Source organism: Trematomus bernacchii, unplaced genomic scaffold, assembly GCF_902827165.1.
Source record: "Trematomus bernacchii unplaced genomic scaffold, fTreBer1.1, whole genome shotgun sequence".
NCBI classification, from domain to species: Eukaryota; Metazoa; Chordata; class Actinopteri; order Perciformes; family Nototheniidae; genus Trematomus; species Trematomus bernacchii.
The window spans coordinates 19,118,200-19,179,147 of NW_022987720.1; the positions used below are offsets into that span (position 1 = coordinate 19,118,200).

Consider the following 60,948-nt stretch of genomic DNA (forward strand, 5'->3'; position numbering starts at 1 on the left):
CTAACGGTTAACAGATTAAATAATTCTGCAAACTGCTTAAATACATTTGTAAGACTCGTTCTAATGTGATAATTGCAATGCCCACAGGCAAGAAGTACTTAAACTGGAGACTAACTGAGATGCCCTCAGCTTTGATTTAGCAATCAGTGTCAGCCTCATATGTGTGAAACAGAGAGGGTGCAACATCTGCTGTGTGGACAGGCCTTCACAGCAACCTGTGCATGTCTGTGGGTTCTCGTACAACATGACTAAATAATACTGAAGCCTCATGTGACACCTCCTTAATTGCAAAGGGAATAAGAGACTTATTTGCATCAATCTTTAGATCACAAGCGGTTAAAATGATTAAACCTTAGGTTGCTTAGATTTCAGTCCCATAGGGCTGCGCACATTTGTAAATGATGGTGCTGGTGTACTTAAAGAAAAAAGGTCTCTTGATGAATGGAAAAGAAAACTGGAGAAGAGGGGAAGTGTCTGAGGGATGTGATGATAAAAGTGTGAACTGAACTGAAAAATAGATGTTTTCAGGGGATCGTATCAGTTAATTTAGAGCAATAAGGGCCTCCACTATGATGTATTATTCCCTCTAACTCTGCCACTTGGCTTCTATTCGTTCATTTGTTACCTTACCTCCCATTCCTGCTGCACTTTATCAAAGTGTGTATGTTTGTCTAGCATTCTTCTGACTCACCTACACAGGAGACAATTATCATTACCTTCCTGCTGCTCCAGGCTCCAACATTTAAACACCAATTGATGAACTTCCGTTGCAAAGCATATCTATTCAATCACTGATTCAAATCCTAGAGCTTTCGGTTGCCCTTCAAAGTATGTATTTATTTTAAAAGGGGTCACAATCAGAACGTGCATGTTCTATGACTGGCTGTCATTTTAGATTTGCCAAACTCACAGCAGTGCAATAAGGCTGAATCGTTCTACATTACCAGTATTTGGGCACCAAAGAACTCATCTGGTCTGTTACTACACATTATTTATAAACAGCTTTTTACTGTGCTAAACAAAAAGATTGTCCTGCCACAGAAGCGACCATGCTGAGATGAGAGAGTACACCCTGCAGAGGCTTTGAACATAAATGCTTTTCATATCCACAGGGGAAAAACCTTCAGCATCTGATGACTGATACAATTGTTGTAAGTGCTGCAATTGAATGAAAATCTAAATAATAGCTGCATGGATTTTGACTTGAAATCAACATCTGCTGACCAAGGCAAAATTAATTTAAAAACCTCATGACCCTATTTATTGATAAAACGTCAATTCAGCCTGTAATCGTATATTTTAAAGATAGAATTATCGTAACTGGTTGTCGTTATATTTTACTTTGTGAAGCAGTGACTCATTATATATAATAGTTGTGTTTTGGGTTGCAGTTGCTAACCAATTAGTATAGCCATTAGAGGTACAATCGACATTGGATATTTCCGCTCTTTGGTCTGAGAGTAGGTAGTCATTATTCTGGGGTTAAGTGTTAGCTGGATTTGTTAAATAATTGGAAAACCTGCCTGTTTTCAACCTTCCTATGACAAATCCATATTATCGATACAAATAAAAAGATAAAATGCTTTTATATACATCTTATCTACATAAAAATTAAAGCTTTTATTTGAAAAAAGTTAGAATAATCCTTCTATTTCACATGACAAAAACCTCTTTGTTATGCTTCTAACACAACATTTTTTAATTGAAAGAGAATAATTACAAAAGGTCCACCAATTGTACATTGCTTTCATTGACACTTTCAGAATCCCTTATCCTTTGCAGTCGGAAAATGAAAGCCCATTGTAGTTGGCCACAAACATGTTTGTGTATTTCTGAGATAATCTACTCGTATACTGATTGTGGGTAACACAGCTGACTGAAAGCTATAATGAAAGTGATTCTCATTAAGCCTTCTATCTGCTCTTATAATGAGTGTAAAGAAACCCTTAACCCTTAACCTTTCAGAGAGAGAAAAAGGAAATTGTCGTCATTTGCCCGGTCTTTGTCAGTCTATTTCTGGCATTCAGCTCCCGTGTTCAACAGAGGGTGACTGCTGGATAGGTTTTGGCAATATCCTTTTCTTTCTATTATTTGATCTTTGATTTGTGATAAACATCAGGTGTCTGTGCTTTCAAGTTCTCTGGTGTTGCTGTAGCTCAGCCAAACACAGATGGCAATCACTAACAAGCGTGAAGTCAACAGGAGAGCAGTCGTAGAGAACAACGTGTTGCCGATATCCCCAAAGTTACATCAATGATGTAGAACTTCAATATAGGATGAGACATATTACTTTATATAAAAAGGCATAGTAATATACATTTAGACTTCAACACAGATCTTACACTTGTTACTAAATGTGTTTATAAGCTTAAAAACATTTTTAAAGTGTATTTAGCACTTCTAGGCGAAAGGTTTGGTTTATTACCTTACAGTATCATTCAATTTAGTCTGAAAACATTCAAGTGTTTGTTCTCACTGGATGTGGCAAGAGAGCCGTGTGACAAACTAAGACTTAGGATATGTGAAGGCTGCAATTGTTTAAAGCAAAAACAATGAAGAACTTTGATCTTACTGATAAAATCATGCAAAAATCATTACTTTCATCTGTAATTTACAACAAAAAAGGATAAAATAATGTAAGCGCCGGCGGTATGGACTGCCAGCATTATGTGCATACCTATAAGCGCAGATTTTATATCTCAGTTCAATTTGAATGTATTTTTTGCTAATCCCCCACAGCTTTGTAGACCACAAAACCATTAAGATGAGAAAGAAAAAGTATGTATGCAGTCTCAAACTTATCACAACAGCAATCTTTGTTAGTTAATACCTTTCAAAGTGTGGTGGGGAATGTTTTCATCAACAACTTCTCTAAAGCTTCATTCTTTTCAACCGCATGCTGGCTTCTCGGTTATCTAATATTATTTTTTAAATGTAGCTACTATTTTATAATGTAACTCATATACCCGAGCAATGAATTATTAGTTTCTATGGACAGTTAAACCCAATGGACAAGACAAACTGGAATAGTAATGGAAATACTATCCTATAAACACAGCAGGGATAAAGGTCTCATGCCATTCTCCATGCCACCTGATATACCAATGAACAAGTACGCAATATAAAACCACTGACCACAACTCAAATGTCCCATTTGGACCTAATGGTTTCAATCTCTCAGTAGGTAGACATTGTGTGACCAACATCTTCATAAAATATGTAATTTATCAGGCCATTAGAGAAATGGTAATGAACATTATAATGGTGTCCTGTGAAGACAAGACATTTGTGTCTGGAACCACGCTCAATTTTAGAGAGTTATATTAAAGCAGGAGAACAACACTCCACATTAAAGGCTTGACATCTAAAATAATTTCCAAGAAGACAAAAACGTTATTGCATTAGACTGTGAAGTCATCAGTAGGCGTTTTTTTAAATCATATATTTGATTTGCTCCTGCACTTTAGTCAAAAACAAAGACTCCTTAAGCCTTAAAAAGATTTAGGGTAACTCCTGAATATTACGAAATAAATCAGTCTCTGAGTCATCTCCACTTTTAAAGAAAAACTCACCAAGGATGTCCCTTTCCTCATTCATTATTTGCCACATCCATAAAGTACTTGGCTTTTGCCTTATTGGAGTTGCCATTACATTTGGAACTCCACAGGATATCTTGAATATGATTAGTTTTTAGCCTCAACCAAAACCAACCCACTTTCAAGCCTGGCCTTTCAGCACTCCGCCTGCTGGACATATAATTGATGATGCCAGACATAGGTGTCTCTCCCCTGAGCCTGGGCCTATTTCTTCTGACACCTTAATACACTTTAACACCAACACAAAAACATGGACACAAGCACACAAATATCAATAGGAAGAAACAGTGAGATTTTTCTCCCATATGGGGCAACCTAATTGGTCATAACATGTTTGAGAGTTGTCACACCCAAAGAGGTCACTAAGGGAGGTATTATTCTGCATGGAGGGGGAAAGTAGAGCATCTGCCTGGATCCTCTTCACACCTCAAAAGCACATAACAGGTTGGGTGAGTGTAAAAAAACCTCAAGGATTTGTTTATGTTTAGGTTTTAACCCAAAACTTTAAAATACAAATTATTAACCTCTTGTAATGCCTGACAACACAAAAAAGCTAAACTAAAATGGCAATTTATATTTAAAAAATGTTGACATTTCCAATTACTTTGTCATTACTCTATCATTCTCATAACACTCTTCGTAAATGGCTTACCATGTTGGATTGCCTGGTTGTGGAAACATGAAATTGTGTAGCCTTTGTATTTGGTCTAAAGTTTTGAATGCTAAAAGGTCCTTCAGAAAGGTGTTTCGTGGTCAAGTCTGCAGTTCTGTTGATAAGTTGTTAAATCAATGCATTCTGCATTAGACAATAATTGTATGAACAGTTAAAGTTATTCGTTTTTTAGTCAATCAAAAAAGGGAAGAGCCGAAAGATCTACAAGAGAGACAATACAGGTTCTCAGAAGCAGGCATATGTTTTTTGGAAGAACTTCTCTGAACATTTTGATGTTTATTTTCTCATAACAAAATGTGTCACTGAAAATTACAAGACCCCCCTGCTCTTGTAAGAAAGTACACAACTGTTCCATGGCTAGTATTCAAGTACAATTGATAAAATAAATGATTTGGGTCTGAGCATCACTGGAAACAAGCACAATGCGGAAAGCCCCATGGCTATATTTGATTACACTTCTGACCTTAATGATGAGCCATCTGTGCCGATTGTCACCAACAATTCATCTCTCCCCCATGGCGCTGAGCTTTTGCAAACTCACAACACTGCCTGAAGCCATACTTTATCACTTGCAAAGAGATATTGTGTTAAAAAATGTTTTTGTTTTAAAAAATATATACAAGTCATGAATCTAAATGTCATTGTGTTTTCCCCCAAAAACGTTTGCTATAAAAATAGCTCTATAAAGTATCAAATGAAATTGTGGGAGAGGTTTACCGCCACCGTGATTGTTCGTGTAACTACATCTCATTAGTCAGTCCCAGGAGCCTTTCACCTCATAATGCCACCCTCTTATCTTTCTTATGAGTCCTTCTTAACCTCCTACTCAAGTCAGAGATGCTTATAAAACATTTCAAACCTTCAACTCATCGACCTTTTTTGCAATTTCAATAACATCTTGTAATAATGTCAGGATAAAGCTCTACCTTATGTGATATCTACAACCCATCAAAATACCAATATACATTTTCTCTTAGGCAAATGTATCCGTCATGCACACTCTCAGTTTGGCTGCCAAGAAACAAACCAATTGATTTGAGTCAGTTTTGTTTTTGTTTTACACAGCCATATGGCTTCATGATGGCAGCAGTCACTCATCTCCATGTCACAGCCTTATGCGTCTCATTCGAATAGGATATCTCTGTTTGATGGCTTCAGAGCTGCTTCCATCCATGTATCATCCATCTACTCTGTTACTTTAATGAAACTATGACAAGGATCTGTTGGGATGTGCAATCTGTACACTAAGTTAGGGCTGTGCAATTAATCGTATTTTAAGCGCAATTAGGATTTTGGCCTGCCACAATTACGAAAAAAACATAATCGATTATTATTTTGCTTTGCTAGGTTGTGACAGTGCACTGCAAGATATTTGATCCAATTTATTTTAGTCTAATTTATTTTTATTTATCATATTTATATATGTTTAGTAGCTTGTGGAAGTGCGCTCCAAAATATTTGTTGATCTTGTTTATTGGTATTTATTATTTTGATATTATTTATTTAAATGTAAATATATCATTTATTTTTGTATTGGTTTTTCAGTTGAATTATACGTTCAGGGTATTCAACAGTTAAAAAGATACTGTTCAAATTATTATTTGTTTTAAAGTTCAATAAATGGATGTTTTCAAAGTCAATGAATAATCATATTTAATAATCGTGATATCAATTATTGACCAAAATAATCGTGATTATTGATTTTTGCCATAATTGAACAGCCCTACACTAAGTCCTAAATGACTCGTGAAATCTGCTGTAATTAGCTAGGTCAGGGCTCTGTAGTTTTGTCCTCTTATGTGAGGTCAACATTGACGTTACATGTTCCAGTTTTAAATTAACCCTCTTAAAAGTCTTATATTTGTATAACATTTGCATTGTGACTGGTGGAAGCAGTGAAACACTGTTCAAAATGAGAATAAGCAAACATTAAAAAACCAAATGGTTGCAAGCAGAAATGATATTAGGATTGAAAGATATAAATCCCCATATCTACTCATTATGGTAGAATCCAATAACATCCCATTTGATCTGCATTCAATCCAATTACAGTGGAGCAATCATATAAAAGATTAGTCACAAAGGATGGAGATGACATAGGTCCATGTTAAAGTGACCTCGACTGTAATCCACTCGAACATATTCAGTTGAAATGCAGGTCGATTTTCTTGGCTTATAAAGAGTTATGGTTTCTAACCTTGTTACCAGCATGAAAGTGAAATTCAGTTTTTGTGAGTATTTGAAAATCCCTGAAAAAAGAAAGTATTGAATTATTCACGACCTGGATTTACTGTGTCACCGTGCTCTCATAACAGAGGATGAGCTTAGTATCCACACTGTGTGTAAACACAACTCCAACTCTAATGGACACTGTTTACTCGGGACACATAAAAGGTGTTCTGCACTGCGGCGAGGGTAATGAATGTAACAGAATCACGTTGGTCGTCTTCCTTTCTCAATTTGCTCTCCTTAAGGCCCATCCGTCCACATCAGTTCACCTCACACAGAGAGAAATAGCAAGTGTGAGAGCTGAACACTGTCACTGTGCGATATGTCAACATAAGCATCGAGCTGTGGATTCTTGCTCTCCACCGCGCAGTGTGACAGCGAGTTGAAAGGATGCTTATCGGGTAACATTTGCTGTGAAAGAAAATTGGGAAAACACTTCTCTCAAAGATTGTTTTTAGTCTTTGCCAGCCATAAAGCACACAGCCCTCTATACCAAATAAGAGTTTCCTGTGGCGATTTCTCACCATGTGCTCACACAAAAATGTTGAGACGCTAGTACTGTATTGTTTTTTAACGATTCATAAGTGAAAGCGCTAAACACTATTAGCTACAATGGCCGACAGTCGAATGTTTGTAATCTATTTTGTTTAACATAATTCCGGGTTTTTAATAATTCATTACCCCTCAGCAATTGTACAAATCACATGACAGGTTCCAATAGCAACAATGCTCGTGCTTAATTTATTATTAAAAGATCCATTAAGAGGTAGGCAATGCTTTATTGAAGCAGGTTTGTGGCAGTGGAGCTCTTCATCTCTGTCACTGCGACTCTGGTAGTCTGTGATAACACACCTCAGCTGCTACAGCAAAGCAACCTCCTCTCTCTCTCTCCCGCACCCCCTCTCTCTCCCTCCCTCGCTCTCCGTTTGCCACTTGTGGCGTTTCTGTATCTCCTTACACAGCCATCTGTCCCTGGCCTTGTGTTTTGTGATCTGTGTTGCTGAGCAAACATTACACAGGCCTCAGAGATACTGCCTTCAAAGCCTAAATCCTAAGCCGTTACTCACTGGGGAATATGTAAACTAGCAATTTAATACTTATTCTTAAAGGGAACCCAAACAAACAAGGAAATACGTTAATGCAATAAGTCTTTTTTGACTTGTAGGCTAAGCTAATCACACTCAAGTGGCACAGTATGCACAAGGCAATATGTTCACTTCAGTGTTAAGTATAGACACCTTGTGCCCTGCAGACAGTGTAGAAAAATGGCGGGAAATAACTTTAGACCATTACGTTTTTTTTGTACAGTAACAATTGCAGACAAGTTTGAATAAAACTAAGATGTTTTTTATCAAAGCATTTATCATTAATGTTATGTGACTTTCGGAAAAAAAGTTAAATGTAATTGGGAAACTGTGACAGACAGTACACAAAATCGTAGTCGCTGAGAAACAACCATATTATGAATAATGAATGAGTATCCCAACTCTGATATAGTACATGATGATGATTTGCTACAAAACTGACCAAAGCAAAACCCAAGTTTGATGTTTTAGTTGCATAAATACACATTATTCATGGTATTGTCTTTTTTTTTGCGTATGTGTGTGTGTGTTGAGAGACTCTAGGCAGTGGCATTCAAGCAGGATAAATATGCACATCCATGGCACCGGAGATAATCCCTGCAGGGCCAGTGAACACTGTGAGCATGAATAAAGCCAGAGCTGAAAACAAGTGATCCCAGACACACAGGTGGACACGCCATCACTCAGAGCCTGCTGTTTATTCATTAAACTGGACATTCAAATCACCCTTTTGTTGTGATGACCAACTCTTGCTGCTGTGCTGTGTATGCCTATAAAGACAAGTTATGTGCTGGAAGTGACTGTGTGTTTAGCATAAACAAAGATGATACCGACTATACAGTATGAGACAGAATATTTCGTAGTTCAAGACCTCAATCCAACATACAGACTTTAAAGGTCTTATTATACTGTTTTTCAACAATGTATTATAGGTCTTAGTTATATACAACTCATGTCTCTGAAGTTTTTTGCTCCAAATACCAAACAGATCGTGCATTGTAGCATCCCATAAACCCCTCTGTTTCAGCCCTGTTTCAAAAGTGCTGATTCTTTGTCTGTTACTTTAGATGAAAATAAGGAGCCACTCCCCACGCCCCTCTGAGAGATATTTGGTTAAAAAGAAACACAATGGTGCTCTAGGATTCAGGTGATAAGGTGGGGGGGTGTAACCTAGGGCTGCAACAAACGACTAATTTGATAATCGATTAATCTATCGATTAATGAAACGATTAATCGATTATGCCTTGCACAATTTCTCAAACGCTCTTATTTAGCCATCAACTTTTAGATTTAGATTGAGGTTGTTTTCGGCATGTGGAAACTAACAATGAAGACAGTAAAGATGAATACTTGATTCAAAAATACATATTTCATTAAACTTTCTGCTGAAAGATAAATAAAAAATCTGTCCATCAACATTTTAAACCAAGGATAGCAGATCAGATCAGATAAAAGATAACCTCTTTGTCAAGTAGGGATGGGTATCGTTAAGGTTTTAACTGTACTATTACTTTTATCGATACCGCTTATCGATCCGGTCCTTTAACGGTACTCTTAACGGTTCTTTTGAAGAAAAAAAAAAGGTAAATTAACTAAACAAAATTGTGAACAAAATTAACATTGCTTTTTATTTAAATTAAATAAATAATATTTCACATAAAAAGAAACAACAATGTTTTAACAAATCGTATTAAATAATGTGATAACAGAACTGTAAACAGAATAGCTGAAACTTTAACAAAATAAATAACTCAGTTACCTCTAAACATTAACCCATGTTTGTATCATTTTGTTAACTCTGTGTGTTGCTGCTAGCATACATAACATACCTGACGTGGAAAAGTTACTCGTGGATGGGGCAACAGAGCTACTAGATAGTAGGGCTGTACCCGAATATCCGAATATCCGCACTGCGGCTGCCAAATTGAATTGATTGAAATCTCCAATATCAACGTAAGAGCTTGTGCCTCTTCGGGGGGTGCTAACACTTAACCATAAAACTTTATCGTTTACTTTCTCCGTCTTTATATGTAGATATTACTTTTCTCTGTTAATCTCCGTCACGTCGTTTCCATAGCAACAACAACTTCCTGTCAACATTGCTAACTCTCCTTCAAAATAAAAGCATGTCCATAAAAAATAGGAAGCCAAGCCAAATTACACTTAAGACATATACAACTGCAACGAAAGTAACAAACACAATGCAATATCCTTTTCAATTTCAAAGAACACAAATTGGGTTATATACATTAACAAATAACTATAAAACAACAATACTGTAGAATAACAAACTGAATGCCGTGAATAAAGCGAAATGCGTTGAAGCGGTTCGCTGCTGATTACTACGCAACCACCCCCCCCCCCCCCCCCCCCGTTATTAGTTGTTGCACCCCTAGTGTTACCTTGGTTGGTTATTGGCTAATGGTTACACAAGACAAAAAATCGTTATGACATCATAAAGTGCCAAAATCTGATCAGCTCATTTTCAGACAGGTTTTTATATAAATGGATCAGGACAAAAAGTGAGCGAATCTTTTTTCCTGAAACTTTCAGAATCTCTTTACACAGAGGGGACACATGTTTATGTATAAAAGACATGAAAAAGTGGATTTTGTATAATAGGTGACCTTTAAAACAATGACAGTGGTTCAATTTTATCCTGATAACATCCAACTACATTCAGAGAGAGCATTGCAAATTGACTTTTCACAAAGATTTGAAGACAAAAAAATTGAATTTGATCATCTCAGGAGCTTCAAACACGCTTGACCTACACAATAAGTGATGTGTTACCAGCACTACATAAAACTGTTCCTTAAACACAGTCTTCAAGAAGCAATAATAAAGCATGTCAGGGTGGGCAATGGCTACTGTTTTGATACAGAGGGTATGAGACGAAACAAGGGGATAAATAGCAACAGAATATCAGACTGAATTAAGTAAAGCTGCTGACAAGTGCAAGCTTTTCAAGAATAAGCCCAGAGAGCTTGTTCTGAATGCCAACATTTCTTAATTGAGAATCTAAAATACATTAGGTCAAATTCCCAGAGGAATGAATCCAGAGCTAAGGCCAATTTAAGTTAAAAAAATGTACTTTTACAAGGTATCTGAACAGTGTCAGGTGTTTTAGTTGTATTTGGTAGATGTGACGCCTGTGTGTGCAGATGGTTATGCCATCTGTTTACACCTCTCCTCGAGAACTGTGAGAACTGTACTACAGCCAGACCTGCCCCCCCAAGCCCAGTAATGGAGGCTAATATATTAAACATACCACAGCTTTTTTACATTTTAGTAGGATTAATTTCCTGCATTTCGCCATGGAATCATAATAAGTATTGATAGTCTGTCAATCAATGGTGGTCTATGACAGTGTTTTGGGAAGTGAAGGATGACAACACATTACCTGGTAACAAATAAAACATTTAATTTGTTTTAAATGTGACCATTATTATATGAGTAGCTCTACGAGTCTGTCCCAATTCAGGGAGTGAAAAAGCAGCCAATTGTTCATTTATCAGAACATTATTATTATTAAACCTATAGCTTCATTTCTTCATACATTTAGGATCAGTGCTACATAAGCACTCTGTTTTATCATCAAGCTGTTGCATTTATGATATTTAGCTCTAATAAACCTCATTTTCATCCATCACATAAGCAGGAACAGAGCTGCGGTTGTAATTATTCTGTTATACACTCCATTAATTTTTCTATGATCCCGAGGAATAAAATGCATTTCAAATCATTCGTCTTCATTATCAGCCCAGGAACAGGGATCTGTTTTTAATGTAGCAGACTTATTTGCAACATTTATTCGAAAACAACTCTTCACATCACTGACCTTTGAAAGGAGCCCAGCAGGTATAGGGGAGGTGTTTTTAAAGTGTGAGACGATAAGCCATTTGCTTCAGTGCAAAGAGGAGTACCTGCTGCCACAGAATGATAGAGTGCAAGTAACTCCAACATTCAGTGAAGGAGCTGTCATTTAAAAACCCAGACAGAGTGCTAGGTGTATGTAGGTGAAGCTTAAACTGCAATTATCCATTGAAAGAAGCTCTGCAAACCAAATAATGCGATGTTTGGACTCAGTGGAGCTGGAGATCAAATATGACAAGGGAAATAAAAACCAGCCACAGTGTGAAGGAAAAGGCTTTGTTTATCTCGATTGGGTGTTGAAAAACTCCAGTGAGTCCCAGACACTCGCAGTGAGTCCCAGATGGTCAAGCCAGGTGATGGGTGCCCCCGACAGCTCATTCAGGCAGAGACCACCTGAGAAATCTGAGCTGACGTCTGCCTTCCTCCATGAGCTACATTATCCATCATCGCCTAGCTCTGAAAAGCAGACTGAAAACCAATTCTGGTTCCATGAGATTAGAAAGCTGCGGACATTGACAATGAAGAGCAGCTCCACTACTCGGCTTGTAGTGTCTATGCTATTGTTAAGCTGCAAAGTGTGAAATCTGCACACCTACTGTACATATATATCGAAAACTAAACACTGCTGAGTGGAAAAGCAAATGTGTAAACTAAATAATATATATAATTTTGTCATATTGTTAACATGCATCATACAGTATGTTTTAATGTAATATATTATAAAGTAACTATAGCTGTCAAATAAATACAAATGTGTTAAAAGTACAATATTTTCCTATGAATTGCTGTGCAGTAGAAATAAAAAGGTAGTATGACATTTAAGCTTTTCAGTTACATTTTTTATTTTGCGTTAAGAGACAAATTATTCAAGATGAGAAACATCAAGCCACAAATGGCAAGTTAACCATATCTGAAAATTATAATATATTTAGTATCATTTTGATGATTCATTCCAGTGGTCGCAACTTCCCACTGATTTGGGTCTGTTATTTTTTCCCAGGGACATATTCAGCAGCTTAGAAGTCTCAACTACAAACAGCCTGTAATCAAAGGGAATTCGAGTCAAAAAGTGTCACAGCTGTGCGTAAGAAATTCATAAAACTCTCTGACGTCCAAGTGAAGTGGAAACAATTTCAAGGCCCTTTAAATCTATACCAAGAAGAAAAGAAAATGTTGAGTACTTGGAGGTTCATTTATTGGGTCTCCATACTGTCACTAAACCCTGAAGACATGCTGCAATACAGAATATAAATGCCAACACATACAGGTTGTGACCCATGCTGCCAAGCTCATACATGGCACTCATCTGGAAGTCTAAACATAGTCTTAGTATTCAAAGGCTTCATTTACATTTCAATCAGAAAATTGAAATGAACAAAGCGAGAAATTAAACCCAAAATTAAAAACACAAGGTGCCAAGTGCAAAATAGAAGATTAGGAGATCAGAAAACACCAAAAATGCAATAATCATTTATGTTTAAGTCATGCGTGTCCTACTCAAAATGAAAGGTTTTCTGTTTAGTCTTTTAATCTTTCAGGACTGGACGTGATGAAAAGAGATTGACTGCCTGCGACTGTTACAAGGAATTAAAGCGAGATTTTGATTGAACCTGAGAGTGTTAAGAAGCCTTTTGACACCATGTGCAGCGACACAGAATCAATCACAGTTAACAGCCTCGAAAAGGAGCAGGGAATTTATTTGGTAAACAACAAAAAAGTGAGCAGCAGCTGCTCTGCATGCCAGATAGGTTGGAACAAGCCTCAAAGGCCCTGAGTACACAGTGACAGACACACCAGGAACTGACCAGCTGTCAGCTATTATAGGAAACAGATGACAAGAGCTACGAATGCAACTTTATTCACTACTTGTGTTTCTGCTCAATTACAAAACATGTTCATTACATTGGAGTTGCAGCAAGAACTATAAGCCTATCTTAAAGGTGGAGTAGGTAAGTTTGAGAAACCGGCTCGAGATACACTTTTTGTTATATTCCATGGAATGCTCTTAACATCCCGATAGCAATGAATATCTTAAGTCCATTAAAAAATGTCATCTGTGGAAGCCGTAGTACTCTAAAAAGCACGACCAATCATTTTAGCCGGCCCGGCTAAAATAACTGGATGGCCTACCTGCCTGTCAGCCTTCCATCTGTGCACAAACCTATCTCGTGCCCTCATTGGTCATGTGCGCGTTCGTGTGTTCCTCTATAAGGAAGTGGCAGATTTTCTCCGGTTGTGTATTTTCAAATTCTAGCGATCTCGAGCCGGTTTCTCAAACTTACCTACCCTACCTTTAAGTAGAATATTCTTATATATCTATATATATATATATTTTTTTATGGCAATACAGAATATCCATTATTAGTATCAAATATCAAAAATGAATTTTTTCTGACATCAAGTCAAATTCCTCGTATGTGTGAACCTACCTGGCAATAAACCCGTTTCTGATTCTGATTAGTTTATGCCAGAATCAAAGACTCACAAAGTCAGAAATCTATTTACTGTAAATGTCTCATTGAGATCAACAACTTCATTTACCATTAGACTGTCCCAAATACCATTTTTCGGGCTCCGGATATTCGGTAGTAATCAGCAGCAGCAATTGGGAATTGAGGGTAATGTAATCGAATTGTGTCATATCCAAGCATAAATATAAGCATTTTGTTTTGTCATAACAAAAACATCCATGCAAAATGATACAATTAAAAAACATTACATTTCAACAGATTTATTTGTAAGTAGAACAGAACAAGTTTTAATTATTTTATTGAACAATCATTTGTTTCATTGAAGAACAAAAACATGAATGTTGAGTTAAATATTACTTCTAGAAATCATCTGTGCATGTGATGGAGGAATGCACAGTGCCTGTAGGGGGTGTGGTCTCAATAGCAGTGCGTGTGTGCATGTGATTGAGGAATGGCATGGATATTCAAGTTTACTTGAATGGCATCTGTTTGTTTTAGTCAAGCTTAGGCTAAAATATACTTTCCCCAACTATATGTAAGTTCCCTATGAAGAGCCAACCTTCAATTTAGAAAATTCCCAGTTTATTCCCAAAGATTCCCGTTTATTCCCATGGAAAGTTTCCATCTTTGAAAATTCCCGGAATTTTGCAACCCTGTAATTTGGCTTGGCTTCCTATTTTGTATGGACATGCTTTTATTTTGAAGGAGAGTTAGCGCTGTTGACAGGAAGTTGTTGTTGCTATGGAAACAACGTGACGGACAAAAGGAGCGGAGATTAACGGAGAAAAGTAATATCTACATATAAAGACGGAGAAAGTAAAGGATACAGTTTATGGTTAAGTGTTAGCACCCCCCGAATAGGCACAAGCTCTTACGTTGATATTGGAGATTTCAATAAATTCAATTAAAAAAAAAAAACGAACCTATCCGAATAAAGACATTGAAAACCGAATAGTTGGCCAACGACCGGATATTCGGATATTCGGGTACAGCCCAATACTATAGGGACATGTCTGTCTCTCTTTATTTAGCTTTTTCTTCAGAATAACATCAATAGTGGCTGGATCAGCATCCTCCAGAATCACTATCCTACCAATCACCTATGTGTGTCCAAGAAAAGTTAGCCTCAGAAGGATTAAGCCACAGGTCAAATAATAATTTCCCCTGGTCTTCGCTTCTAAAATGTGAGGTTTGGCTCTTTATCATATGAGATAGTTGGCTAAATATGCTTTTATTTTGGACAAAGACATCATCATTGGCTTCAAAATGATCATGAACATGTTTCACTATTATCTATGAGCAGATTAATCAAAGCAAGAAACAGCAGGTTAAAGTTATAACGGAAATAGTCATTAGTCAGAGTCTTATAGCAGAGCAGCTAGCTTTTCTGTTTGATGGTTTTTCACACTATAAGTAGTTGGCAATTTCAATCATGCTTGTATCTACTCTATATTTATTATCGATTTCAATTTTGAGGAGAATTTCACTGACACTTTCTTCCCGAGCACATTTGCAAGCATGATATTGATAATAATACAACATAATGTATGGAAAAAGGGGATTAAATTGAATCTATGACAACCTTTAGCCTTCAAACTGTGAAGGGTCACATGTCAGTGGCTTACTGACCATGATAAGAAAAGATGAGAGGTGAAGACACTGATGGTGTAGTTAATTAACATTTTGATGACCACTTAGCCCCAGAAGGGCAAATGTCATTACAACAGTGAGAAGATACGAAGTGACTCACTAGACAGTATCATCACATGAGGTGCATGGAGGAGCACTGACTTACAGACCCTTGAGAAAGACATGAGCAACTTTCCTCCTACATCTATAGCAGCATGAAACATTATGAAATGCACAACAACTCTCAAAGATTGTGATAATGCTTTGATCCATCAAATAACAATCCAACAAGTCCTAATCTTCTCTCTTAGTGGATCTGAAATGAGAAAAAGTCTCTTGAAAGCCAATAAAGATCTTACCTTTGTTCTGTGCTAACATATTGCAGCAATATCTTTCAGAACACCTGGTTAATTTGTTTCTCTCATAGCAGTATCATTAACAAAAAGTCAAAAGCATCATCCATTGAATATTTTGCTGCTGCCTCGGGCTGCTAATTGTTTGTCAATTTACCCTGGCTGGATGTGTAATCAATGCTTTCAATTCAGACCCTGAGCGAGAGAAGGGCCTGGTCGTGCCTCAATAATTAGCAAGCAAATATACCGAGCTGAGCTTCAGGCTCTACTTTGCATTACACCACCACTGTTGAAGTAGCATATAACTAAATAACCCATCATCAGGATGTCCCTGCCGACATCATTCAATGTCGATATGTATCGGCATGCTTGTTGGTCTTGGAAAATAAATATATTATAATGATAAACAATGCTACCACCTCAAGGGTCATCAATTAGACTGTTTTCCCTTAACATCTGGTAAATGAAAACACAGTAGTTAAAAATCAAGTTTTTAGTACTATTGATTGTTCCTCCACGAGGCAAGATAACTCCTAATAATAAAAATATGTCCCTTCTAAATGTGTTTAATTTCCCCTGTGGCCTTCTTCACCTGCATCATGTATGTTTAATGTCAACACAAAATCTCCACACAGAGAGGGCACTACATCCTCTCCTCTCTCTTGAACAGATGGCTCATGTTCATTTTCCAGCTCTCATTAAATACTTTTTGTCCAAAGAATAATGTAAAATCACACAGGGTTTAGTGGCTCATGTGGTTTTTAAGGAAAAAGGGAACAATAATAGTTTAACATTACACTACTCAATTACCTTTATTCCCGTAGAATGTTAACTATAACAATGAAATAGAAAAAAACAATCCTTATTTCAAATCTCATTAAGTCAGGGCAGGGCTGGAGAGTGACTGCATGATGGTCATACTGTGAATATATGGAGGCTTACATAGCAGATATGATCCTATCATTGCTGTTGTGGGTCACAGCGGTCACAGCATATTAAATGGATATCAACCAATGCCAAAGACATTTGAATGCGATGAATAACTTAAGCCAAACCATCATTTTAGGTAACAGAAGATGATACCTGACATGTTTAGTCCATTTAATATAACAGGCCAAAAACGTGGAAGACCTTTCAAAGAACAGGCTAGCATGACACCAGTGTGAGGGCAGCAGGTCTCTGGGGGCAGACCTGTGGGATCAGTGGTCACTGTTCACTGCTGGTGTGGAAACACATCCACCTCTACAGTATGCCGCTTTAAAAGCTTCAGCAGCAACCCAGTGGTCTGCCATTTTGACCAACACCCCAAATATTTTCCTGGCAGTCTCTTGTTTGCAGTGTATTATTTGGCATTTCTTTTAAACCTTTGCTTTTGCACCAATAGTTATGCAATAGTTATAGTTGAAAATTAGCAGTTGACCATAATACATAATTTCATTTAATTTCAAACCTTTATTTAACCAGATTGGTCCCATTGAGATCATAGATCTCTTTTTCAAGGGAGACCTGCAATATAATCACCTACTGTCAAACAATTGCTACTCAAACATTGACACACACAGCTAATGCTGAATGCAACTTAGCATGACAGGCCTCAATACAAAGAGAAAGGACATGGAACCACAACACGTTTGTTTTACTGTCAAAACTGTTTAACACGGATTGTGTTTGCACAATAACAAAGCATCAATAACACCAATACACAAGTTTGAATAAAAGAGTTCAAATGCACCTTACCTGCAGATCAGATTGGACTACACTCAGTGTGAGGGATCTTCGATCAAGGGCTCAAGTGTTGCACGTGGACATGACATCTGCAGTAGCCTATCCACAGTATCACCCACTGCATGCTGAAGAAATGTTTGGGAAACTGGATTTGGGTTTGTCACGCCACATAATCAGCTATGTTGGGAAATTAATCAGGGCAAACAAGCCAAGGCATGGGTGCAGCAATGAGTATTGGCCTACTGTAACGGTAACGAATTCGAGGTATGCATCTCTCTCCACACAATATACGTTTATCTTAATGATGAAACTCGATTCTGTCAGGTGTGGGGGGGATTTTTACCGCGCGTAATTTGGTTGCAGCTTTAAACCTTTGCGCTCAATGCTGCCTCTGATGGCTGGGCGTTAACATAACGTTAATTTTGAAGCATGGATTTGTAATATAGCTTCTGGCCGGCAGTGGGATAGGTGCAGTGGCGTTTTTATATGTACAAAAGTGGTGGGGCACAAAAAACGTAGATGTCTATATATAAGCTTCTGCAGTGACGTGCAGTGAGGTTCATGGCTGGTGAGGCACTGGCACTGACTCTTCAGGTTTACAAATATTATATTTTGACCTAAACCAAAATATAATATTATTTTCAAAAGCTTTTTTTGTCTGATGCTTCGATTAATTTTAAACAGACAGTTCAACAAAAGGATACCCAAAAAATGTAATTTTATCATTTAAATATTGAATTGTTCTCTCTTAGTAAGATCCCATTTTCAATCAAATTGCGGTCTTACCTTGACTTGAAGATGAAGTCCATTTGCCTATCCTTCTGGACAAAAATGTCTATAACTTTTTTGTAAAAGTCCTCCTTATGTTCTTGTAGTTTCAAAAGTCTATCATAAATCTAATCCATAGATTTATGATAAAAAAATTATAAAAGTAGGGTAGACATGTGGATGTTATCCGGCTGATCAAAACGTGCATTTATCTAACAGGTACGTTTCCCACAGATCTTATTTCCAGCTATTTTCTAAAATCCTCTGGAGAAATCTCATTGCTTTTTTGTCGAGGGAAGCCATGCGCAGCTTACTTCCTGGTTTTAGGACGCGTCACTGCAGCTCTCTCGTCTCCTCTTCACACACCACACTTTTCGCGGCACACGTACTTACAGCCAATCAGCTCTGAATGATTTGAGATGACGTATGGTGGGGATGGTAGCTCCATGCCCCTCTGGTCATTATTTTTTTGCCACACACATTTCATTACAAAATACTCTGAGCATGCGCAGTGTAGTTTTTACAGTCACCGTTGACTTCACAGCGAGAGGGAGGGGCATAATCAGGTTTTGTCCCACATGGCTCTAAACAGCTCAATAGGCACACACTGTGACTGTAGACACACTAATTAGAAGAACACAGACTAAAACAGCAATGTACAGACGAATCAGATGATTAAACATGATCTTAAAATATATTTTATATATTTTTTTATTTATTTTTTTGCATTTTTGTAATCATTATTTGTAATACTTTCTGCTGACACTAGGTGGGGCTGTGCCCCACCTGCCCCTAATGACCAGTCGCCACTGGATAGGTGGTGTCACTGTGCAGGGTCCGGAGGCTAACTAAACTTTGTAAATTAGCAGGAGTGCCAGATCGTGACTCGTGAAGGCTCATGTGCGAACACTGGAGGGTCTATATAGATTTTATTCAGTATTTTCTATAGATCAGTCCGGAGGCGTGCGTAAAAGTGGCTTTGCTATGTTTGACTAATTTGGTCGTCATTTCAAAGTACATTTTAGATACATTTTGAGTCCAAATGTCAGAAAGAAAATATATTTTTGATATGATGTCCTGGGTTTCGCCGACCAGTGTATTAAACCATTACCATTGATCCGCTAGTGAGAAACAAGCCGGTAAGATGTTTCAAAAGCACATTGAACAGCATTTCGCCTCGAATACTGGAAGAGAACGGTATTGACTCTGATGTGCCCAAAGGGCCTTCTTGTGTTTATACTATTAACGTTTGAAAACTTCAACTGTAGCCTTATCTTTTTACGTCTTTGTACGCACTTAATTGTCAGGGCATCAATATGTTCAACAATCGCCTTACTCCGTGCATCGATGCATTTGATAAATGTTCCATTAGAATGTATCCTCTGATTCACTTAGCTCTTAGGGGATCTATATCACAGGAGAGGAGCCAATTCCTTTCGATCAGAGGTGAGTCTCTTCAGCACCTCCTCACTGCTTTTTGTGCACGTCCCTTAACACATGCGCGCTCTTTAGCTCGAGGCAGTCACAGCGCGCACCACACCACAAGCGCATCGGAGCTTTGTGCATATCCCGTTAGTCATTTATTTATTTTTGCGACTCTTTTTCTTTCCCCTTTACCATCGTATGTCATTCAGGCTACAATATGTGAGTATAATAAGGAGAATTGCATTGCACAGAGGTTTCACACTTCGGTTCCAGTGAGGCAAACTTGAGGAATATTTGGAGATGAAGAGGATACATCTGCTGTAAACACTGAAATACTATCATCCGTACAGAAGTGAGGTGGCGTAGACAGTGAGATTGAATCCAGTTGCAGGTAAGATTTTACTTTGTTTTGCCTCATCGTAGAGTGAATAGTAAACTGTCTCAGATCAGTAGATGTGTTAAGATTACCAGATGAATCCGATTATTCCATTCAAATTAAGTTGAAGAAATAGTTCAACATGTTAATCATTCACACTTGTATGAACTGCTGTTGTTTTACTATTATGCCATTTTTCTGTAATCTGGTAAAAGTATTATGTTGTGGCATTAAAACAAATGTGATCTCATTCCACAAAACCCTCAGATGAGTTTGCTAACATTGTCAATGAAAATCCTGACTTGACCTGATTCTTGTTTTATTTCCCATGAGATGGATTTGCATAATTTACGATGAGCTAGTAATCATTTATTCAGTTTAATATTCTAAACTTCTACTTTTTAGGGACTTAAAGCAAAAGTTAGAGCAGAATTCATGGCCTTCAGCATTGAAGGAGAAAAATAACTCGATGAAAAAAACAAGAGCTTTAAGAAGCTACTTAACTAAAATATTGTTTTGTTGTTGATTGCAAATCAGATAGTTATCTGTCTTTTGACTGTGGAGGCTCTGTGCTGATTTTATAGAAAGAAAACCTGTTGCACACTTTGATAAATGCATCAAATATGGCAATGGAACCATTCACAGAATAGTATTTCATGAGATTGCCAAAATAATACTCATAACAGTCATCAATGACTTCAATGTATTGTTTACCTAAGCAACAGAGCTCGAGTGCTTCAATAGGGTAATATGTTTTATTCGGGTGGTCTGTTTCTGTTGGATGAATGAACTACCATATGCTACAATAGTCTATCCATTCCCCTCAGACTCAGATCCGCCTTTTCCTCCAGATTTATAGACACCAACACGCTATGTTTTAACTGATCTCAAACACCCCCTCTGCTGAGATGTAACCGTCTATCCGTCAGATGAATGCCATGCCTTTTGCCATGGTTGAAAAGAAAAACTGGCATCATAAAACCTCTTATGTTATTGGCACCAAACTAAGTTGTCAGACCATGCTTGCCTCCTGTGCATTGGCAGTGACAAGCACTTCAATCTGACTGCAACACGGCTATTGGCAGTACTGTGATTCCCCTCATTCAATTACTTAGGCTCGGACTAATTTACATCCATGCCCACCCCCTAATAAATAAATAAAAATGTGTCAGCAAAGAATTCAGTGTTACCCATCGCAGCTGGTTATAGCAGTATGTGAAGGGCAAGCATCTTTCCCCAGAGGGAGAGTATGACTGGAGGGTGTAGTGATTTCCCTAGATAGCAGTGTTTGACCAAATAAACACACACGGAATCTGGCCTTAGGTACTGCAAAACAGCCTGATATGCTCTTCTTTACACATACCATCATCAGGTCTGTTCTCAAGAGAGAGGATCCAGATACAACATCTATACAATCCTCTTAGGTACTGCTGGTAAGGATGATACAAAAACAACATTTCCTGTTTTAAAGATCTCGGGTAAACATGCCGTAACATGCCGTGATTCATGGCGTTACAGAGATCACTCATATAGATAGCTACTTGTTTTATTGGTTCAACAAACTAACATCAATCAGGAAGAAGGGAGGAAGGAAGAGAGATCCCATTCCATATCTGATGAAGATGATGGATTTAATGTTCTTCTTCTGAAAGGAAACAATCTATGTTAACGTACATATCAAGTGGATGAACATAAATGTCAGGATTGTAAAAATGATTTATAAAAAAAAGGTTATTGTAAATGATTTTGCGTTGTTACTGAGATAAGTCTTTATGTGTGCAGGTGAGATGCCCTAATTCACGGGAGACAGTGAGGTATCATGGACTCCTGGATCTTCCCATCGTCCCCCCCGAACCTGTCGGATCACCTCATGTACGACAGCTTCGTGCAGGGCAATGAGTCTGACTACAATGGGACCTACACAGACCACAGCTTCAACAAAACCAGCACGGTGGTCATCACCTGCATGTACTTCCTTGTTTGCACTGTGGGGCTTTGTGGAAATGCCCTCGTCATCTACGTCATCCTGCGCTACGCCAAGATGAAGACGGTTACCAACATCTACATCCTCAACCTGGCAGTGGCCGACGTGCTCTTCATGATGGGCCTGCCCTTCATCGCCATCCAGCTGGCTCTGGTCCACTGGCCATTTGGCCCGGTGCTCTGCAGGGTGGTGATGACTGTCGACTCCCTGAACCAGTTCACATCCATCTTCTGCCTGATGGTCATGAGCATCGATCGCTACCTGGCTGTGGTGCACCCCATTAAGTCCACAAAGTGGCGCAAGCCGCGAATGGCCAAGACTATTAACTTGACAGTGTGGGGGGTGTCCTTGATGGTGAACCTGCCCATTGTTATCTACAGCGGAGTCATCGTAAAGCACGACAGCTGCTTCTGCACCATTGTGTGGCCCGAGCCTCAAGAGGCCTACCAGACGGCGTTCATGTTCTACACCTTCATCCTGGGCTTCTTCCTGCCCCTCATGGTCATCTGCCTTTGCTACTTGTTTATCATCTTTAAGGTGAAGTCCTCGGGCATCCGTGTGGGCTCCTCTAAAAGGAAGCGCTCAGAGAGGAAGGTGACGAGGATGGTGTCCATCGTAGTGGCAGTGTTCGTCTTCTGCTGGCTGCCTTTCTACGTTTTCAACGTCACCTCGGTGACAGGGACCATCAGCACCACTCCCTTCCTGAGGAGCACTTTTGCTTTTGTGGTGGTTCTGGGATACGCCAATAGCTGCGCCAACCCCATTCTCTACGCCTTCCTGTCAGAAAACTTTAGGAAGAGTTTCCAGAATGTTCTGTGTCTTAAGAAGGTGGGAGGGCTGGATGAGGCTGACCGCAGCGATAGCCGACAGGATAAGTCTCGCATGATAAATGAACCCACAGAGACCCAAAGCACTCTGCTGAATGGCGACCTGCAGACCAGCATCTGAGAGGAAGGTGATGGACTCGCACACAAGAGTCCTACATATCTGAAATAAATAACAGTAACCTCTTATCAGCATCTCTAAGGTCACATCAGACAGGAAGTGGACATTATTAAAGAAAGGAACATGTCCCTTGTTAAGGAGGACAAAGCAACATCAGAATTTCAAACTGCACTGTTCCTCTATCTGCCTTTGACACATTGTTTGATTTCCTTGGCTGTAAACAAATCCATTATTACATTATTGTGCGTTCATAAAACTGTTTGCTCTATGCTGTATATGAAATCTGTTTGACTGTTCTCAGTGTATTGACTCTGAGGAAAGGTGGAACGGACACTAACGCCCACTTACAAATGGTCCCCTGGGTGACTTGAATTTTCCCTGGAGACCAAGGTTTATATTCGTAGTTTTCAGCGGCGGGCTGTGCCAAGTTTCCAGAGTCCTGCATTGTGTTGAAATAACATAAGAGTGTTCTCATATGCTGTAAAACAACAAACTGGCAATTCCTTTATTTTGTTCATGTCATGTCTGCAATTTATGTTCTCTTTTCAACTGTAAATATATGTAGAAATGGGGAAGAGAATGTGTAAAAAAGTCAATTTTTTCCAGACACAGAACATTATTAATGTTAGTTCCCTTGAATATTTGTGTTTTGTGGTACAATGGTCTGATTAAATGTGTGACCAAATTTACTTGTGAAGAAACGTATCAATTGTAAATGTAACAGTGTTCAGTTGGCGGGTACATATATCGTACTTTGTCACTCGCTGCTGTAGTGTAGCTACATGCATAATTCATATTACATTAAAGGTACTGACTCAATAAACAAAGCCAGCCTCTAACCAAATTGCTGCTAAGATGTATAGAAACTCTCCTCTAATGTTGTATAGCATATGAGGTTGTGCGATGTATGAGATGTTCATTCTCATTGTTTATTTATCATTATTTATGTTACAAAATAATGTTGCTATCATTGTTTTTTTTTTTAAAGTATTTTCTTCTTTCCAAAATGCCAGACTGCATTGTTCTAAATTATTCAATTAGAATACTGGGTAGTTCATATTTTTTACTTATTTTACACCATAAAACCTGCTCATATCATATTTTCTGAAGGATCATTTTACTCCAGTGAAGCGAATGGATCGCTATCCAAGAAGAGAAGTAATGTACTTGGATTTAAGCTGGATACACTTATCTCATTTCAAACAGACTTTCAGTTTATTGATGTTTCATTATGTTGTATTGCAGGAAACAATGTTCGGTAGCTATCTGTAAACTGCTGTTTTTCATCTGTTCTTCTATTCTCCTCGACTTTCCATATGTGAGAGGCTTAGCTTGTCGAATGCTGCCTCTCATAGCTAGCTACTTGTAAAGACTCTGTATAATGACACTGACACATCCTCCTCTCACAATCCGTGGCATTTGAGATGCCACGTTTCAAGTGTTTTTTTTTCTCCTCCGGGTGTCTGAGTGACGGGAATTTGTAAAGGACTAGAACACTTATCCTCGAGAGGCTCTGAGGTTCCTTTATCATCGTGACGGCTGTGCTGCTTCAAGAGTCTACAGTTCACCCTGCCATCCTGTGACTGTCTGTCTGTGGCTGTGCTCAGATTCCTATCTATATAACTTTAAAACTCTACCCTACACGACGCACATGTTCCCTCCATACACAACAAAGCCAGTGACAGATTATGATTAGAATCCTGAGTGTCTGTGTGCGTTAATCTCAATCACCTAAACCCTTACAAAACTGTGAGGCAGAGTATGTGTTATCATTGATATTTAAATTCATACATTCAAAAGAGACTAACCACTCTAAACATGTGGTTTTCTTGTGTCAATAGTGGATGAAAAACAGAATTACACAAACACACTGACATGTTGTGACCCCACAGCCACAACAAATCAACTTCCATTATCCAATCTGTGGTATTTTGGGATTTGTTACCTCTTGTATTTTTCTCATCCAAACACATGACACAACTCTTATGTCTTATATTTCCATAGCAACAGTGACCAAGAGTGTCGGGCCCATGGTTACACTAATTAGCATAATAATACTAGATATGACACTGGACATGAATTATGAATGTGGACATTGCTCAGATGAAAAAGAAAGGCTGCATTAGGGCTGTGAAACAAAACACAACGGTTACAAAAACACTGATTTAAGTGTATAGGAAGGTTTATGTACAAAGATATGTAAATCCCATCACCTGTACAATATCATCTAGCTATTGAAGTCATTCTAGAATGTATCATAGTGGCAAAGACCTTTTGTCAATGCTTACAGGTTTTTTTCCATCTTATTTATTTTAAATATTTACGTTTCTTAATATTATATTGTAGATGTTCTACTTGCCATTTGTTCCATCGGTGTTGTAATTTGGTATGTTTTTTTATGGAGTGCCCCAATGTTATGTCTCATGAAGTTAAAAAAAACAAAACAACTGAAAGTGTTACTGTTTCTGTAGAAAGTGCATCATGTATGTTCTTCCAGTTTCTGTTCAGTTGAGTAATAATGAAACATCAAGTTTGACGGAGCAAACAAAGATTGTGCATAATTGTGTTGAAACTAAATAAAGCAAGTTCTAAGTGATACATTTGTTTGTGTGTATTATTGTGAATGCCAAATGTATAAATGAATATGGTAAAATACTGCATATTTACAGTACATTTAACATTTGCAATGTATTAACAATATTGTTATTACATTATTTTAATCCTAGGGTCTTATTTGAATTCCTATTTAACCTTTTTTTTTGCTTTAACCCTTCTATTGTCTTCGTTTCCCCCCCCCCTTACTTTGGTGTTCGCGGTCAAATTTGACCGGTCCTGTTTTAACTGCTATCATTAATCATCATTACATTTCATTTAACACCCTTTCAAACTGTACATATTGTATCAGACTACTGGTATACATGAAAAACTGCAGTAAATATACAAAGAATAGACACTGAACATGTATTGCGTGTGCCAGGTGTGATCCATGTGGGGGGATGGGCACATAGAGCGGGAAATGTGTCAAATTGTTCTGTGTGTGTGTTTGTGTGTGCCAGGTGTGATTCACATGGGGGGGAACACATTTAGAGTATGTGTGTGTTTTTATGTGTGTTTTATCTGATCCTAATGGTTACTAATTCCTTTTCCTTATGGCGGTCATTTTTGACCGGGAACACCATGGGTGTTACAAAGTTGACTAAATCATCCAAAATTCAATGAAAGTGCAGATCAGCAATTTTATATGTTCAAATGTCTACTGTGAAGCATATCATAAAGTCTTAATGCAATCGAATGTAAAACAAAAAAGTTATGATTGATGAAAGTAGTAAATCGGTCAGATTTGACCCAAAGACAACAGGAGGGTTAAATCCTGAGGGCAGGTTAACACTTGATTTCTCCCAGATCTTCTCTGAGCTTCTTATTCTGAACACCAAGTGGCGCCATACTCAAACACGTAACTAGAGATGTTCTCGGGACAGAAATATGACAAGGTTTATGCATGTCAAGTGTTAAAATGTGTTAAACCTTTGTTAAATGGATGAGTTTCCTTTCCGGTACTTTCTCTTAAAGTCCAGAATACACTACAGCGTTTACATTCTGTATATTGACCCGATGAAGGGCAGTGTGATTGTCAGATAAGAAAAAAGAACAAACACATTCCAGTTTTGTTCTGAGTTTAATCACTGAAACGGATAATGAAGCTCTCCTCTTCCTCCTCGTTTCAGCTGCGTCCCTGAATGTCCTTGGGTGGTCTTAACTGCTCCATGATACACCAATAACCAAAGTCTTTGATTTTACTGTTCAGAAACCCGCCGTTGCCCTCTAGCTGAGGTTCTGCAGCAGACCAAAGGATATGCATGTTTGTTTTTGACTTACAGAGCAGCTAAACAACCAGGGGTTGTGGTTTTTATGTGGCATTACTGTGATAGGTTAGGGACCTCATATTATACATGAGTGAATATTTGTTTATTTCTGTATTTTATTATACATACACAATCTGTGATATTCAAACAAAACAGACCACAACACCCTGATGTGTATGTGCATTATCTAAAGTCTTGACAGCATACTGATTGAATGGAGCACTGGGTTTACTGCACTGCAGAGGCAAGACACCACGGACCACACCGGTCTACACCAGCCACACAGTTGCCATGGAGAAGATTAACACTGATGGAGTCAGAGCGAGGCTGTGGTCGCACAGTGCGCGTATACGTGCAATGTGTTTTATCCTCTATACATCTCACATGATCGTCTCCCCATCCCCAAACTACAGAACAAAAATCATGATGGGCAGCAGGCCTTGAGGCATTACTGAGGGTCATTTTTCACATAGTATAAGATCATGAGAGCCCAGTCGCATGCAGTGTTGTTAAATGGGCTGTTTTTTTTTTTGTGTTTTTTTTTTTGCACAGAGCATCAAAGGTGTTCAATGAGAAGAGACCACAGCATTCTCACATATTATAAGACCTCATGTATGGAGTCTTCTCTTCATAATGCCACATGAAACCCAAAGCTCACATTCAACATACAATTCATAAACAGCAAAAAGGTGAGCCAATTTAACCATCACCATCATTATACCAACAATTCCACAAGAATGAAAGTATAATACGTCAAACAACATTTCCAGTACCAGGACAGCGAGGGACACATGACTGTACTGAAATCAAAACAATAAAAGAGACAAAAGAACAGTAAACAAAAATGTGATGAGTTGCTAAAAAAAAATAGATATTCCCCGCCCTCAACCAGACTTAAAAATAAAACAATCAACACAGTAAATAATGGAACATGAGCACACTCAGGTCCAAATCTGCTTAGTTTCCATGGCAGCACTTCCCCAGCAACTGGCAAAGGCAGCGTCTCTAAGCTCCCCCATGTTGTTTTTTTTGCTCTTAAAAAATAAATGTATACTAGATTCATACAGTATTTCATAACAAAATTCACAAATGATAAGAATCATAACCATACCTTTAGAAATGTTCTTGCAAAGTTCATAATACGTTGATTTTATTATTCTTACTTTTTTTTTTTTTGCGTTCAGTCCTGTATGCATATGACAACAAACTGTCTTCTATCGAGTTAAATGCTTGGTCAGTTGAAAACGAGAGCACCATGGGAGAGAAATGGAGGGTGTGAGTGGGGGGGTGGGAGGGTGTGAGAGGGCGTGAGTGGGGGGGGCGGGCGGTGAAGGGGGTCAGAATACTGTGAGAAAAATCCAGATGAGCCCGATGGAGATGACGGCCAGTCACACTCAGACCACCCCCTGCAGCAGGTAGGGGGGGGGGGGGGGGGGGGGAAGAGGGTGAGGGGTGGGGTGGGGGGGGGGCCTCTTCCCTCTGCCCAAGCCTGGAACTGACGACGCCCGACTCTTCCTCCTCCTCCTCCATCTCTCCTCTTCATTCAGTTTTGTCAAGTAGATGCCAAGAAGTAGGTCAGTGCTTGTTTTTTTTGTTGTATTCTTTTGAAAGGTTGCATGATTTCACACGTCTTTTTATGTGTTGCCCTGGACTCTGTAGTAGACTGGTAGTCAAAGAGTTTCAGGTAGGTTTGTGTGTTTGTGTTTCATCCTGTCCCCAGGCCCTTGACTCTCTCGTTAGAAGCAGTGGTTCTTCGTGGTAAGTCCTCACAAAGACTACTCGTACTCAAGGAACTGTTTATGGTAGAATAAGAGGTACCTGAGAGACGGGGGAAGGAATACGATGTGTTACAGATGTCATACTGTATAACACTTCTTAGTACTGTTATTGTCTTGTTTCTGGACTCACCCTTCACTATCGAGTACATCCTTAATGCTGGCCTTGGTGATTATGGCGTCATCACATTTGAACCACTGGTCTTTGTGCTGGCGGATGAAGCTGGTGTAGTGGCCACTCTCTAATGTGCCTTGGTGGTTGACCACCGCAAACAAGGAATACCTAGAAAAAACAAACAAAGAGATGTAAATGTGTGTTTGTTTTGTTGTTTGAATCACTTTAGCACAAATATCTCATAAAGCCCCTTTATCCTCCCCATACATGGGTGCCTTCATTTGTCTTGAACGCCATGCTGCTGCTCTTTCAGGTCTTTCCTGTGTATTTAAAACGCCTCATCAATCATCTCCTTGAATACTGACTTTGCGTCTCCGCTACAAGCAACCCGTCAATGGTATTAAGATATTCAATTCCCCGTAAACGTCCTTGAAAATGAAAGCTATTGTAACTGTCATGTATGAAGAAAATTAAGCAGCGTTTAATAGGTTCCAAGTTGATTTCATTTGGGGAAGTCACAGCCGGATGCTTCAGGTCATTAGCATGTGCTGCTGTGCTGGAAGAGACATTTCTACTATAATGTGTGTACTGCTCTGAGGCCGCAGAGTGTTAATATGTGTGTTATATACTAGTTTGCTGTAGTACATGTGTTCAAAAGGTACTCACTTATTGTCGTTGTTTAACACATCAACCGTCTGTTGATACTGCCCGTTCATCCTGCTCTCTTTACTGTCGGAGGCAGAAAAACAAAAGCAAGACATTAGCATTTGTTAAAGCTGCATGCACTGGTAAACATGTTACAATGGCACGAGAATCCACTAGGTGGCAGAATTCTTCTATCTTTGAAAGCCAATATATTCCCTGCCAGCCCCTTAATGATCTTTCTGTCTCTGAACAGAGCTGAATGGATGCTTCTGCCAGGGGTGGGGCATTACTGCAACTGCATGCTTTAATGACATCAATACATGTATTGGAAGCATTGAATAATGATGTTTTGCCCAATATGCAAATATGTTCAATTACTGTGAGTGCAATGTCTGTATAGTGTATCATAGAGTGTGCACTACAAACATTAACATACGATAAACCACGTCAAAAAGCTGCTCCTAGATCTAAACAGAAGACCTGTTTTATCTAGCTTGATGTGGACTGGCGGGACCAGATTCACTATCAGGGGGAAATCTATGGGCCCTAGGTGGGGGGCTTACCTGGATGCCATGAAGGGCGTCATGTCCAACTCTAGGGGGAAGGAAACGTATGTAGTGATCTTCCTCCGCAGTTTGGCAGAGTGCTCAAACCGCTGTAGATGGCCAGAGAGGATGAGAGAGGAGAGGAGAGAGGGGGAAGGGGCAGAAACATGGCAAGAGAGAGAGAGAGTGGGGGGAGGGGAGAGGACACATTATTTAGAAATAACAGACATCACAACATACAAAATACAACGCAGCTAATGAAAAGTGAAATTACATGTTGTGTGCCTCACGTTTGCGCTTTCACACCAATATAATAACAGGATTGAGCTCAAGACAATTTCCTTGGAAGCCTGGTCCCATGAATATCATAAATACGTTATAGACCTTCCCCCCCCCCAATACTGGTATGATAAATAAAACATGGACAGTGGAGGGCTGGACAAGTCATTGGTGTCCTGGGACAATGCGTGAAAGGGATGGAGGTAATGCACCAACAACTGAATCAGATTATCAACACACCTACGCACAAGCAACATCACACACATCTTATGCATCGGATGTAAGGCTGCATACACACAGGACAAAATGGATCACATATATATAGGGATGTAGAAATATCAAAACTGTCAAGAAATAATTTTAAAACGCATCTGCATTTGGATGATTGTTTTTGGACTAACGACAAAATAAGATGTGTGAACGATAAAAGCTCCCCGTACCCTAAAATAATTAAATTGTCAGACAGATAATGTAACAGGAGATAATTGGCAGCACGTTGTCACCGGCCGACTCACTTTGAGATGGAAACACGCTACGATGGGGAGCTTCTTCATTGTCAGCTGTTTGGTGGACTCCTGGTAACTATGGCAACCGCCGCACTTGATTTTGGCACTGCTTCCTAGATGCTCGGGCCGCGTAAACCTGCAGAGGGAGGGTCGGAGCGAGAAGAAGGAAAAAAAAACAAGAAGAGAGGGTGTTAAAGAGAAGACAAAATGTGGGCAAACGAGAGACAGGAAGTGAAAACTTTCAGAAGATTAATTAGGTTCTATATTATTTAGTGGTGTTACATAAACCCTTTTGATCTCGTCTTTGCACCCCGCTAAACCAAGTCCTACAGATCTGAAGTTGATCTGAAGCTGTACGAGGGCTTGTCTGCATGGAGAGTGTTTGTGCAGCCTCTCTGTAAGTCAGACCAACCCAGAGCCTTGCTGGTAATGCCAACGCCTCCATCACCACGGCAACAACACCAACCAGTTCTGTACCTTTAAGAGACTTGCTGCAGCAACTAGGGGTGTGTAAGGTGCTGCAGTAAAAAAAAAAAAGTCAGAAGGAAAGGAGGCGAGAGAAAGAGGGGGAGGATGAGAAGAATGCGAGAGGTAGAGAGTGAGGGCACGGGGGGGAAAGAATTATATGGAGAGGGAAGGGAGGGAGGGAAATAAGATAAGGAGGAAAAGAAATTGCAAGAATGAAGAGGCAGTAGAGGAGATATGAGAGGTCACATCTGCTCTGCAAACCTGGTGAGTGTGGAGAAGATGAGATCCAGGGATAACAGGTTTGTCGTGGCTGAGCAGACACAATACGTGACCTCTCATACAAGCGAGGGGATGATGAGATTTGTTTTTAAGTGGAGACGATTGAAACCCATTAATCTGGAGAGGTGGCAGAAGGATACAGGAAAATACGCCTATTGAAAGAAAAGTACTTCCTTTCCTTTTCCAAATGTCATGACATCATTTATTTTGAAACTAACAACATTTTAATAGCATCATGTTATTGTGTTTTTTGGCAAGAAGCGCTTATGATTTGGCGCTAAGCGTATTCTACAACCCAGGAGATGGGGATTTTAGTTTAGTTTAGATTAAAAAAAAGGAAACCACACTGGCAAAAGATAAAAGGACAAACTGTCAGGTGTCAGCTGATCCGTACCTGCGCAGGCAGTCTGTGAGGGTGGTGGCCCCTGACAGGTGGCTCTCTCCATTCACTGTGCCGCCATCCCCTCCAGGGCTGAGGGGCCAGAAAGGTGTGGAAGAGCCAGGAAGGTCCAGGCTGATGTCCCAGAATGGATCTATCGTCGTGGAAACCCCACTAAGAGGGAAAAAAGAAAAGAGGGATTGATTATGAGTTTGAATAAATAGTGTGCGGTTGTGTGTCATCTAATACAGGTCATGATGAAAGGATGATGACACAGATGGCAATGCCCAAGCTTAGATTCACACAGCCTCTGTAGACACTGATCATGTTTTGGTTTAAAGCCTGCTTGAACAGCGAACAATGAATGGGTGCATGATGTGAATAATATTCCCCACTCAGAGAATATTAGCTTGGGATTTGTATTTTTACAACCCAATACCATTGAGTGATGGTCTGCAGCTGGGGCAAAATGGAGGCTTCAGTGAAGAATGCATGCATTACACACAAATATGCGCACAGGCTGCCGCAAATTACCGCTGTTGATTAGATGAGTCATGGTGATGTTACACCAAGTGGTGCCAGTAGGTGGCTTCTAAGGCAAGTGTGCATGCATTAAGAGCAACCCTGCAGCAATATGGAACCATTACGGTACCATTTCTGTTGCCAAAATAAAGCTTTGGGGGATGCATTTCCTTGTTGCTTAAGGCCTTAACTATAAGTAATCTATCGTCTACAGAAGATGTATCTAACCATTACAGGGCGGTTCAGTTTATGGCAGAGTGATGCTGGAGACAGCTTCAGCAGACTCTCTTCATAGGTAACAATGCACTTTGCTGGGCTTGCCCGCTAGCCTGGACGAGGTGCTTTGCAGTTCAGTGCAACGCGCTAGTGTTAATGTGACAGGACAGCTCTAGGAGGCAGGCAACGCTTCAGTTGTGCTGATGTCTAGACAACCGCCCCCCCCCCCCCCACAGCATCTTTGCAGGGACTGGGCCTTTAAACATTAGCAGTGGAGAGGACACAACCAGTGGTTGACCCACTCTGAGAGGACAGGTGGCGTCCACATCGATCAGCCAAGCGGAGAGAGGAGACTACGCAATCGCAGGACAGATAGATGATGGATGTGTGTATAGAAAAGAAGGGGGGTGCTCCCTCAAGATGAATGGAGAGAAAGGCTTTCAAATGGGACTTCATTTTGAGAAATAGCTTCTTTATTATTTTTAAATTGAAAACAAACAAGAAACTTACTGGCACACTTGACAGGTAACATCTGATTGCAAGCCCCCAGTGAAGATTTGGTCAATGATGCAGTTACAGTGGTTTGGATTGTTGGCCTTCTTCCCATTGTCATCTCCTGTGAAGAGCAGAAAGTATGAATAGACACACAGATAACACCTACGACCTGTTTAGCACCTCTAAAGCGCTCCGTCTGCCGCTCTTTCTCACTTTACGTTTCCCCTGCAGCGGAGCCTCTGTGCCACTTCACAACTCTCTGTGTCGTAGCTAATGGAAGCCTCACTGCAGGGTCTGAGGGTGAGTCAGCCTGTCATTGCACTGCAGCAGGTCCTATTGACATTCCTCACACTGCTTGCTTCCTTTCCCTTTGGTATACAAGATTGCCAGTCTCCTTCAGTATGCTTCCAGTGAAGTGAGGCAGTATGCTCTGTTGGTCGATCTAAAGTACAACTACACATGCCGGATCAGGCAGTAGGTGGCCCACACACTCAATATCACCGACACTGATCTTTGCTGCGTTTTCTATTCAGTCCGACTTGGAAAAGCTGCAATCCTGGCTGATGTATAATAGTAATACTCAAGAAAGCACCTGAAAACAAATCTAGGGTAAACCTTTGAATCTTGCTGAATTTAAAAAGGGAACACATTGGTGTTTATTTTTTATTTTCAGACATTGATTGGTTATATGGCTTACTGATGGTGTCCCCTTTGCAGTGCCGGTGTAGAACATCCAGAGCTGCGATGAGGAACTCGTGGGCGTCTTGTTGCTCGTATCCTGCAAGGTGACGTGCATGAGTCCACACCAGGTGCAGCAGCCGGAAGGGAATGTGGGGTGAACGGTGGCCCGAGTAGAACTGAGAGCGGGGAAGAGAGATGGGGGAGGCGTTGGGGGTGAAGAGGAGAGGGTGGTTAGCCTAGTTTTCCAGGTGTTCTTAGGTCCGACATACCTCATTTTATCACCTCTGTGACAGGCTCATCGCCACAATGCTCACTGGTCATCTATAATTCATTGCTGAACCGTAGCAAACGCTCTGTCAGTAAGACGTGATCTTCTGTCTCTCTCAGCTGCTGCTGCTTTCTACAGACATCTTCAGAAATATGAATTAATTCCAACACGCATCACCTAGCGACAAAAGCTGTAATGCCAGCTCGAGACGAGAGATGTGTGTGATGCGCATATATGTATATACAGTATGCAATTTGTTTTATCTTTATTAACCATGTCTGTATTCTTATGTGTACTCTGTGTTTCTCTTTTCTGTTGCTGCTGTAACACCTGCATTTCCCTACATGGATCAATAAAGGTCCATCTTATCATAAAACACAGTACACAAAGACATGGTTGAACAACGTGATCGTATGGAGCAAGGTTCAACACCGATCAAAGCGGGCCGCGTCTCTTACCTTCAAATATATGAAGCTCTGTGTGTGTGTGTGTGTATAAGTGTGTGTGTGTCTGCAGAGTCAAAAGACAGCATCTGATGACGACATTGGGCTGGTTAAAAAAAGGAATGAAGTTGCGGGATGGAAGTCTGCTAGGAAGACTTGAGTGATAATATGTGTGGGACAGAGAGTGTTTGAATGGATTAGTGTTTCTTGTATGGGTGACCCTGAGTGTTCTGTCTCACACACAGCTGGAATACTCAATCACCGTCTGCCTCTGCGTGATAGAGGTGAGCGATTACCTCCTTCATGTGTTATATATTGTATGCGTGTTGTGTTGATTGGTCGGCGATGACTCAACTCATTATAGCACCACTTGCCATCTGTAGGCCCATATATACTGGGAAGTGAGAGGGTGTAAGAAAAAAAAGCGAGGCAGTGTGGGAGCAGAGCAGGCAGATATGACATAACGTCCAGGGCCGATGAGTTTGTTAGATGCAAAACAGCAAACTTTTGTATCAAAGAGGTCGGCTTAAGAGGCTATAAACAGCTGTGCAACATACAGTCATTTGCATGTACTAAGCAGGTTAGATAAAAGTATAATTCTGCTTATTCATTTGCATGAGGCTCTGTTCATTCCTCTCAGGGAGGATTTTTCTCTCCTCTCCCTGCCTCTCTCTTTGGACTCGACAGAAGAGCTCAACAGTGACTCAGCCTGCTGCAATGCGTTACACTGCGAGAGAAGGCATCACATGGTTTGAAAAAATACCTAAAATTGTACCTCAGTTTGGACCAAAATCATACTTTTCTATGTGGGATCGAGCAAATCTATGTGAAGAAGTTCAAACACTAACTGTGGATCATACCTCTTGAAAGAGCTGCGACATCTCACACACCAGACAGGAGTTTGATTGCATCTCGCACTTGTGTCTGTCGGAGAGAAAGAAGTCTCGCAGCAGCGGCGTGTGTGTGAGAGCCTGAACAATGCAGTTCATGAAACACGTGTTGCCCAGGTTTATTAATCCTCGTAAACCTGCAGGACAAGAAGAGACAAAGACAAGTGTAAGTGCAACATGGCATTGAAGGTTAAACATGACTGTGCTACTTCTGATTCCTAATTCCTAAAAAAAGAGGGAACTTGAATCCCAAATAATTACCTGATCTCTGATTTGACCAAGTTTTATCTGTGGCCAGTTTTATTAGTAAGCAAAACTGAATTAGTAGCCATAAGAACCACATATATGGTATTGATATTTTCTTTTGGTGAGAAATAGACATTTTTCTTTGACTTTTGGACCAAATCTATATTGGTTTTGTTATATATCAGAAAAAGAAGCATCTCACAGCATCACCGTGGATTTACGGAAATTAAAATGGGCATCTTTAATACTTTTAAACTATTTACTTCTTCCGGATATCATTAAATTAATTATTCTTAGAATTAACTGGCAACTTAATGGACAATGTAAATATTTGTTAAGGCCCTATATTGAACCATAAATATAGCACCCACATCTCAATCTTCCTGAATATGTATTACACATAAAAGCCACTGGCACTTTTAAAATATGTTTGCGTATGTTTGTTTTCTTATCAAGGTGTTGGGTCAGGTCTGCCAGCAAAACAGTGTGTATCCTGGAGCTGACTCCAGAGCTGTTAATGGAATCATTTAGAGTGAGAAACGAAAAGCTTCGGTTTTCCAGTGATGGCCAATAGAACAGGTGAGACACAGCCAGGTTTTGGGTTTAATCCAATTGAGCATGGTTTGGTTCTGGAAGAGAGCGCTCAGCGAGAGGTTTATTGCCTCAGACTGGTCCTGGAGTGCACAAACACACAGTCTACTGCACAATCAGGGCTACCAACCAAGCTCTTTGAAGATATAAGGGGTTGAAGGATGGCAGGGTAGAGGGAAAGAACCAAAAGCTCATGTACTTTATCAGAGACAGAATTGGCAGGGAGAAAACAAAGCAACGGATCACTGAGGAAAGAAAACATGTTCTGTGGAGAAACAGATTGAGGGGTGCCTCTACAGTGTCAGAGAGGGAACACTGTGTTCTGCGCCTCGCAGTGCTCTGCCTGTGATGCTGTTGGATCCTGTCGACCTTGGGTATCACACTTTAACGCAAGAGTGACCCCAAGTACACTTGCTCCATAGGCACATGAAGATAACACCCAGCTCTTAAGGATCCCAGAGAGGAAGCTGTGCAGTCTAGTGCTTACCTATGGTACAGTTTGTAGTGATTTTCCTCCGCTTTGGATTGTGTCGTAACAATTCTAGCTCCCTCTTGGTCGGCTCCCATGTTGTGTATTTCTCCCCTATGCCTGTGGATACAAAGAAACACCAATAAGACGGCACGATATAAACTTGTTAGAAAAGATGATATCTGAGAGAATACACAATGCTCTACCTTGCAATTTCCAGGCTTTCCTCTGTTCCTCTTTGGCAATCTGCTCCATGTCTTTGTCGTATATGTAGTCTTGACACACAAAACAATATATTCCACCGTATAATAAGTCTATCGCTGGAAGAAGGGAAGAGAGAGGGAGAGAGAGAGGGGACGAAAGAGAGATTGCACCATAATTACAAATAGATTTTTCCAGCACAGTAACACACATTGGGTTTTATTTTATCGTTCAACCTCGATGGTGCAGCCAGCCTCAAGACAAGCGTTTCTCCGCACTGCATTCCATCTCATCTCATTGCTTGCACTGAGCAATTAACAGATATGAGGGGAGTAGTGATGGAATAGGTGTATTTGTCTCCCACCCCCACCTGGGCGTTCAACTAACACCATCCTGTTCCATTCTCAAACTCCACGGCAACAATACCTCAGCTCTGTTGCCGTGACAACCTATTTTTAGCTTAACTGGACATTTTTCTGTTTTTGGTGCCACCCACACTGACAAAGTGAGCCAACGCATCATGTAGAAAACCTGACTGGTGTTTGTTATATCATTGTCCCAGGGACATGTTGTGTGTGTTTAAGCAAACATGCAAAGAAATAAGTCATGCCGTAAAACTAAAATGAATTTGAAAAACATAACCATCTTTCCGTCTCATCTTTCTTTTCTCTTGTAAAACACGGCGTCATTGGGTAACGATTAAGAGAGAAGAATCTGACATGGCCACGAGGAAGAAGATATAGTCGATTGAGTACTGCACAAGATACAGGCAGGAATTTATAAATCGTACTCATTTGAGTGAAGGAACAGTGAAAATAATCCAAAGACTGGTAGGTGAAAGAAAAGGGGAAGAAGCAGTGTTTCCCACGCATTGACTGAGTTGGCCGCCCAGGTTATTTTAATACTGCATAAGCATATTTGGCAACCCATTTTAGTAGTTGTAATCAATAGTATAATCTCCCCATGGTCTGTTCCTCCCCCACCTGTTCTTTCTGCTATCTCCCGGGATCACTGACAAACACACAGGCATTAAAGAAAGAAAGGTGAGTATCATGGACACCTCTGCACATTCTAATGAACTCATAAGTTATTGTTTCCATGGTCACACATGAGTGCCAATCTTGGAAACCCAACTCTAGCTAGTAAAGATAGCGAGAAGTTTACAATAGAATACAGTTGGGTTGTCAACGTTAGCATGTTGTACGCTGGATGTGCCTCGACCCACATCCTTATTCTAATTCTGTGAGAAACAGTGACAGGGATTAGGTCAAACTAGAATAAAGGACAAGAAGAAGATATGAAAGTGTCCCAAGAAGGAAGGTTGTTAGGAGAGGGACTAAAAAAAGATGTGAAAAGTAGTCCTGAGAGGGCAGCTTGCCATCTAGTAGACAGGGAGTTTGGTTAACTTGATTAGAGGTGGAGAGGAACAGAGCGCCACTGTCAGAGAGGCTCCAGTGGAAAGCTCAGGTAATTAAGACTGTGTGTGTGTGTGTGTGTGTGTGTGTGTGTGTGTGTGTAACCAAACTGTTGAAATGCATTAAATCAATTAAGGCCATTCAGACAGCTACCAAGAACGCCTACCGTCTCCCTGGTTGCCATTTTTAGACGCCCTCACTGGTGTAATATTAAAATCTTGCTCGCTAGTATCATTATCTTATTTTGCATAATTAGCATGTAAGGTTGAAAATAGGCTTTCTGGTAGCTGTGGATTAGCAGTGTCTACTCCTCCCTTGCTGCTGTATGAAAGGGAGAGTAGGAACTTAAACCCATGACATTTGACTGGCTAAGGCGCTCCCACCAGAATGGTAATGTGCTGCAGTTAAAGCGAGGTTCAGCTCCCTGTCTGTCTGAGGAGGAGGAGGAAGTTGCTCAAAGTAATGCTGTAATCCTTTGCTGGTAATAGCTGATGCTGCAGTGGGCCACAGGAGTGCATGTGAATATGAGGAATGAGGTAATGAGACTGAGCCTTGGACGTAGGGAGGGTCAGTATAATGTTTTCGGCCATCCTTTTAGCTCTATTGTGAGCCATTTGTTGGGATTAAAAAATAATTATGATCAAAATTGTATTTTAATTCATACTACACAGCAATTCAGATTTGTTATAGATATAAAACACTTTAAAAAGGAGAGAGAGAGAGTGTGTGTGTCTTACCTAGATTGTGTCTCTTGTTTTTCGCGTGCTCGTGGATGTGTTTCTTCGTAAAACAGCCGAAAAAAACGCAGTAGAGACAAGAGTGGAGTCGGTTCAGGTGGGCACCACACATGTGACAGATGCACGACTTGGCCTGGAAAAGGAAGACAAAAAGGAGAAACAGGGTTGAGGAGGGGGGGGGGGGGGGGGGTCATAAGAAAACATAAGAGAGGACAGTCAGTGTGTTGAGAAAATGACCCTCTGCAGCAGGACAGAGCTATACTGTAGAGAGGCGTACGCTGGCAGAGAGGAACCCCCTGCCAGCTGAATCAGATGTCTATCTTCCAGTCGGTCACACTAACACTTCAGAGGACACGATGCTCGAATAGACCTGATATGAACACAGATTCAAGACTACTGGGCCTGTTGACAAATTCAACGCAGAAGAATGACAGTATATTTCCTCACTGTATCGGTCGCTGTCCAACACATGCAGGTCATGATGGGATTTAATGCTTGGCAGGCTAACTGGAGAAGGCAACCTCAATGTGTCTGAGGTGCTCTCTAACAGCAGCTGGAGTGTGTGTAAATTGATTTGACTTGAGAGGTAACAGGAGAAAATGAACATTACAATGCCTGAAATTGTCTGCAAACCCCTGTCAGAAATGAGGCCTACGTTGGCGTCACAGGAATACAGCTCCACGATTTATGCACAATAGAGATTGCGTTTGGTATAGTGCGCTAAAGTTGAACAACAACAGAGAAGGTTAGTAAGTATAGCATGAGTGGCGATGCCCGACTGTTAGTAGGAAAGGGAGTAAGATAAGAGGGCAAAGATGAAGAAAACAATGTGTGGTGGACAAGTGTAGACATTCTGAATCAAAATGTGATGCTGTGCGTGTGAGCAGGCGCACACGTACCTGATTTGAAGAACGTATTACTGCATTGTGAAGGCCTTAAGACCACAACTGTGTAAGTGGTCTAACATTTAACACACAACCCCAAACAGGCTTCACTGTAAAATCATGTAACACTCAAGCTAATGAACACAGCAATATATGCCTCACAGACATACAGGCTGTTAGACCTGTCTGCTGCTGCTGAGTCTGAAGTGTGTTGGAGCTGTGTGAGGTGTCACTGTCCGATTAAGCAATTTGAAAATAGGTTGTATGAGCCATGAGGAATACACATTCCATTTGATCATTGGTGCTCTAAAATATGTATTATATATTTATGTATTTTAGCAATGATTTCACTTTATACAGTTCCGTTGGTAATGTGAGTGAAAGCACGGAAACAAAAAGTCTGCAAGCCTAATTTGCGAGGCAGAAAGTGAATAAGAGAGGAGAGACAGAGCGATCTAATCAGAACCTTACAGGGTGCAGACTACGCCGCATTGAGCCGCCCACTCAAAGACAGACGACGGAGGGAAAGTAGGTGTGAAGCAAAGGTGAAGAGAAATAAAATGAGGACTATTGAGAACTATTGGCGAGAGAGATTTACCAGTTTTCAGTTTCTGGTACACTGTGTGAAACCAGCCTGGAAGAAAGACTCACACTCCTACACACCTTGCTTTAGCTATTGGATAGAAACTCAAAGAGCCTGTGCAGTATTGTCTTTTGACTGGAAATACAATAGCCGAACCTGATACCATATGACCAACATTAAAGTCTATTGTTGCAGAGAATGTAAGAGGTTTTTGGTCAGTTTCACTTCATTCTCACTGGATGACACATAACCAAGAATGGTCTGTGCAATGAGATGACTACACGACTAAAACCAATACCACTCATGTGCTCAAATAAAAACAGTGGCTATATCACTAAATAACTTGCTATCGTTCAGTGACCCAATACTTCCACAGCCAAGGCCACAAGATTTTAAGTTAATGTCATGTAGCTTTTTTGGGAGCTTATAGTTCCCACTAGAACCAACACAAATGTTGTCAACAGTGGATTTGCAGTGCAGATATCACCTAAAGCCTAAGCTAGTTTCTCTACTTTTTAAATGTTTATGATGAAGCTCTTCTAAAGGGTGGCTTGAAATATTGCTGAATAAATAAATACATACAAATAAATCACAAAAATATCCATTCCACCTAACAGACATGTTTTCAACAACTAAAAATGTTGATGTTAGAGGTCTGAATCTCTCAGCTGAGGGAGTGGTCGGAAATGTTGTGTTTGTATGGAGAAGAAGACAAAATGGAGACGCAATTCAACATTCATTTGCTCTCATCATGGTAGGCTAAGTATTTGGGTGTTACATCAAACACCAGACATGCTACTAGGCACTGCCGCAGAGATGGGCTGCAAAACTCACAGTCAGTCTGTGTTTTGGCTGAGCATTAGTAGGCGTGGGCTGGATTGTGATGACATTGCAGTAGAGGGGATATTCAGGGTCGCAGACACTAAGCTCTGTTTTTATTCCTATGGGTCTGTTAGCCAGCCAGCTCTAAATGGGTGTGTGTTTGGGTCCTGTGAAAGAGAAGGGGCGAATCAGTGTGGTGCTTTTCCAAGTTGGAAATATGGGGAGTGACGGGAAGGAACAAAATGTAGACTGTCACCAAAACCAACAATGTCTACAGCAGATTCTTTGAACATTCAAGGAAGAGCTTGTATCATTGACAGGCTATGAGAAGAGAAGGGCAGGGTGTTTTTAGAATCTAAATGAAACTCTGTTTGCACTACAAATATATAAAAAGATAGAGCACTTTGAATTGCTTCAAATGTATTTTAGTAACACATCTCTAAGCCTATCCTACCTAAAAAGTGATGCTGTCATTCCCCGACTTCACCTCTATTGCACCAGCACTCACAGTAAAAAAACAAGTAACTCTGCCCTTGCCATGCCACGCCTCGCCCGCCCTAACATCCTTCACTGCCTGAACACCCCTTTAGCTGGGAGAAAATCCATCTTGCACCGCCCCCCCGGGACTCTCTGTGGTCTCTCCCTCTCACCATGGTTCACAGGCTGTCTACTCCTTACTGTCAGCAGTCCTGCCTTTCACTGAGCCCAGGGCTTTTAATGTTCTATTAGATCAGCTATTGATCAGCCGCTGGCTCAGATGAATGGAACAAGTATCGGACAGGTAGCAAGCTCACGGCCGCGCGGCATTTCCCATCTGGGATGAGCTCTTTGAGGCAAGCGAGGCTGGGCACCGTGTCCAGGGGAATCACCCACTAAAGTACAAAGCTGCTGATTGATGAAAGAACAGATGCACAAAGGCATTAGCTGGATGAATAGGTCTTTCCAATACATCTTTATAGTGAGGGCAAGATAGCATTACATGCTTTGTGGGTCCACTGAGTGGCCATCAGCTATGACCCATGTTCAACAACAGCAGGAAGCTTTCAATGTTCTAGCTGCATACATATACATCTAAATAAAATAACATCCATACTCAGCTTCGCCGTCTCCTCTTGCATTATTTCAAACTGACTGCATAACTCCTACCTCAGCATTTAGGTTAATTCATTCATATATTCAAACAGAGCCAGTAACGTGATGAGCTGTAACTGAGGAGGAGAGAAAATGACGACAATGATTATGATGTGGACAAAGGTCTGGCTCTACCGAGCACACTCCTGCTGCAGAACCGACCGGGGAGGGGAGAGAGAGTCAATACGGAGTAGAGTGCGGAGTCCGGATATATGAGAGCAGTGACTCACCGAGATGCCTCACACTGAAAAGCTTCCGCATGCTTCTCCACACAGACTTACACATCAATGAAATTAACAATGGCTGACATACATACTGCATATATGCAAAAAAAGACACGCAGATCTTTCCACAGGCTTATATACACCAGGAGATGTGCTATGAGTACTCAGCCCCACATACACCCACACACAGTCCTTTCTGATTCTCTAACTAATACGAACAAGCACAGTGAGGCTGGGGAAGGAGACTGATGGTGATGCTCCAGAAACAGGCTGCCGACTGACCCCGTGGGGCTGCAGCCTGTCAGAGCCTTGGCAGGATGATGTTGTAACCCCCCCCCCTCGCTACTTCCAACTATCCCCCCATGACAAAGCCTTGCCTGCAAAATGCATTCTCGGTGAGCAGCCCTTGGGGGACACACAATACAAATCTTACCATATTCTCTTTTCGCTTCCGTCCTTCATCAGCTCATTGTAACCTCTGTTGACAATGACATGTTTTATGGTCTTTGTATGAGAATGTATTCCCATCACATACAAATGAATCAGTGGGAGGGATGACGGATTGTTGGAGAGTGTAGTTTGGCCTCATACTGTCACACACTGCTATAAGGACATTATGGCTAAAGCCTTAGCTCCAGCCTATGGAGTGTAGCTTCTTGCCGTCTCCGGGTAAATAAATAAAACAGAATCAAATGAGGATGACGTGGAACCAAGCTGTACTCAACGGTGGAGTGGCTTTGGTGCCATGTTGAAAAATGTAGTACAATGCTATGTTGTGGGTGTGTGCATGTTGAGGGGGTTGGTTAAATATAAAGAGGGTTGGCAGCACATGGGATGGATCTGCATAGGTGGGCCTGTGTGAATCTGATTAGAATGAATCCATAAGGGAAACATAGGCAGGCTGTGAATCCGTATTGGTTTTCAGAGATCAGAGGAAGTAGGTGTAAAAAAAGGGGGCAGCAGAAGGGTTTTTACTTTAATTATGGTTTATGGTGATGCTCAAACTGCGCCCAAAAATAGTCCATCAAAAGGATGGACTAGTTGAATACACATGCTTTTGAAACTGCCACACTGTCTAATAAAGACAACAGAGCCCTAACACAAGAGCACCATTCCACATTTATCAAATTCACTTATCAAGGCTACCAAAAGAAAATGGACAAACAAGTTCAGCAAGAGGGAGGATCATTCAGACTGAAGTGTGTTTGTCTGCACAGATGGTTAACTGTCTAGCTAAAGCTTAACAAAAGGGTGTGGGACCACTTTGTTCCATCGAAGGAAAACACATACACGCTGCATCGAAGAGAGACTATTGTCCTGACTTAAACCCAATGTTTATTTATTTTTTATCCACATAGCTGTATCACTGAGCCTTGATCATTACCTCCATACAAATCTATGCGAACAGCCTACAGAAAAGAGGCACAGTGGGGCTATTAGTGCACTGCGGAGTCTTTAAAAGTGACTACATATCGATGAGACCCAAGTAATAAATTATCTGGCAAGGGTTTAATGCCACATCTTCACAAGGACAAAGAACAATTTCCATACAAAATGCCTAGTCCCAAGAAAAGCTGTCACTTGGTCCCGAGGTTTTAACAATAGGGAATAATTGAGTGTCCACACTCCAAGAGATTGATTGCCTCTTGGTTTTGGGCTTGGCCGGCCCCTGGGGAGTGATTGACAGCTCATTAGCCAGATGGTAGAACTGAGGGAGGGTGGACAGCAGCCTCATTGGCCGGCTCAAGTAATGACCAGCATGCTTTGTAGCAGCAGTGTCTTTACTGAGCCTGTTGGACAGTCAAATGAGAAGTACTGTCTCTAACTTTAAGGAAGGGCACACTTTAAGACATGGTCAGGGGGAGAGATGGAAGAGAATTTCAGTCAGAGACAACTTGTAAAAATGCAAAGGTGGGGGGGGTGGGAGGAGTGCTGGATTCAGTTTACTTTTAGGCTAATTAAAACGCAAAGTCATGCTCATCCTCAGGCACCAAGACCAACCATCCCGAATCCATATTAGCCTTCAGCTAATAACAGCCGGAAAAATAACAAATGCTACTTTTATGATTACCATATTAATATACGTTTTCAACCGGTTCCGGAGGAGCTGTCAATATACAGCCTCATGCGGCACCCCACCCACCTATTCTACCACCAATTTCACTATTGTGCCTATGCCAACGTTGCATCTTCTTAGCTCCATTATGGAACATTTCTAAAGCACAGTAAAGAGACCATGCTTTTTGTCAATAGCAGTCTCCTTTAGCATCTATGATCTTAAATAACAGCAAAGATGAACGCACTATGGCAGAGCACGAGGCACAATGAAGACTTCAAGATCACTATAGTGCCTTTATATGATTAATTAATATGCTGATTACATGTGGGAGGTTGGATTCTTTGAGGCTAAACAATTGTGAGGCAGAAGGGGCGACAACGGGACACACAAGTCCCATTTACCAAGAGAGGAAGTTACAGAACTTTACCATTTATTTAGTCTGAGTCACAGAGCCTTGGCTACAGTGACTGACAAACCAAAAGCCACATCAGACAAGACCTGGGAGTGACAGAGCGCACAGACATGGAAGAAATAGGGCTGGAAGGGGCCAGAAACCAAAGTCTGACATCACCAAACCCACTGAGTGTTGTCTGTAAGGCAGAGGAATGAAAGGATGGGATGGGAAGCAGGGAGAAAGGGCGGATTACAGGCGTTGCTATGAATTTCGCAGGATCCAAACATTCACATGAAAACCTCAGAATTGGTATTGCAGTTTTAATGCAGTTTATATTTTGTGTAATAAAACAATTGTAACAACTCAAATACATTATTTTAATAAATGAGAACAGACAAATAGAGAAATGTAATGGGATAATCAAGAGGCAATGTGTGCCATGTCTGCAAATAAAAGAAAAAAGCGAAAGCAAGGAAAGGAGGAACAAAAACCGTGGGAGTGAAAGCAGAAGAGGAAGTCAAGGCTACGAAGAGGCTGAAGGAACAGATCCTAATGCTACAAACGTATGCTGATGAGTCAGAAAGCAGGCCTGTGATGTGATGGAGAATGATCTGACAAAGAGATGTGCTCAGAGAACAGGAATCAGCCACTCTCTAGGGTTGGCTGTGCCTGCATTTCATGTGTGCGTACGTGCAACCGCCCGCATGTGTGCGTGTGTGAAATAAAAGGACATTAGGGAGAATGGAATGACACGAGGAAGTCAATATGTCCTCCTTGAAAATGTATCATTTTCCTACTTCTGAATTCCCAGCAACATCTAGTAACCAATCCTCTCTCATTCCCTCATGACAAGCAGAAAGGGGGTTTGCATTCCTTCATGGCAGCAGTGTTTTAGTAGAGATAGAACCTCCACTTACAGATAGTATAAACCGTATTCTCTGCTGAATGGAGCAGCATACAACATAAATAACCATGACCTTCGTGAATATTCACACCACCATAGCCATTCGCAAACTATAAATCATAAATATGACCAGAGCTGGGCCTGAAGAGGAATACATTCAACCGTCAAAAGCAAGGGCAGGGCAGGTTTCCATCTTGGAGCTGTGCTGGCATCCTTCTGTGAAAGCCTGCTTAAATGGCACATGGCAATCTGGTGTAACATGAATCTCAATTAGGAGAGGAAACATTTGAAATCTGTGCAGACAAAGGCCCACGTGCCGCACTCAAACAACTGCTCACTAGACTCATTAAACATACACACAGTAATAATAGATTAAGAGACAGGAATCAAAGGGAGGACTCAGGAAGATAGAAGGGGAAGCACATCAGAACAATAGTTCCTCCTCTGCAATCTGAAATGGAGCCAATGTTTGTTACATGACACAAACTGACAGTCTGCGGGGGGTGTAGCCCCTCTGGCTATATGACACGTAGCACACCTCGGCTAGAGCAGAATATAATGAAGCAAAGATGAACAAAACAAGTGCACTAACATCAATGTGAAAACACTATTGCATACTGGTTTATTCCTGCCATCTCCCTTAGTAGGACATCTTGAATACTGTGATTCATCTGCATTGAATTGTTTACTCCATGGGGCATTTATGTCACATACAATTATTTGGAATAGTAAGTGTCTGAACGGACATGTTTATGCAAAAAGCCATCAGACTCTAGGCCTGAAAGAGGGTACAACTAAATCAAATGTGTCACCAATTTAAATCAATAATTTATGGCTAACAATTGTGTGTGTACAATAGTGCACGCCCTCATACAATGCAATAGTGAAAACCAACATGCACATCCCAAGCTAATGCGGCATTTCATCTAGGACCATCATGGCAAAATTATTATTATTAATTAATGTTCACTAATTAAGGATAGCAGACCCAAAGGCACAATGGCTTGTGATGTCATCTCTGTAAACTCCTATCTCTGGCACTCTTTCATTTGCTACCCATGGGGGTTTCAGATTGTGCATGCAGAGCAGGTGACAGGCTTTCCACTAATGTGCGTGCACATAGCCTGGGAATTGATTTTAGCTTGAGGTAAAGAGGGTGGCAGTTTGAGGAGAGGCTGCTGAGGACAGACGGTGAGTAAGGGAATGAGGGGGAAAAGGGGGGTTAAAAACAGCAATTCAGGATAAAAGACACGGGCAAGTGAAGCCAGGTCTGATATTATTTTTAAAAAGCATCCCAGTCCCTGAATGGAAATGTTTTTCCACTTCCCTCATTGCAGAATATGCCTCTTTTACAATAGCATTTTCAAATCTTACACTGCTGAAAGACGAACATACAATAAGCAGTGCAGTAATATGCATTGTCACACATACTCAAATACAAATGTCAACATATTAAAGGTGGGGTAGGTAACACTTTTTGTTATATTCCATGGAATGCTCTTAACATCCCGATAGCAATGAATACATTAAATGCTTTGACAATAAATACATAAAAACATGTCATCTGTGGAAGCCGTGGCGCTGTAAAAAGCACGACCAATTATTTTAGCCGGCCCGGCTAAAATAACTGGATGGCCTACCTGCCTGTCAGCCTTCCATCTGTGCACAAACTTATCTCGTGCCCTCATTGGTCATGTGCGCGTTCGTGTGTGTTGGAGGAGGGGCTCTGTAAGGAAGTCTGAAGGAAGGGGCAGATTTTTTTCGGCTGCGTAGTTTCAAATTCTAGCGCACTCGAGCTGGTTCTTACCTACCCTACCCTACCTTTAAGGAGAGATGCAGGATTTGTATGTGTATTCATTCCACAATTTAAAGATACCAGGATGTGATGTAAAAGCTTCTGGTCTTCTAGCTCATATTTCTGAGCTGAACAAAATCAAATACTGTCTCGCCTCAGGAGAATGCTCTGGATGCGTACCTCTGGAGTAGCACTACACCTGCTCTGCATGTCGGAAGGGTAAAGAGTCTCGTGAAGGAGGCGTGAGACAGGATTTGTAATCCCATATAGCCATCTTTGAGTACAATTAGGCAGCAGAGAGAAAACTGCATTCAGTCACTCTCCTTCTTCTCTGTATTAGTCACCTGTACAAACAGTGTGTGTGGGTCCATAAGAGCAGAGCAGAAACCCTTAGTACATAGCGTTACAGATATTAGACAGCTGTTAAACAACATCCCAAGCAAATCTAAAAGGATGGAAAAATTGACTTTAAAGGACATTTATCAACTTCAATTCCAGTTTTCAGTAATGCAACCACATGACTAAAGCTCAGAACATTTACGAAATATTAACATAGCTTGCGGCATGTCTCATAAATGAAGGAACATAGAAGCCTTTCCTTCATTTACATTTGTGATATCAGTTATGTAAAATGGTGTACTGCGGCACAGTAGCATGCGAGAGGAACATAGTGGTGTAGGTGGTGCTCATTTTTGGTGGATGACAAAGCATAAAAATATAACGCAATCCAGCCTGAATCCACCCCTGACAGCTCCCTGCCATGTACAGGGCACGGTAGATAAACAGGGAAGAGACATTTCACAATACCCCTCAATTATATATCAGTGTTTATCTCAAAATGGCAGTTTTTTTTTTATCAGAGGTAAATCTTAGTAGTAAAGTGGTTGTAGCACTGGCTGTGGAGCACCTCCTCTTGGTAAAACAAGTTGCCGTGCTGAGACAATTAGGCCTGAATAACTGATACAGACAAGGCTCTCGCACAAGTTATCGAAAGGCCAGGATTGCAACAGCTAAACATGCATGTGTGGTTGGGCAGAACATTAAAACTTTGAGAGCAACAGAAAGTTGTTTAACCGACTGACTGAGCTCCTGTTAAATGAAATTCCTGCCAGGTAGAGTGTGTGAAAGACTAAATATTTGTTATTAACTTTCATCGGATGCGGAAAAAAACGATTGCATTGTGATTAACTCACTGCATTTGAGGACAGGCCATACATTTTCAGATGCTCTCTATCAATGTGTAATACTAAAGGACAGGTACATCAGGGTGTAAAAAGCCTTACTAAAAGACATAAAGAAGGCTGTTTTCAAACTAAAGCATGTCACCACAACACTGTATAAACAAAAAGTCCATCGACTATTTTGCACTAGCCATTTGCTTTGACATGCCTGCAATGTAACTAGCTATGTTTTTTTGCTGTTCTGCTCATAGACCGCCCTCCCACCCTGTAATCTCCCTGGCTGTAGCTGTGTACCACAGCAGAAACAGGGATGGGTCTGAGTTATTCCGCTACGTAGTTTCACATCTAATATTCAGTCCATTAAAAGAAAAGGCACTGAGGCACAAAGATAGGTGAGCAAGAAGAGAGAAAGCAAGCCAGTTTGTACTCATCTGAACTACAGTATGTCAGTGAAGATGAGGAGGGGATAAGCATCAACTCACCAGCTCTGTCCATCCTGCATCACTCTGAAGCACCTATTATATCACAACGACATAAAAATGTATGACATATATAAGAGAAGAATGGGTTTTTGTGTAACAGTCAAGCAAGCTACAAACGATGTTAATCCACAATAAAATTGAAGAATGTAATCTTGTTTTTTTCAAAATGAACATCATGGCACACAATAAACAACAAATGTATGTTGAAAACAAACAAAAAGAGGAGAAATGGTGTGAAAATGAAAGAAACTGCAACACTGTCCAGAGATGACATCATAATGTAGAAAGCTATTCGGATCTGTGTAGGCCGAGCAGGTGTGGGATAAGCCCAAAAATAAATTGGCAATGAAGTAATCAGCTGACGTCCCAGTATCCCTCGTGAGGGAATGACCAGTGCAGAAAATTACACTGACCTGGGACGCCCAGGAAAGAACCGCTAATCTGTGGACCTAGTGTGTGCGTGTGGAGACACAATGGGTACATTTGGTGTGGTAATGTTAGCCTATAGCCACAACTCTCCTCAAACCGAAGTTTAGCCATGCGGCTAACTGCTCAGCATCTACCAAAGAGAAATGCTAAGTTAACTAACCGATTGACTTGCAGCAACATGTTTAATAATCATTGCTCGAGTTAATAAGCAGAAATTAAACAAAAGAGTTAAGATGGCAGAGAAGCAAACAGTCTCCGCAGCTCGCCAAGCTGTCTTGCTAGCTAACTCACCGGTGATAACCTAGCAGGCTAACCCTGGTAGTCGCAACATTACTGCTGCAAGAGTGCAGTTTAACTTCAACCGCTAATTTGTTCGACCCGTTCATTGTTTGTGCTTCATGTGGGGAATAATTTGCACTCCAGTTCCGTGTTTGTCGGTGCCACATTCAAATCATTTCACTTTTCTGAAGCTAACGTTGCAGTTCCTGTGTTTTTACCTTGCGTCTCCTGGCTTCAGCAGTACCACTCCAAACAAAGCATTGGTATATGACTCGAAGATTTTGTTTCCAATTATCCACCTTATAACCGTTCACATGGGAGCACCCGGCCGGACTCATGACAGACAAAACATTCAGTTTGGGTTTTTTAGGTGACAATGAAAAGTCTCCTGGATGATTCACTTAGCTAGCTACCTAGCACGAACTGTATGTCCAGAAATGGTTTCCGTTTGGAAATGGGACAATCGATGTAGTATCCAAAATACTCCTCGGGCATCTGACAAACACGGTCTTTGATTAACTAGCTACACATCATGTAGTCACCTAACGGAATTATCACTTCTCTAAGATTTCTGCTCCTCTGGCTGTTTTGACAGTTGTCTTTTCCTTTAGCGTTAGCTCCAGTTCCACTCCGATTAGTTAGCTTTCTTTCTCTAGTTAGCCTGCTAACACTCAACTACAGCTTCACAATGCCCGCCCAGCGTACACCGTGATTTGTCAACACAAAGACGTTACGTCACTACGTTGGTTCGCTGCGCACGTTGGGTGCGCTTGGTTTGGATCCCAATGTGTTCCGTACGTTCCGTGTGGGTGCATTTATTATTTTAAACATAGGATGCATCAATGGCGTTGCCGTAACATAAATCACCTTCCTTACAGGATAGGGTGGAACATATATCAAAATGCACAGTAACATGATTCTGTATGGTGCAAAGCTGTAGCCTACTATGTTTTTTAAAAGGATACATTATCAACAAGGACCAAATATGTATGTCACTTTCTTTAGGACAATCAATTGCAGATGGCTGTTCGACAGATGCTTCATCTGTCACTTGGATGCACGTATTGGATAAGCTTTGGAATTATGTGCAATAGTAAAACAAATTGAAATGTGTTTTAGTCTTTGACAGAAAAAAAAGAAGGCCTAAAACTAAATATTTCAATGTGAAATTCCCCAGTATAAAAGTAAACGTTCAACCCATTTGGTTTCATCAATTAAAGCCTACCATCTAGTGGTCATAGGATGTATGTATTTGCTTATACAAAACATAAAAAACTCAACTGCAAAGTCAACTTGGTTTCGTTAATTTACAATAGGCCTATGTTGTCTATGTACAGATGCGAAGCCTGCCAATTCATCTTTAATTTAGGTTTCAAATATATATTTAAAAAGTAATATTGGCTAATCTGACATGTCTGTAAAAATGTGTTGAAATAAATAGTAAATTCTCTTGATTGTTCACTTGGGGGCACTGCAGGTCTTCTGATCTGTACAGTATGTGTGTAGTTGTGTGTATATTCAAATTGGTTGGTGGTGTTAACAGGAAATAAATATAAATAATGTTAATATAGACAAAACAATGATATATTTTATTGTGAATAATATATTTAAATAAACTCACTACAGATTTGCATTGTTGTGGTTGTTATTTTTTATATGTATTGTTTATGTCTTATAATTGCACTGTTGGGGAACTTGCAATCTAAGGTTTTCCTATATAACATAATTACACCGTAGTTGTGTATAGGTTATGACAATAAACCTTTGAATCTTGAATCTTGAATTTGTATTGACTGACAAAACTGGCCAGTGTGTCTTTACATTTCAAGATTCAGTAATTAGCTCTCCAAACAGAATACTTAAACATTGATTGAATGGATAAATAACACATGTTCCTTTCTTAGACAGTTGGAGAGGTTTCAGGGACAGGCCCTCAGCATATTGGTAGATGCTCCCGGCACAGACAACAGCATGCTCACTATTATCTATTTCCATGGTTTCACTGGGTATTATTCAAAAAATCATTTTCAATTACTTTTAATTTATTTTCCAAGTGTCCAAGGTATGTAAGAATAATGAACAACACAGCTAAAGGCTACATTTATTTTTAACTGAATGAATGATTCACATACTGTTTAGCTGGGATCTTGCAGCGCAGTTTGATAAATTGCTATAAACCTTATTGCTGACAAAACTTGATGATGCATGAAGGTGCAGCTGGAGTATAAAGGATGATAATGATAGTGAAGACATAAATGGGGCAAAACATGAGATTGATGTAAGGACTTATTTCAGTAGACAGAGAAGGAGTTGAAGTGTCTTTTAGGTGTTTTAGTTGGATTAAAACCATTTAATGAGGTCTAAATCTAATAAAAAGGTTGTGTAAAAGTATAGAGTCATTGATATGTGTGTTTAGTTTTATTCCGGCGCTCATGAAGCCTGTTGTAAGCTCAATGAATGCCACATTTACATGAAAATAGTTTAGCTGTTTTATGATTAAAAGATTAACATTATTAAACAACCACACCAGAATCTTATGACATGAAATGTACTGTTTATCTTGTCAACAGTCATGTCATTTCTCCTGCAATGCTTAATTTATTTATTTTAACAGTAACTACACTGTTGGTTCAAAGCTTGCATGTCTCCTTTGCAGCAATAAAAACAACTATAAGGCAGTTACGGTACAAAAGAAGTGCACTAAAGGCCAGTAGACTATCAAGCTTCATTGGAACTGAGCCACTGCTTTCTAGGAAATCCAGATGCTGAAATAGACACTGATGGGTATGAACTAGTGCTTTGGTAATAATTTAGATGTGACAGAGCTAGTTCTGAGTAAAATTAAGCACATGCAGTCATTCAATTTGTACTGAATGATTCAACTTGTTCATTTGTTTTGGATAAACTTTTCAAGATACACAGGATGACCAAATGACCCCTCATATTCATGACAAGGACGCATTGTTTGTTAAATTAAATGTGGAATGATTAATGATCAGCAGCTGACTGGCTACTCTTTATAGGATACTCATAAAGACAGTTGGTGAAGGTCTCTTTCCAAGAAGCTTATTTGAATCAGATGATGGGAAAACATTTATTGCCAAATAAAACCTTTGTTTTGGGTTGGCAATCTGACTGCATGTCTTTATTTCTTCAAGACATTTAAGTATTAATTATATTAGCTAAAGCAATTGAACTGAATTAGAAAAGTAGTAAGAATACACATTTAAATTAGTGTCACTGTAAAAGATAATCTTTTGTATATATTGCAAAGCATTCAAGAACAGTTTCTTCTCATTGATTTTCTGCTTGAAATCACTTTCATGCTAAACGATTTTCTCATAAGAATAAGTAGGCTAGATACTTTTTGTCAACACACTTTGAAACAGTTATTATTGTGACATTATTCTAACAGTAGTGTTTGTTATGAGCATGTATGTATGAAGAGCATAGTCTGTATATTTTGTATGGCGTTACGTCATCATACGACGCATGACGTACACAATCCGCGCCGCAGAGCAGGGAGCGTGATGGCGGCTCCTCAACAAAGAGAAGAGAAAGAGAGCGAGGATTGCTCTTTGTTGCCTTTAGTTCATGATATTATCAAATGGTAAGGTTACTGGCAGATTATCATGTGTTACATGTTCAACCGCCGCCCGGTGGAAACCTAATTACTTGTCGTAAAGTTGTTATGGTGGGGTTGATAAGCTTGTTGACTTGTTAGCCAAAGCTAAGTTAGCTTCTACTGATAGGCTGAGAAGAAAAGGTAAACGTCCAAAACAACCAGTGGTGTAAAGTAATTAAGTACATTTACTCAAGTACTGTACTTAAGTACAATTTTGAGATACTTGTACTTTACTTGAGTATTTCAATGTTGTGCTTCTTTGTACTTCTACCCCACTACAATTCAGAGGTAAATCGTGTGCTTTTACTCCATTACATTTATTAAATACCTTTAGTTACTTAGCAGATTTTGATTAATAATGTGATATATAATCAACTCTTAAATCAGACTCAAGTTCCAACTGGAGTCTACCCTGCAGTATACAAAATCATTCAAACTAGCTGCACCTTTACCAGCTTTGATAACACATGAATGCATCAATAATTATAATCAAAACATATCATATATATTATCATGAAATGGGCCAATCTGCATAATGAGTACTTTTTACTTTTGGTACTTTAGGTATATTTTGATGGCAATACTTTTGTACTTTAACTTGAGTAACATTTGCAATGCTGAACTGTTTCTTGTTCAGAGTAGTCCTACACCCTGGTACTTCTACCTTTACTCAAGTACAAGATCTGAGTACTTCTCCCACCTCTGAAAATAACATGTCAACATGGAAATAACATATTCCCTTTCTCCCCTCAATCGGTTTAAGCATGGACAAGGACAGCCCGGATGTTCACCAAGAACTGGCCAAGCTGAAGGTGAAGATCCAGGAGGCTCGGGATCAGATCTCCACCATGCCCGGGGTGGACAGCAGTCCTCTGGAGCAGCAGCAGCAGCTGGCCACACTGCGGGAGCAGGTCCGCACCAAGAACCAGCTGCTGCAGAAATACAAAGGTCTGTGCATGTTTGACGTACCAAAAGCATCCTGAAACAGAGGACTGGAATACTGCACTGACTGAAGGACACTCACAGACAGTCGAGGTCATTCTCACATATGGAGCAGATGTGGGATTCAAGAATACAGGATGGACGTTTAAATGAGAAAGGATTTTCTTCCTTCAGTTGCATCACTTTGAAAGATGCCTTGAACGACATACAATGTCTTCTTTTGACATTTGTTTGCGTTGCTAGAATGCAAACTTAGTTGTGTTGTGTTTATATTAAATGTAGTTTTACAGTTTATCATTTCCTTATGTTATTATATTGAAGATGTTTATTTTTTTCTAATAAATTGAATTGAATAAGGAGTATTGGTCTAAAGTATTTTAATCAGCATACTGCTTGCACACATTAATTCGAGCCTGTGGCCTTCATCATTAATTAAGTCCATTATTGGCACAAACTTCTATCAGTACAAAAAGCAATTATTCACTATGTTGTGTTCAGACATGAAGGGGGGTAGGCATTCTAAATCAAATCATTCAGTTTCATGCTTATCCAAAATGAATAGCTGGTGGCTCATGGCTGAAAAGTCCCATTGAAAGTGCTCTAAACTGTTAGGTGAGTGTGTTTCTGGACCCTCAGGTCAGTATGTTACATTAATCTTGAATGGAAAGGAGGAGCTATGGGGCGACTTTAGATATATTCTTTATATATTTATCCCATACGTTTGGCACTGTGGAGTGTTTTGTGTAACTTCATTGTGCTTTGCTCGAAAGTAAAGAGAAGAGGAAGACAAACTATGAAAGTAACAAGTGATTTTATTTTCTCTTTTATCCAAAAGTTGACATAGACATAATAAATACACATTTGGATTTGTTCTCAATGCAACAAAAATTCAAGTATATCCCAAGTAAAAAAAAAAAAATGAATATAGCAAAATGTAAACGGTTTTTTTCTCAAGTGCCTTTTTGGCAAGCTAATGTGAGCAGATTTTACAACATTTTCCTAGCATCTACTGCATCACTACATAGGGGACAGGAGGCACCTTCCCCGTGTGTCTCATCACAGTTTGGATCACGTCTCTCGACTCGGGCGCTGGAGTCTACAGTATTTGGGTTCATGTCATGTGACCTGTTGAACGGCTCCGCTTCAGCTCTGGAAAGTCTAATAAAGTCTTTTGCGCACACAAATAAAGTGTCAGCATATGATGCAGCCTTTCTCTTTGGTCTGGCTACCTATGGCTTTCTCCTTTATGTACATCAAGTCACTCTGCACGCTGGGTCTCCGCGCAAACGGCTCCACAATCCCATATGCGTTCCCATCTTTGCACTTCTTGTTTCTTAGGGACTTTTTGTGAAGAACTTCGCAGAACTGCACGGAAACTTTGCAGTGGCGACCGGGGCTCATTTCGGTTGGCAGTTTGGCAATGCTAAAGAGAGTCTGAAACATTTGGTCTACGTTGGTGTTCTTCTTTGCTGAGATTTCAAAGTAAGCGCAGTGCTCGTCTCCACCGACCAGCTGCTCGATCTCCTCCTCCTGCACTACACGGTAACAGTCTTTGTCACACTTGTTGCCGCAGATCATCACCGGGACGTCTACGTTCTCCTTGGTTTTGTTTCGCAGGCAGGACTTGGTTTCATATATCTGTCGCTTCAGACGCTGCACCTCCTGGAAGGATTCTCTGTTGTCCAGACTGAACACCAAGATGAACACATCACCTGGAAAAACAAATAAGAAGAAATGTTCAATATACAATAATTGTGTAACATTTTAATAGCAGCAAATTAACTTTGCAAACAGCAACAGGTTATTGGCTTAAAGTTTCAGTGCTCAACTCACCGGTAAGAATTGATAGCCTCCTCATTGCAGGGAAGGGATGATTTCCAGATGTGTCCAAAATGTCCAGCTGGTAAACGTCTCCCCTGATGCTGTAGAGTTTCCTATGAAAGTCCTCAATAGTTGGTGTGTACTGGTCGTCAACTCTCTCGTTCAGAAACCGAGAGATGATGGATGTCTTCCCAACTTTATTGGAGCCCATAATCACCATCCTGTGGCAGTTCTTGGCCGGGATGTCGAACTCATTCTCGGAGGTTGACATTTTCTTAATCATGCTTACAGCAGATGCACCCGGAGGTTGACGGTGTAGAAAGTGATGGTTTATAAGTCCTTTCGGTGATGGGAGAGGTTCTAACCTCGCTGTGTCTCTGAAGCCTGAGGAGAGAAGGCTGGGGATATATGGGGGAAATTGGCCGCGCCTCCCTCATGCGTCATGCGTCATGCTCCAGCTTGGGGAGATGGAACAAGAGCCGATATCATAATGTTACTGTGGCAGTTTTTGTGCGTCAGCCCCCTTATTATCAGAAAAAGGGAATGATAGCTTGTTAAAACTTTGAGCATTTTCATGTTAATTATCACAAACTAAGTGCATAAGCAATGGCAATAATGTGAATTGATATTTTTAAAATGTAACTGTATTCAAACTTTTCTTTAAAGTGCATTATATTGAACCAATGCGTATTTATTCATTGGACACATGGCTTATCTCACATTTACATTGTGCATGTCCCTAAACGCCCTTTCTTTTTAGTGTCCCCACATAAGTACAGGACATTAAGCAGCCTTAAAATCGCATAACTGAAAGTTCATTTATGATATTGTAGCAGCCTCACTACAAATGCACATTGAGATGTTACTAAAATATGCTATTATTATTGTTATTATTATTAAATTTACTCAGGTTTTAAATGTTTATCTATTTTATTTGCTTCAACGAAAGGCGCTAAGCAGATAACTAAATAAAGTAAATAAGGTTATACTGTTACCATTTCACTGTCACTGGGTCAGTTAAAGTTTTATAGTTTACAATGTGCAAGTTAATTACATTTTCCTTGATTTCATGGTCAAACATGAAATGTTAGTAATATTTATTTTAGAATGATTGGCAATAAAATAGTATTAAAAACAGTTAAACAAATAAACCATTAAAAAAATACCATACAAACCAATCAGCCTATAACAACTTTCACATGTGATAAGATTGAAAACAATGTCCAATTAAGATAAATAAAATGGCATGAAATTATTTATTTAAAAAAAAAACTACATAAAGAACACAATCAGATCATCCTAAATGCAAGCAGCAATGTTTAAACGTCACAATGAGATGGAGGAACTGCTGGATGGACTGTTGCCTGGAAGGCATCGAATCCCATTGGTATTGACTTTCTCGTAAGTGTTAATCAAAGTATCCCACCACCGGCCTAAAGATAGAGCCCGCTGTTTCTGAGTCAAACTGTGCTCATCGACTTTGCCACCTTAACTACTTATCACCTTTTACTTATCTTCTCACCTGCAAATCAGTGTAGAGAGGGAACACAACTCCTAAATGGAAAGTGTGTGACTCATGTTTTACTAATGCAGTATCTGTAATATTTATTCTAAACAATCTGGTCTTCTTCATTTATTATTTCTGTAACTTTTTATCATTCATCAAAACCACACAATTATTGACTATTTGGGAATAGCTATTATGATCATAAATTATGAAATATTATTCCCTGGATATTTTTCCCAATCAATGTTATCTATATTTTCTTGTTTAATGACCATTTTGACAGCAGTTGCTATTGCTATCATCAAGATTAGCTGAGTTTACAATCTTGCAGTATCACTGGATTATGTAAAAGAAAGCAGCACAGTTTAGAAGGTTTCCATTAAAATAATTAATTACTCCCTTTCTAATATTTCATACAATGTCAACAACTGTTCTAAGAAAGACGTGTATTAATAAGTCTTGGTATTCACCTTGATTTTGAAACCTAAAACGTGCCAACAATAATGACCTTTATGTCCCTCTGTGAGGCATTGAGGATGAAATCAGAGAGGTATACTTAAGCCTGCTTGTTCCATGCTTGAGCGACAGGTTTGTGTAACCAGGTCGGAGGGAACCAGCGCTTCACCCTTCACTATTGCTCAGTAATTAAGCCGGTATGTTCCCAGCGATGCTTTTCACAGAACATGTGGACATGAGGCTTGTTCAGTGAGGCACTGCCATAACACTACCTGCACAAATACACAAAGGAGGGAATATCATGTCTCACCCACAGGGAACACATCTTTATTTATCTCTACAAAGCAGTACTAGTAAAGCAACTCTGTATGATATGCCCCTGAGAGGTTATTCAATTAATACTTTTGAAAATAGCATAAAATCACAAACACACTAGTCTGGGTGTTCACCTGCAAACCAGAACACATAAACATACAATACAGTTTGTGTCTTTTTTAGGTACAACCCATTTGTCTGTTTGCATCCTGACTCCTGTCTGTAGTGTTGACATGTTTTTGTGTCCCAGCCTCTTTGCAGCTTGTTCTGTTGGACCTTTGCATGCAATGTCCTGGCAACGCGGCCCTCAAGTAGAGTAACCACACCAGCTGCCGCACACTCAGGCCACGGCCAATCATACATATTAGCCTCATTTCCTTCTCGCCGTGTTTGCCTTCATCAATTAGTAAAGAGGACAGACAAGTCTGGAAAAGACATTGAGGACCCAGTGTATCACAGCTGAAGGAAATCATGTTTTTTTTGTATCTGGTGAAGTGATTGAACCAGTATAGACACTAAGCCATGTTTTATTGGGAAGTAACCAATCTTGTTAAAGGAATAATATTAAATAAGACCATGGATTGTGCCCTTTTCTTTTGACTGTGAAAAATGCCATTAAGGCCAAAGGCTCAGCTGTGGCAGACTGGAGAAGCAAACTGAGATGCAAAGATTATTTTATAGTGTTTGGGGTTCACCTTAAAACAAAAACAGCCAAAGAAAAACAACGACTGACCAATTTCACAAACAGCAGTGACATTCACATGTTAGAAACGTGATTACAAATATGGTAGAGTTGTTATTATTGTGGCATCAACCCCTGTTCCTTATGATAGTGTATCACACATGAACAGCCCCGTGCGGGTATACATGCTTGACGCTTAATCATATAGTGAGAAGTCTAATTTACGAGAGTGTTTGTAATCGTGTTTGCCTATGTGCATATTAGGTGTGATTGTGTTTGATGGGCTGGAGGAGAAAACGTAGAGATGATCCATATTGATGTGCATAGTTGGACTTCTGGGGTTCTTTTCGGCTCAAGTCACAGATGTAATGTGGACCTATATGTCATTGTTTTTTCAGCAATGTGTACAGCAAGGCCAAGTATGTTGTCTGGGTTCACTCGTTTTCCAGAATATTTTTTAAAACACATGAACAGATTATTTGACTGTGAGACAGCAAAAAGTCTATAATCCCAAAATGTATACCAGCTATCATATATACTTTCATTTTATTGTTCATACACTATTGGTTCACATGATTCATACATTTGTATACACAACATATTGAGACAAGTTCAAATAGTTAAATATTTGTTTTTATTTCATTGAGCTCTTCTGCAGACAATTCGATGACATTTTGCCTTTTGATGGCCCAACATGTCAGAGAGACAATACCATGTATCAGTTTGTGAGCTGTAATGCAGGTTTATACCTACTGTAGATGCAGATTTATTTTTAAACATTTTTATTTTTAATAGTGGCTCCAAAGTAGCTGATCCATCCCACAATTTTTCCAGGTGCATTTGCAAAAATCAAATATAGTCTTCCCTTGATTCAGCACAGGTGTGGTTCCAGACACATTACATCAGATGCAGAGGTAATGCTTACGGTGGCTTTTTCTCAAAACCATTATTCAAAATGAGGAACTAAGACGTTTGTGCTGCCTTAAGGTAGGTTTGTGCTCCCTGAGAACATTAAAGTTACATGCAATGTGCAGTGTTCTTAATCGGAAAACCAAGATGCAACTTAGTCATCTTTGGACCATTTATGCATTGATGAGATACCTGGCCTGTGTCTAGTGATTTTTGGAACCTTCGAGAAAAGATTATTTTTCGAAGTTAAATCATTTTTATAACCATTATTGGATAATATGCTTAATAAATCTTTTTTCTTTGTGCGGAATCCCTACTGCGGAGAGATCAAACTTCATTTATTCACTCTTCCGGGCCGTCT

General features: G+C 40.1%; 4 protein-coding genes across 5 annotated transcripts; 2 read left to right on the forward strand and 2 right to left on the reverse strand.

Moving 5' to 3' along the window:
• The first annotated feature begins 20,055 nt into the window (after positions 1 to 20,055).
• Positions 20,056 to 23,354, forward strand: LOC117493118 (somatostatin receptor type 2-like). The gene is made up of 2 exons (XM_034143539.1): positions 20,056 to 20,221; positions 21,989 to 23,354. Exon 2 carries the CDS (start codon positions 22,026 to 22,028, stop codon positions 23,136 to 23,138), a length of 1,113 nt encoding a protein of 370 aa, XP_033999430.1. The 5' UTR covers positions 20,056 to 20,221; positions 21,989 to 22,025; the 3' UTR covers positions 23,139 to 23,354.
• Positions 23,355 to 28,455: 5,101 nt separating this feature from the next.
• LOC117492690 (ubiquitin carboxyl-terminal hydrolase 22) lies at positions 28,456 to 51,028 on the reverse strand. Of its 2 annotated transcripts, XM_034143084.1 has the most exons (14): positions 50,549 to 51,028; positions 49,623 to 49,655; positions 39,164 to 39,296; positions 37,017 to 37,130; positions 36,829 to 36,930; positions 35,475 to 35,641; positions 33,920 to 34,079; positions 33,238 to 33,343; positions 32,005 to 32,163; positions 30,873 to 30,999; positions 30,097 to 30,188; positions 29,555 to 29,617; positions 28,907 to 29,056; positions 28,456 to 28,816 (listed from the first exon to the last, which is right to left on the reverse strand). In XM_034143084.1, the coding sequence occupies exons 1-14, from the start codon at positions 50,666 to 50,668 to the stop codon at positions 28,774 to 28,776; spliced, it is 1,569 nt and encodes a 522-aa protein (XP_033998975.1). In that variant the 5' UTR covers positions 50,669 to 51,028; the 3' UTR covers positions 28,456 to 28,773. The 2 variants fall into 2 exon arrangements, with proteins under 2 accessions (XP_033998975.1, XP_033998976.1); XM_034143085.1 differs by lacking the exon at positions 49,623 to 49,655.
• Positions 51,029 to 53,797: 2,769 nt separating this feature from the next.
• On the forward strand, positions 53,798 to 55,257 carry med9 (mediator complex subunit 9). The gene is made up of 2 exons (XM_034143420.1): positions 53,798 to 53,940; positions 54,719 to 55,257. Exons 1-2 carry the CDS (start codon positions 53,798 to 53,800, stop codon positions 54,936 to 54,938), a joined length of 363 nt encoding a protein of 120 aa, XP_033999311.1. The 3' UTR covers positions 54,939 to 55,257.
• Positions 55,258 to 55,785: 528 nt separating this feature from the next.
• Positions 55,786 to 57,072, reverse strand: LOC117493193 (dexamethasone-induced Ras-related protein 1-like). Its single transcript, XM_034143628.1, has 2 exons — positions 56,731 to 57,072; positions 55,786 to 56,609 (listed from the first exon to the last, which is right to left on the reverse strand). The coding sequence occupies exons 1-2, from the start codon at positions 56,999 to 57,001 to the stop codon at positions 56,089 to 56,091; spliced, it is 792 nt and encodes a 263-aa protein (XP_033999519.1). The 5' UTR covers positions 57,002 to 57,072; the 3' UTR covers positions 55,786 to 56,088.
• Between the last annotated feature and the right edge of the window lie 3,876 nt (positions 57,073 to 60,948).

What these genes read in the sequence shown, in the direction of transcription:
- LOC117492690 (XM_034143084.1), bottom strand. Translation starts at nt 50,668, where the DNA reads ATGAGTCCGGCCGGGTGCTCCCATGTGAACGGTTATAAGGTGGATAAT. An exon ending in CTGAAGCCAGGAGACGCAAG is followed by an intron (nt 49,656 to 50,548) that starts GTAAAAACACAG and finishes GTGATATAATAG; the next exon opens with GTGCTTCAGAGTGATGCAGG. An exon ending in CACTACAAACTGTACCATAG is followed by an intron (nt 35,642 to 36,828) that starts GTAAGCACTAGA and finishes CTTGTCCTGCAG; the next exon opens with GTTTACGAGGATTAATAAAC.
- LOC117493118 (XM_034143539.1), top strand. Translation starts at nt 22,026, where the DNA reads ATGGACTCCTGGATCTTCCCATCGTCCCCCCCGAACCTGTCGGATCAC.
- med9 (XM_034143420.1), top strand. Translation starts at nt 53,798, where the DNA reads ATGGCGTTACGTCATCATACGACGCATGACGTACACAATCCGCGCCGC. An exon ending in GTTCATGATATTATCAAATG is followed by an intron (nt 53,941 to 54,718) that starts GTAAGGTTACTG and finishes AATCGGTTTAAG; the next exon opens with CATGGACAAGGACAGCCCGG.
- LOC117493193 (XM_034143628.1), bottom strand. Translation starts at nt 57,001, where the DNA reads ATGATTAAGAAAATGTCAACCTCCGAGAATGAGTTCGACATCCCGGCC. An exon ending in GAGGCTATCAATTCTTACCG is followed by an intron (nt 56,610 to 56,730) that starts GTGAGTTGAGCA and finishes TTGTTTTTCCAG; the next exon opens with GTGATGTGTTCATCTTGGTG.